The sequence below is a fragment of the Hyaena hyaena genome, unplaced genomic scaffold (genome assembly GCF_003009895.1).
Source record: "Hyaena hyaena isolate Hyena2069 unplaced genomic scaffold, ASM300989v1 scaffold_653, whole genome shotgun sequence".
Lineage (NCBI taxonomy): Eukaryota > Metazoa > Chordata > Mammalia > Carnivora > Hyaenidae > Hyaena > Hyaena hyaena.
In genome coordinates this window covers 691560-763464 of record NW_024081287.1, presented here as the reverse complement: position 1 = coordinate 763464, position 71905 = coordinate 691560, and the positions used below count along the sequence as shown (strand labels likewise).

The following is a 71905-nucleotide window of genomic DNA, read 5'->3' as shown; positions in this document are numbered from 1 at the left end:
GAGAGTATAGGAAAGCATCCCCAACCCTTGCCCAAAAGCATCTGGAGAGAAAAGAAAGAATATGCAAGGGACTGAACCAAAAAAAGGAGAAAGGAGAAAGGAGAGGGTTCAAATTCCATTAAGACTCTTTAAACAGGGGGAGCGCAGAGTCTGAAACTCCGCAGCTTGATACCTGGTGATGCTCTGATGGGAAGGGTGAATCCTCAAAAGCAGAGTGCGAGGTCCTTTGGATCCTTGGGCCACACAGGGAGAGGCAGTTCCCTTGCTGGGAGGACTTTTGGTAGAGGCTGTGTGGCCATCCCACAGGCAAAGGTCCCAGTGGGAGAACAACCACATTCGCTGGTGCTGGAACAAGGATGTTAAGTGGGAATCCTGGCACCGGATATGTGTTGTGATTTTCCATCATCTCTGAAACACTGCGGCTACACCATTGCAGGAACTTTTCCTGGGGCAGGCTGGCACCCAGCCACAGTCTTTGGGGACTGGCAGCATCATAGTCTCACGAATGATCCTGAGGGCAGGCAGGCACCCAGCCATTGCTCAGTGAGACACTCCCCCAGATAGTCAGAATGGGTCAAAGCTGTAGTCCCTCAGAAGTGAGGGGTTGGGAAACATAGCCGCATCTGAGACAAAACTCAGGAGAGAGGTGCCATCTGGCAACCTGAAGGCTTGGTCACAGATGGTGTAAGAGTGGGGAATGGACCGAAGCCGGAAACAAAGGAGGAGTGCATGATTACTGGTTGGGGAGAATAGAGTTCCAAAACTAGAGACTGGGTAGCTGGGTGACACCATTTTCACCCCTCTTGTGCATGTGTACACACACCAACAAGTGCCAAAACAATCTACCCCAGTAAGCTAAGCAGCACCATCTAGTGGAGAATGGAGCTGTTACACTAAGCCGCACCCAATGGGGCCAATGTAACTCTTTAGGAGCACCCCAAGTGTCTCTTCCTACTTAGTTTACGGACTGTAAAGTGCCTCATAGTTTGACTTCTAAGTGAAACCAATGTAATTTCAATCGTATTTCAGTCTGTTCACTGGTCTAGCTATTCAATTTATTTCTTTTTCTTTTCTTATTCCTGAACACAGAAAAAGAAAAAAATTATTTTTATTAAAAATATTTTCCTTAATTTTTTCCTGCTATATTTTTTACTTTTTCTTATAAATTCCTCAAATTCTATTTTACTTCCATCATTTCATTTTATTCTATTTGTATTCATTTTTTCAAATTTTCAAACGTTTTCCTTTTTTCCCCTTTTTTCCTTTTCTTATCTTTATCTTTTTTCTCTAATATATCAAGCTATCTTCAATAACAGGACCAAAAACACACCAAGGATCTAGCATCATTTATTTGATGTGTGTGTGTGTGTTGTTTTAAATTTTTTAATTATAATGTTTCTTACTTTCTTAATTTCTTTTCTTCCTTCAAAATGACAAAACAAAGGTATTCACCCCAAAAGAAAGAATAGAAAGAAATGACAGCCAGGGCCTTAACACAGATACAAGCAAGATGTCTGAACCAGAATTTAGAATCATGATAATAAAAATACTAGATGGGGTTGAAAATAGATTAGAATCCCTTTCTGTGGAGATAAAGAAGTAAAATCTAGTCAGGATGAAAGAAAAAAATCTATAACTGAGCTGCAGTCTTACATGGATGCTACGGCCATAAGGATGGATGAGGCAGAGCAGCGAATCAGCAATATAGAGGACAGTCTTATGGAGAATAACGAGGCAGAAAAAAAGAGGGAGACTAAGGCAAAAGAGCACGATTTAAAAATTAGATAAATCAGTGACTCATTAAAAAGGAACAACATCAGAATCATAGGGGTCCCAGAGGATGAAGAGAGAGAAAAAAGGGTGGTAGGATTATGTGAGCAAATCATAGTGGAAAACTTTCCTAACTTGGGAAAAGACACAGACATCAAAATCCAAGAAGCACAGAGAACTCCCATTAGATTAAACAAAAAAACAATCATCAAAAAGGCATATCATAGTCAAATTCACAAAATACTCTGGCAAGGAAAGAATCATGAAAGCAGCAAGGGGAAAAAATTCCTTACCCTATAAGGGAAGACAGATCAGGTTTGTAGCAGACCTATCCACAGAAACTTGGCAGGCCAGAAAGCAGTGGCAGGATATATTCAATGTGCTGAATCGGAAAAATAGGCAGCCAAGAATTCTTTATCCAGCAAGGGTGTCATTCAAAATAGAAGGAGAGATAAAAAGTTTCTCACACAAAAATTAAAGGAGTTCATGACCACTAAACCAGCCCTGCAAGAAATTTTAAGGGGGACTCTCTGAGGGGAGAAAAGATGAGGGGAAAAAAAAGATCAAAAGCAACAAAGACTAGAAATGACCAGAGAACACCACCAGAAACTCAACTCTACAGGTAATGGCAATAAATTAATATCTTTCAGTCCTCACTCTAAACATCAATGGACTAAATGTTCCAATCAAAAGACATAGGATACCAGAATGAATAAGAAAACAGGATCCATCTATATGCTGTTTACAGGAGACCTAAAGACACCTTTAGATCTAAAGACACCTTCAGATTGAAAGTAAGGGGATGGAGAACCATCTATCATGTTAATGGTCACCAAAAGAAAGCCAGAGAAGCCTTACTTACATCAGACAATCTAGACTTTAAAATAAAGTCTGTAACAAGAGATGAAGAAGGGCATTATATCATAATTAAGGGGTCTATCCACCAACAAGACAAAACAATTGTAAACATGGATGCTCCAATTGTGGTAGAACCCAAATATATAAATCAACTAATCATAAACATAAAGAAACTAATTGATAATAATGCCATAATAGTAGGGTACTTCAACACCCCACTTACAGCAATGGACAGATCATCTAAACAGAAAGTCAAGGAAACAATTACTCTGAATGACACACTAGACTGGATGAACTTAACAGATATATTCAGAACATTTCACCCTAAAGCAGCAGAATACACATTCTTCTGCAGTGCACATGGAATGTTCTCCAGAATAGATCACATACTGGGACACAAATCAGCCCTCAACAAGTACAAAAAAGATCGAGATCATGCTGTGGATATTTTCAGACCACAACACTATGAAACTTGAAATCAACCACAAGAAAAAATGTGGAAAGGAAACAAATACTTGGAGACTAAAGACCATCCTACTAAAGAATGAATAGGCTAACCAAGAAGTTAAAGAGGAAATTAAAAGTACATGCAAGCCAATGAAAATGATAACACCACAGCCCAAAACCTCTGGAACACAGCAAAGGGGTCATAAGAGGGAAGTATATAGCAATCCAGGCCTTCCTAAAAAAGGAAGAAAGGTCTCAGATACACAACCTAACCTTACACCTTAATGAGCTGGAAAAAGAACAGCAAATAAAACCCAAAACCAGCAGAAAATAGGAAATAATAAAGAGTATAGCAGAAATCAATGCTATTGAAACCAAAAAACCGTAGAACAGATCAATGAAACCAGAAGCTGTTCTTTGAAAGAATTAATAAAATTGATAAACTCCTAGCCAGTTTGATCAAAAAGAAAAAAGAAAGGACCCAAATAAATAAAATCAAGAATAAATGAGGAGAGATCACAAACAACACAGCAGAAATACAAACAATAAGAGAATATTATGAGCAATTATATGCCAATAAAATGAGCAATCTGGAAGAAATGGACAAATTCCTAGAAACATATAAACCACCAACACTGAAACAGGAAGAATAGAAAATTTGAATAGATCCATAACCAGTAAGGAAATCGAATTAGTAATAAAAAATCTCCCAAAAAACGAGTCCAGTGCCAGATGGCTTTCCGGAGGGATTCTACCAAACTTTTAAAAAAGTTAACACCTATTTTCTTGGAGCTGTTCCAAAAAATAGAATGAAAGGAAAACTTCCAAACTCTTTCTATGATGCCAGCGTTACCTTGAATTCAAAGTCAGACAAAGACCCCACTATAAAGGAGAAGTATAGACCAATTTCCCTGATGACCACAGATGCAAAAATCCTCAACAAGATACTAGCCAATCGGATCCAACGATACATTAAAAAAAATTATTCATCACGACCAAGTGGGATTTATACCTGGGATGCAGGGCTAGTTCAATATCTGCAAAACAATCAATGTGATATATTACATCAATAAAAGTAAGGACAAGAACCACGTGATCCTCTCAATAGGTGCAGAGAAAGTATTTGACAAAATACAGCATCCTTTCTTGATAAAAACCCTCAAGAAAGTAGGGATAGAAGGATCATACCTCGAGATCAAAAAAGTCACATTTGAAAGACCCAATGTTAATATCATCTTCACAGGGGAAAATCTAAGAGTCTTCCCCTTAAGGTCAGGAACAAGACAGGGATGTCCATTCTCACTACTATTATTCACCATAGTATTGGAAGTCTTAGGCTTAGCAATCAGACAACACAAATAAATAAAAGGCATCCAAATTGGCTAAGAGGAGGTCAAATTTTCACTCTTCGCAGATGACGTGATACTCTATATTGAAAACCCAAAATATTCCACCAAAACACTGCTAGAACTGATCCATGAATTCAGCAAAGTTTCAGGATACAAAATCAATGCACGGAAATCAGTTGCATTCCTATACACTAATAATGAAGCAACAGAAAGAGAAATCAATGAATCGATCCCATTTATAATTGCACCAAAAAACAAAAAAAATACATAAAATAGAAATAAATATAACCAAAGAGGTGAAAAATCTATACACTGAAAACAACAGAAAGCTTATGAAAGAAATTGAAGAAGACACATCAAAAAAATGGAAAAATATTCCATGCTCCTGGATAGGAAGAACAACTATTGTTAAAATGCCGATAATACCCAAAGCAATCTACATATTCAATGCAATACCTACCAAAATAACACCAGCGTTTTTCACAGAGCTAGAACAAACAACCCTAAAATTTGTATGGAACTTCTAGTTAGACCTCAAATAGACAAAACAATCTAGAAAAAGAAAACCAAAGTGGAGGCGTCACAATCCCAGACCTCAAACTGTACTACAAAGCTGTAATCATCAAGACAGTATGGTAATGGCACAAAAGCAGACACTCAGATCAATGGAACAGAATAGAGAACCCAGAAATGGACCCACAAATGTATGGCCAACTAATCTTTGGCAAAGCAGGAAAGGCTATCCAATGGAATAAAGAAAGTCTCTTCAGCAAGTGGTCCTGGGAAGGACGAGTTAGAGCGAGTAACATATATCTATAGATATCCACAAACATGCAGAAACTGGACAGCAACATGCAGAAAAATGAACCTGGACCATTTTCTTACACCATACACAAAAAGAAACTCGAAATGGATGAAAGACCTAAACATAAGACAGGGAGCTATCAAAATCCTTGAAGAGAAAGCAGGCAAAAACTTCTTTGTCCTTGGCAGCAACTCCTACTCAACAGTCTCCAGAGGCAAGGGAAACAAAAGCAAAAATGAACTATTGGGTCCTCATCAAAATAAAAAGCTTCTTCACAGCGAAGGAAACAATCAGCAAAACTAAAAGGCAACTGACGGAATGGGAGAAGATATTTGCAAATGACGTATCAGATAAAGGGTTAGTATCCAAAATCTATAAAGAACTTATCAAACTCAACACCGAAAAAACAAATAACCCAGTGAAGAAATGGGCAAAAGACATGAATAGATACTTCTCCAAAGAAGACATACAGACGGCCAACACATGAAAAAATGCTCAACATCATTCATCATCAGGGAAAAATACAAATCCACAACGAGATACCACCTTACACCTGTCAGAATGGCTAGTATTAACTCAGGCAACAAACAGATGTTGAAGAGGATGCGGAGAAAGAGGATCTCTTTTGCGCTGCTGGTGGAAGTGCAAACTGGTGCAGCCACTCTGGAAAGCAGTGTGGAAGTTCCTCAAGAAATTAAAGATAGAACTACCCTACCACCCAGCAATTGCACAACTAGGTATCTATCCAAAGGATACAGGTATGCTGTTTCGAAGGGGAACATACAACCCAATGTTTATAGCCATACCTCTGACAATAGCCAAAGTATGGAAAGAGCTCAAATGTCCATCTGTGGATGAATGGATAAAGAAGATGTGGTACACACACACACACACACACACACACACACAATGGATTATTACTCGGCAATCAAAATGAATGAAATCTTGCCATTTGCAACAACATGGATGGAACTAGAGGGTATTATGCTAAGCAAAATTAGTCAGAGAAAGACAAATATCATAGGACTTCACTCATATGAGGACTTTAAGATACAAAACAGATGAACATAAGGGAAGGGAAGCAAAATTAATATAAAAACAGAAGGACAAAACATAAGCAGCTCTTAAATACAGAGAACAAACTGAGGGTTGCTGGAGGGTTTGTGTGGAGAGGTGGAGGGGGGTGGGCCAGATAGGTAAGGGGCATTAAGGAATCTACTCCTGAAATCATTGTTGCACTATATGCTAACTAATTTTTAAAAATGTATGTATGTGGGGCGCCTGGGTGGCTTAGTCGGTTAAGCGTCCGGCTTTCGCTTAGGTCATGATCTCGCGGTTCGTGGGTTCGAGCCCCGCGTCGGGCTCTGTGCTGACTGCCAGCTCAGAGCCTGGAGCCTGTTTCAGTCTGTGACTCCCTCTCTCTCTGACCCTCCCCTGCTCACGCTGTCTCTCTCTCTCTCCTAAAAATAAAATAAAAAAAAAAAACATTAAAAAAAAAATAAAAATGTATGTATGTATATTTACATACACATTCACTTGAATCTATATCTTTGCTGTTATTCTCAATGCTGGGTGGAAATTAGAATCAACTGGAGAATTTTTTTTAAATGCCAATACCTGGAACTTAGAGCAAAGATTCAGATTTCATGCACGCAGGGTGAGGCTGGGGTATTAGCATCTTTTAAAAGCTTCATAGCCAATTCTAAGATGCACCCAGCCCTGAGAACCACTGGGAAATAGTAATTTACATCCGAGGTGCCCTGGCTGGCACATTACACTTGTGGTTAGGATTTATAAGAGGCCAATCAGCTGTGCATGTTCCAGAAGAGGCTACCCTCCACCCCCCACCAAGCACTTTAACTGTCTTTACTCTTTACATTTAATTAGTACTGCAGAATTCTTTGTTAATTAGCATTAGACATATTGCAGATTATTTGTCATTGAAAGGAGGATTCAAGACATGCGGTTTGGCTAGAAAAGCATGTAGTGGTCCTGCTAGGAGTCAGCTAAATATTTGGTGCTGCTCTGTGTCAGACGTTCTGTTATGGGCTTTGGAGACCTAGACCCACAGTGAGTACGAGGACTCTGTCAGATCATGTATTGGGCCATACCTGAAATGTTCTGTCATTTGATTAGACCAGAAAATCAGCCGAAATGTGGTGCTAGGATGTGGTTTCATTTGCCTCAGCTGAACCTTTTATGCTCTTTGTTGTATGAGGGCCTAAGTTGGGACTGGCTTCACTGAGTTACAGAATAGACCATGTGGCTCTGTGCACCTGTTGGCTGACACGGGTTCATATGTGTAGCAGCATTTGGGTTGAGGCATGTAATAAACTAGAACAAAGCACCTGCTCCAAGGTGTGGCAGTGAGAACTACAGCCTTCACCTACTTGTTTCACCAGGGGCCACTGATACCTGCAAAAAGGAAGCCTGTGCCCCGTGGTTTACAGCAGTGTGCGTTGCACTTTGTATCCAGAGCCCTGGGTAGAAGAGGACTTTAGTCTTGACTTTGTCCTTTGAGAGGAGATGAAGGCAGATATCACAATCCTGCTCAAAATGTCTCCAGTGTGTTCAGCTTTTCAAACACAGGTGATTCCATTCCTTGTAGGTGGAGGAGAGGAAACAACTTTGAGCCATGTTTGCTTCACTTTTGTGACCTCCCTTTGGCATTTTCAAGTGCGTAACTGAGCCATGGCTTGGCTGTAAGGATACTTGGATTCCTAGTTAGGCAAAGTCAGCCACTTCTCTGAGCCAGGGGAGGTGAGTAGCAGCTGGCCCTGGGAAGGCTATTAAGAGAGACGGCAAAATGAGCAATTGTAAGTGCGACAGAGGAACAAGGTGTCTTCTGAGCCAGAATCTGGCCACAGTCCTTGGAGTGCTTCCTTTTAGTATCAAAGCGGGGGTTCTAAGGACAAGAAGTGTTAATAACAATAAAATTTTATGTGCCATGAAATGCCTTTGATTGTAGCAAATAAAAGTGACTGTTTTGAAAAACAGCCTAAATATCTATAGATAGGAGAGGTGGCTAAATGAGCAATGGTGTGTCCACACACGGAAATACATGCGGTTGATTAAAATAATGAAATAGGTTTGTTTGCGCTGGTAGAAGACAATCCCTAAGATATGTTATCGAGTGAAAAAAAATCAAGTATCAAATCAACACTCAGTGAGATTGCAATTAAGCAACACTCTGTGTCATCTTTAATTTTTAACAATTACATGCATATATTACTTACATAATTGAGAAAATATAATAAAAAATCTTAGTAGACGTATAATGAAGTACATGGAAGTACAATGTCCAAAAATTTGGAGAGATGAAATTGTTCTTGGAGCTGAGCTCTGGCATCATAACCACGGTGGTGTCTGGGCAAGTCTTTGGAATCCTGGGTGACAGTAAGTGCTGTATAGGCTCTGCTCCTCTGCCTCACTTTCTCCACAAACAGGATTATAATTCTGGTCTCACTGAAAATGCATAAACACTGCAGAAACTGGGGGGAAGGATCATGGGGTAATTCTGGTAAAGCTCAGGAACAATTTCCCTGGGTTGTTAAATAATTGTAGAACCATCTTGGAGATTTTTTTTTTTTTGTCTTAATTCACCTTGGGCAGGAAAGGTTATGCCTAGTTTGAGAGTATGATCCAGCCAAATATACACTTTTCAGAATTTACTCCACTAGGTGAACTTTTTACAGGAAGGGGATTCTTTAAAAACAAATGACAGAGAACTTGCCTCTCATTGAGAAGTTCTGTTCTCAATTTTGATGAATAAGAATGATTTGAAACTGCAATTTTGTCTTATGTGTTGTTAGGGAGCTAAATGTATCTAGAATCACTGTTTTTAATGTTTACTTATTTATTTACAGAGAGAGAGAGAGAGAGAATTTTCTGATGCAAGCCTCAGTCTATGAACTGTGAGATCATGACTTGAGCTGAAATCAAGAGTTGGAGGCTTAAGTGACTGAGCCACGCAGACGCCCCTAGAATCGCTTTTTGAAGAGCAAATCTTATGTTGTTTTATAATGCTGCCGGGATCAACATGGGCGAAAGGGGATTGGGGAGGTGCGACAGGGATTTTGCTGACCTGACAGTAATGGAGGTCCTTCCCAGCTCACTCCTTTCTCTAGGTTCAGCCCGTTATCCGTCAGCCATCCTCAGCTGTCAGCCTCTGCGAAGTTCTTTTCAAGACTTCCTGGAGCCTTCCAGACAGAATCAGCCAGGCTTGCAGGGAAAACTCAGTGACTAGAGGAAGAGCAGGGCTTGATGAGCCATCCAACCCACCTCCACTTGCATTTTTTTGAGGTGATTTGAACACTGAACAGCCTTTTACCAGTTTGTGTTGGGCCCTGAGTGGGTCTAGGTATGAAGAGCCCTGAGTGGCTCTAGGTACAACCTGCCCTTGAAAATCTGCTCTGTGCTCAGTGATTCTCTGCTTCTATTGGATGGAATGAAAACTCTTCAACTTAGTATCCACCAAACAGCTGTATATCTGAAGCAAGTTACTCAACATTTCTATGCCTCACCACCCTCTGCAAAATGAAAGCACTGGTCTTCCTCAAACTTTGAGGGCACTAACAGCTGTGAAATTCCATATTCAAGACCCTTAAACAGAGGCACCTGGGTGGCTCAGGTCATGATCTCACGGTTCATGGGTTCAAGCCCCGCATCGGGCTCTGTGCTCACAGCTAGCTCAGAGCCTGGATCCTGTTTCAGATTCTGTACCTCCCTATCTCTGACCCTCTCCTGCCCATACTGTCTCTCTCTTTCTCTCTCTCAGAAATAAATAAAACATTAAAAAAAATTTTTTAAAGACCCTTAAACAACCCATGACACTTCCCCAAAGATATGTCCTAATACTATCCTCAGTTTGGGTCAAGCCTGTAACAAAAAGCCACAAGAAATGGTAGGAAAAGCTAAAATGGCTATTTCTTACTTAGATGAAGAAACTAATGAAGTAATAGCTATGTCCACCTCAACCAGATTTCCTTCAAGTAAAACTCCTTTTAGGAAAGAACATTAGGGGACCAGAACAGATACAGGAGTTATTAGGAGAGTTCTTCTTTACCTATGCTTTTTCTTTGGGGGTCAATATCTCATTCTGACAGTTGCAGAGAATGTCCATGGGCTGATCAGTTCAAGGGGAGAAGAGAATGGCAGCCATGTTTTGTGGAATGAGTAAGTCTGAGGGATGACAGATCCAGAAAGGTCAACATAGATCCTAATACTCCCCTCCATTAATACTCCTTTTCTCTCATTCTTCCCTTTTTTTTTTCCTCTTACTGAAAACATTAAGGTTTCAAATGGCTTTGAAGGTACAATCCTAGTTTCTTCTTGAACCGTAATAAGACCTAACTATTTTTACATGATTTAACACCTCAGATGAGAAACCAGAAACAGGGGTCTGCTTCATCCCTCCGTAGAGCAAAGCTCTCTGCTCCTCTAGCAATGTGGGTCAAACCCTGATGCATCAGAGTTATGTGGGTGCTTTGAAAAATACAGATTCCAAGAACCCACCATAAATCGATTCAGAATGCCTGGAGTGGGGCCAGGGGATCTGCATTTTTGACAAGCTTCCACAGGCGAGTGTTTTACCGATAGCATCTGAGAACTTTGGCTCTGTGACCTAATCAACACCATGCCATTGCTAATAACTGATCTCCTATAATCTTTCTTGGGACCATCTGAATCAAAAAGGCTCCGGTAAGTATGCAGTTTTAGATGACAGTGAGCATGTAATGTGCTAATTATGGCCAGTGACACCATAAAATAAAAGTGCATCACTGAATGCTTTCAATTTCTTACAATGATGGTAAGATGGCATGTCATGGGGCCTTTTTAGCCCCAGACATCAGTCCAGAGAATTCCAAACAGATATAGACAAGGGCCATTAGGACCCCATATCCTTTCCTCTCAGACTGTTTACCCACGAATAGGATGTCCTGAAGCAACACTTCCCCCAAGTGAAGTGTTGATAAGTCTGGTTATCAGCAAGATATTATTGGCAGTGTGATATGTGGGGTATTTACATTTTCTTGATAGGGTTAGTCATATGAAAGCTGACAAAGAAGGAACAGGGGCAGCGCTGTGGTGCAATAGCAACAGACAGCTGTCCCCTGGCTTCTCGATAAAAAGATGACTTGCATTGCTGAGCGGTGTGGTCACTGCCAAAGGAATGGCCCTCTCACATTTCTTCCTGATTCACATATTAAGTGGGGTTACTTGTCATCCCCTCCCTCTTCTGCTTCCCAGACACTGAGTCTGGAATGAAAATTCACCTGCCTCTGAGTTGGCCGCGGGTGGGGGTGGGGGTGTTACTTAGGCTCCCAGGTTGGAAGATTATCTCACCCAGCGCTAGCTATATAAGCTGACCAGGGTGGAGGGGCTCAGCAGGGCCGACTCAAGGGATTCATTCCACAGGAGAAAAAACACACAGACGAACAGAACTTCAGGAAGACATGATGGTGATGAAGGTAGAAGAGCTGGTACGTAAGACACATTATCATTTCACAATGAAAACCAGTTCGGTCTTGATCTGTATTTGGAAATGGAAATGTCCTTTCATTCAGGCATAATGCACAGGTACTCCGAGGTCATCTATAGAAAATGGTTGGCGTATGTGATGAAATAAGTGAAATTGGAAAAATGGAGCTGGTAGTAATGGGTTCTCTCCATATTTCCTATTTCTTATCCTCTCCTTTGGTTTTCTTACCAAAGCTTGGATTCACAGGCAGGTATGAGGATGCCCTAGGGAAGAAGTTTTATTGAGAGAATATGTCTGGAAACTTTATAATTCAAGGCCAAGTATCATCAAAAGTACCTTAAATAGAAGAATCTTAAATAATCATGGAGGGGTTACAATTTTCCTAGGAGAAATATGATTCGGTGGATTAAATGTGGATGTAAACATATCAGCCTAATCTAAGCCTTGATTTACCTAAAGAATAGGACGATCACCTGAAGGTAATCCTGGGATATGGCCGCAGTGTGTCCCAGCCTGGGATCTGAGAGCACACCTCGCAGAGGTGGCTGTCACCAGCCAGGGAGGACCAGAGCCCTCCTTCAGCATCCTCTTTGGAGAATGACCCCAGGACAGATCCTGCTTCTTCTGACCCTACAGTTTTCTTCCCTCCTAGGTCACAGGGAAGAAGAATAGCAGTGGGGAGACTGGGGAGTTCCTCCCCGAGGATTTCAGAGATGGGGAGTATGAAGCTGCTGTTACTGTAGAGAAGCAAGAGGATCTGAAAACACTTCCAGCCCACTCCCTGAGCCTGGGGGAGCAGCAGTGGAAAATTGAGAAAGAGCGAGAGGCAGAGGTAAGGAGCTTCCACGGAATCCACTAGTGGGAAGTTGGGGGTGGGGCAAGGCAAAGAGGTGCCAGGCAGGAAGGAGAAAAGAGAAAACCAAAATAAATGCAACCATTCCAAAGATGTTTCTCTGCGAAATTCAAACCCATAAGAAGCAACTTTTATAGGGCGGGTTGTAGGAACTAATTCTTTAACAAAACTATCACCTCTGGATTCCAAATCAATGATTGACTGTTCTATGATCATCTTCTGATTGGAAGACTTGGAAAGAGACACAAGTCCAGTGACTTTCTGAGGTCATACACAGTCTAGTTAATCCAAAGCAAGAGAGACCTCTTTTTCTCAGTAATGTGGCTTGTGGTCCGTGAATCATTGCTGGGCTGCATTCACTATCTGTGCTGACAACTTCTGTGTTGCCGGGTGAATTTGCATTGCTTACTAATCACAGATAAAACATGCATTAGTTAGTGGTAGTCCCAGGACAGTGTGTTTCTTAGTAAGCCACCTGAAAGAGATTGGCACTGATATTTCAGAGCTTAATACTTGCTGTTGGGTTCTTTCGAGTTAAATAATAAATTCTACAGAAATCTGGGGTTTGTTTATGGAAAGGATTACAAGATCATCACTTACAAACTAGATCCTATCTCCAATTAGTCGAAAGCTGATGCTACAAGCAAGAGAAGTGAAGAAAAAGGCCATTAGCTGAAAACTTAGACTCCTAAATACTTGAGTAAGAAGTCACTAAGTCAAAATCAAAGATTAGTTTTAAAGTTGTTTTCCTTCCTTCCTTCCTTCCTTCCTTCCTTCCTTCCTTCCTTCCTTCCTTCTTTCTTTCTTTCTTTTCCTTCCTTCCTTCCTTCTTTCTTTCTCTTCCTTCCTTCCTTCCTTTTCTTTCTTTCCCTTCCTTCCTTCCTTCCTTTTCTTTCTTTCCCTTCCTTCCTTCCTTCCTTTTCTTTCTTTCCCTTCCTTCCTTCCTTCTTTTTCTTTCTTTCCCTCCCTCCCTCCCTCCCTCCCTCCCTCCCTCCCTCCCTTCCTTTTCTTTCTTTCTCTTCCTTCCTTCCTTCCTCCTTCCTTCCTTCCTCCCTCCTTCCTTCCTTCCTTCCTTCCTTCCTTCCTTCCTTCCTTCCTTCCTCCCTCCCTCCCTCCCTTCCTCTTTCTTTCTCAAACTGTTCACATACTCCTCTCAGACCTTGCAGATTTTTGTTTAGACACAATCAGATTGCCTGTCAGTAGAACTCACCATATTTTGAAATATGGATTTCTTTTTTAGCTCAAGAAGAAAAAACTAGAACAAAGATCAAAGCTTGAAAATTTAGAAGACCTTGAAGTAATCATTCAACTGAAGAAAAGGAAAAAATACAGGAAGACTAAAGTTTCGGTTGTAAAGGAACCTGAACCTGAAATCATTGTAAGAACGCCTGCTTTTTGTGGTACTACACGTCCAGCATTAGGCTACAGGGGAAGAAAGATCTGTGGAGGGTTTCATTGAATATTGGAAAGCTCGCGGTAACTCTCCTGTGATTTTTTTTTTTTTTTTTTTTTGGCTTTAGACAGAACCTGTGGATGTACCTACATTCCTGAAGGCTGCCCTGGAGAATAAGCTGCCAGTAGTAGAAAAATTCTTGTCAGACAAGAACAATCCAGATGTCTGTGATGAGGTAAGGCTTATACAAAGCACTGCAAAATCCAGCTCATTAATTTTGTGTTTCTTATGCTTAACTTCAGCCTTGCTAACATGGTGCCAAAAACCAGTCCACCTGAAACAGTCTCCCCAGCTGTTACCACATATGCCGGTAGCGTATTAGGATAGTACAGCCATCCAGGAAAAAAGAGGCTGGATTAGTGCTGTGGATTGCATCATTTTTTGGGGACCTCTGGCTGATTTTCCAGTTTGTCTTTAACTTTTTATATTCTTGGGATAGACTTCTAATAAGGCAGAGCCAACAAATCCCTTTTGGAGAAATACATAACAGCATCATCTTTTTTTAAAAAAAAATTTGTTTGTTTATTTATTTTGATGAGAATGAGAGAGAGAACACAAGTCAGGGAAGGACAGAAAGATTCCCAAACAGACTCTGCACTGTCAGCTCAGAGTCCGATGTGGGGCTTGAACTCACAAACCATGAGATTATGACCTGAGCAGACACCAAGAGTTGGACGCTTAACTGACTGAGCCACCCAGGCACCCCAGCATCATCCTTGATCGTACCCAAACACATTAGCGATACACAGGGAATCTGTGGATTGGAATTCAAGTGGCGGCCTATCACTACTTAGCTGTTTGACTTTTAGCAGCTAATTTGCATTTTCTAGACCTCAGTTTTCTTATCTGTAAATAGAGCATACTGGAGTGAATAATGCCAACAATTGTTCTAGGCCAGATAGTCTATTGATCCATTCATACAAAGTCTTCTTCTACTCCTTTTTGTATCCTCTTCTGGCTGGAGAATCATTTTAGAAGGTGAACTAAAAATGAGTCTCCCATTCTCTTTCTCTCTCTTTTTTAATGTTTATTTTTGAGAGAGAGAGACAGCGCGCGAGAGGGGGGAGGGACAGAGAGAAGGAGACACAGAATCCCAAGCAGGCTCCAGGCTCTGAGCTGTTGGCACAGAGCATGATGCGGGGCTTGAACCCACAAACCATGAGATCATGACCTGAGCCAAAGTCAGAGGTTTAACTGACTGGACAACCCAGGTGCCCGTCCCCCATTCTCTTAAAAAAAAAAAAAGAGTTGAATACTTTTTAATATTCAACCTAGCAACAGTCCCAGATGGAAGAAAGCCGTCCGAGCTGCATGACAAATTCTACACAAACAATGAAGGCACAGAATTCAAAAAAGAGAAATGTCAGCATTTGGATAGTTTTGAACTTTAAATTCACATCCCTCCACATAGACCTCTGAGCACTTAGAAATGTACTTGCAGGAAACTCAAACCTCAGTTGTAGGATATTTGTTCTAGTTCTGCAATGTCAGTAAATTTGGCAGTTCTGATTCCAAAATAAGCAACTGAGTTTCTATCAATTAGGTCACTAGAGTCCCCAGTTCCACACCCCTTAGAAAGCATTTATGCTCACTTTCATATGCATCGCTATCTCTTTTTAAATCTCTATTCTGACAGTATAAACGAACAGCCCTTCACAGAGCCTGCTTAGAAGGACACTTGGCAATTGTAGAGAAGTTAATGGAAGCTGGAGCCCAGATCGAATTCCGTGATATGGTAAATATATTTCTTTGTTTGGCAATGAGCCAAAATAAGTAGACTATATGAAGCTTGAGAAAACCTACAATGAAAAATGGGGTTGATTGGATTGAAAATTGATCTGAGAGAACAGGGCGAAAGCTCATTTCTCCATACAAAGGGAAGTTGGGAGATGAGACTAGGTCATGTGGAAAGTATTTCCCATACATACTGAAAAGGAGAGGAGTGTTCCAGGGAAAAGAAGAAAGGGAAAGCCTCTGCATGGAATTCAATATCCTCATCAGAGAGCTGGGTCAGTATCAAGTCAGTAGCATTACTGAGAAGTAATACAGTCAGCACTTGCCTCTCAGTGTCCCTGTCCTTCCATTATCCACAACAGACTGCTCGTGGCCCCGTGGCTGCCAGCCATGTGTCAGAATTCTCTAGCTGTACACCTTATGTGATAGATGCCATCAGTGAGGTTGAGGGCTAAACTGCCTGCGGAATGAATTGCATCTATGGAAAGTAGCTGCTGTTCAGACCTCAATAATTCAACCAGTGTGATTTCTACAAAGGCAAGCATACAGCATATTTTGTGAACTGCGGACTGAGCTGGGAATATGCTTTATTTATTTAAATGCAGCTCAATTTGACTTTATGACAAAGCGGAAAAGGGATATTAAAAAAAGTCCAAAGAACTTGAAAGAAATTGAACCCAAAAGACAAACACACAGAAAAACAATAAAAAATAAATAAAGTTTGCATGAAAAGACACTCAAATACATGAGTGTGTGATTTGGAAGGCAGGAATATACCAGAGCAGGGAAGACGGCAGCTCCTAAGAGTAAGGGCAGTGTGCAGTGACGACCGGCGGTGGCAGCTGAGGTACAGAGGCTGTGCTGGTGCAGATGACAGCAGAGAGCCAGGAAGAGATGAGACAAAAACAACAGGGACACAGGAAGAGGTGGCAGCCCCAGATTAAAATCTCCTGGAAGGAACTACTTGTATTCTGCCAGAATTTTAAAATGCATTTGTCTAGAACTTCTGAGTCTATTTGGCAAAAGTGGCTGAGAGTTTCAGGCAGATGTGGGTTTGAATATCTATTCTGATACTTACTAGCTGCGTTGCCTTGGACAAGAAACTTGACTATTTTGCAGACTTGGTTTTCTCACCTGCAAAATGAGGGCAGTCACACCTGCTGGGGGGATCAACCCACTGAAAGTGTGTAGCACCTTGCTGGCAGGTGGAAATTCTCTGTAAGTTGTAGTTTTTATACTTTTACCAAAAAAAAAAAAAAAAAAAAAAAAGATTTGTTAGATTTATTGAGTTTCTTAATGATGCAAATACATGCACACAGATACACACACAGGAGCGCATATGCTCACGTCCACACATATCTAGTTTAGCTCAAGCATCTGGCCAGAGCCTTCAGCTACGATAATTAGAATTAGCAATCCAGAGGGGGACAACCCAGTGTCACAGTGGATGCCCTAGCAAATTGGGTATTCCTGGGCCTCAGAAACCAAGTGCTAACTCCTCTGACCAGTTCCTTTTTATGCCGGTTTACCTTCTGCTATAGCTTGAATCCACAGCCATCCACTGGGCAAGCCGTGGAGGAAACCTGGATGTCTTAAAACTGCTGCTGAATAAAGGAGCAAAAATCAGTGCTCGGGATAAGGTATTTCTCCTCTCCTCTCCTCCCCTCCACCACCCTTGGCCTCTTCCCCCTCCTTGGCCTCTTCCTCCCCTTCCCCTTTCTCTCGCAAAGCCACCTCACCATTTGGGTCAGCAGGAAGTTCATGCCGTGTGGGGCACCAGAGTGGCCACTTGTCCCCCTCACACATGTTTTGGGGTCCGGGACAGCCTCTGCCCCCGAACCCAGCAAATCAGTTGCAATCTTCAATTTCCCAGCTGCTCAGCACAGCCCTGCACGTGGCGGTGAGGACTGGCCACTACGAGTGTGCAGAGCATCTCATCGCCTGTGAGGCGGACCTCAACGCCAAAGACCGAGTGAGTACCTGGGCAAAGCTCTGCCTCCTGCGGCCTCACCCCTCACTTAATCTGAAATCCCTCCCCAAACCTGGTACCCTTATGGGATCCACTTCCTGTCCTCAGACCCACCTTTGGCCTGTTGACTCTGCTTCTCTAGGAAGGAGACACCCCTCTGCACGATGCTGTGAGGCTGAACCGTTACAAGATGATCAGGCTCCTAATTACATACGGGGCCGACCTCAACATCAAGAATTGTGTAAGTACCCCAACTAAGTAGTCTCTGCTTGCAGGCTTTGTTCTTCACAAAAGCATATCTTGAAAATAGTCCCACGGCAGCAGGATTTCAGGGTTGGGGACAGCCTTTTGATGCTTTAAATGCCTCTGTCCCTATAACGATGTTGCTAACCTTGGCAAGATCACCTGGTCAGAGGCAGGTGTAGCCCAACGTGACTGCTATGGCTTCAGCGCTGGTATAGTGTCTAGTGATCCTTTTAAAATTTGGTCTTGAAAATACAGGTCAAATTGCGCCTCTTCCCAAGTCCAAGGATAATCTGCCTTGGCCACCCCTGGCTGAGCAAGGCCTGGGGTAGTCAGGAATAAAGACAGGCACCATTCCTGAAGTGATAAAATCCCACAGCGGTCAATGTGGCCAAGAGCCAATGCACTGAAATTAATCAATATCTAATACGAGTAATTTTGAGTACTCCCCCCCCCCACCCCTTACAACAGCATGACATGCTACTACCCCTTTCTTCCAAGGCTACACATGCTGTTGCCTATATTTTTGAGATAATTTCTATCCATTCTCCACTTTGGTTTATCTGCATATCCCTCAAAATAATTTCCTATATTTAGGCCCTGAAAATGCTCATATAAGTCCCTTCTACAAGTACGTGTTAATTTAGCTTCATCTGCAAGCCAGGGAATAGAACCAACTTTTCCTCATGGTCCCAATTCCCAGACAAACATCATCTAATATAAGCTTTAAAAATATCACTGAGAGGAATGGATATAAATTACTAAAGAAATAATTTGAAAGATTTGGTGGAGAATCACTTTACAAAGAAGGAAACGAAAACCCCAGACATCGTATACGGTGAATAATTTCTTCCCCTTATTGTGCTACTATGAGACTGAGAGTAATATTTTATCATAACCCCCCCCCCCCCACCAAAACTGTCTCAGTGATAAGAACAAAGAAAGCAATAAATAGAGACTGCTTGGATGGGAAAGTGTTAATAGTAGGGTCCCTTGATAGTGAAATGGATCTTATCTAATAATTTAAATAAATTATCAGAGAAAGAGTAGATTTAATGAAATCTCCAAAACTGCAGAAAATATGATTTCTTTTAGGCAGTGAGACACTAGCAGCGGAAAGAAATAGCTTACATATTTGGGGAGACTGTGTAAGTAGCTATATAATTAGGAGATAAATTCTAACAGAGAAGAGATGAAGGAATTCATGGAGGAACAGCCCAAAATATACCAATGGTTCTGAACGATGAGACCATAGCATAAGGGTCCAGGAACTATTAATGTCAATGACCCAATGGCTGGATGTTCCCCACTGGACCTGTAAGCCATTGGACACCATATTGAAGGGAACCAGAAACAACACACAATACATTATTCTATCGTTGTCTAAAACTCTGTCATCATGTATCCTGATGAGTGATTCTCAAGGAAGATGCTACAGAGGTGGGAGGCTCCAAAATGAAGGTTACAGGGCCACTAGTTCAAGTAAGCGCATGGCAGGCAGAGCACCTAAATTACTTAAATGGTGGCAGCAGGGGTCTGCACACAAAACTTTTAAAGGGCCCTTCCCTAGCCCAGTCCCTTGCTGCTCTGTGGATCCACAGGGATCATGCTACCAACTCTCCCGATTTCTTCAGAGAGCCCACAAAGGCAGCTGGGAAATCTAATTTCCAACTGTTGCCAATTAATTCCAACTTTTAAAAAATCTAAACTCTGGTTGGGCCCAAACAAAACAAGTCTCTAGACTGATTTGCATTTCAAAGCTGCCAGTTTGCAGTCTCTTGAGTTAAAGAGACTTCCAAATGAATAGAGGTGAAAAAGTTTAAGACTTTTCATACTTAAAGACAAGGATTGAGAGGTGACATGGTTTTCGTTTTTATAAATGTCTTGAGACACATGCATAAGGGGCAACGAATTCTGGTCTCAAAAATGACTTACACATCATTGACACCACCTCCAAGAAAAATGAAATTTCCTGGGAGATCCCAGTGTAACTTCTGAGCAGTTGTGAAAACTCCACCCTTCTGAGCAATAGTCACTCTGAAGGGTGCCCAAGGACGTCAGCCAGGGTGTCAAAGCAGCTCGTTTACTACCAGTTTTTATCAATCAGGAATCATTTTCCAAACTGATAGGAACTAGTTCTTGACTACTACTTCCCCATACCCATTCTGTAGGATTCTGGAGGTGCAGAGAGACATTTTGTGAATTTAGAAATGACTTTGCGTGCTCTTGCCATCTACTACCTAGGGATCAGGGATTTTTACCCAAACCTGGGATAGTCCCAGGATAGGGAAACACAACAAGAACAAGAAGAACAACAACAACCATAACAACAACAACAAACAGTGCTACTCTGAAACGCCAAAGGCATTACGGTGAGAAACAGTAAAGAGCTGATTTGAATATAAACTGCAAATCACTCATAGTGGAAAGCATAAAACAGTTCAATAAAGCATACACCTACCCATTACCTCATTAAACCACACACAGAGGATGTGAATTTATAGATGCCTCCCATCTGGAAGTCAAATTTCCTCATGTATTTTCATTAGGCTGGGAAGACCCCAATGGATCTGGTGCTACACTGGCAGAATGGAACCAAAGCAATATTTGACAGCCTCAAGGAGAACTCCTACAAAACCTGTCGCCTGGCCTCATTCTGAGGGAAACCACATCTCTTCATCAGCCGTTCTTCACTGGCATTTTGAGGGCACAGCCCCCAAGAAGAGCAACTAGTCATAAAACCCAGCTTCTATCCACCTATTGTAAAGCTGCACCTAATGAGGTTTTGAGAAAGCACGGAGATAGAGGTACGGAGATGTCCCTTAGTGAAGCGCACTCTATTTTTATGTATTCCTGGTTATTTATTTATTTATTTACTTCGACACCACTGATACTCAGATCCTTCACAATCATCCATTTGGTGAGCAAAGCTTCATTTGTATAGAACACTGCAGACCCTTCCTGCAGATCTTGAACCATATTAACGAGCAATGTGGTGTTTACTTATGTGCGCCTCGCTCACGGAAGCTACTTCAAGGTGTTTTTAAAAGACAAGGGTGATTATTGCAGCCCTCTTTTCTCCTGAATTTTCAACCCTGAAGTTCAAGGCAATGGAAGGCATGCGGTGACAGGAAAGGAAACCATAGAATGAAAAGGATTCTGTGAGAAGGACAGTAAAGCCAATCGTTCTATGCCCGGGTCTGGTATTTCTTATGAAGTCACGCGTTGTACCAAGGTGAAGAGAATGTTGTGAGTGTAAGGAGGGTGTAGTGGCAGGAGTGGACTGCTGAGCCATGCAGAGCTGAATCTGCTTGAAAAAGATGAAAGGGACTGCAAAGTGTAAATGTGTAAATGTATATTATGTTGTATGTCTATTTTATATTCATAATAAAAGCAAATGCTGAACCTCTAATAAGTACTTCTATGAATGTGGTTGAGAAATAACCGGATAACAAAGGCCATTTCGATGAAGTGTTCTTTCCTCTTCCAAGTTTTTCAGATTAGAAATGTCCTGTGAAATAGCACCTCTCAGTGATTAATGTGCAAACAGACCACCTGAGGATCTTGCTAGAATGTGGATTCTGATCCGTCCCGTTTCAGGTGGGGCTTGGGACTCCGCATTTCTGATGAGCTCCCAGGTGATGTAGAGGTGGGGGTACACCACAAGCACAGGGAGCAGCAAGGCGGTGAAAACCATCAAGATACAGAGGGGTTCCAGAGTTCTTTTGGACCCAGCGATGGGGAGAAAGAGACCCCTGGTGGGCAGAGTGATTACTGCAAGTTAAACAAGGGCTCTTTAGGAAGTTCCCATTAGGGCTCATCTGGGGATTAGTGATTATTGTGGACACCGGCTGTTGGTGTCAGAGCGTGCCCATGAGAAAACACACCTGGCCAATGATATTTGGCCTCCAAGGGGAGCCGTTTTGTTGCCAGATGCTGGACCAGGTGCTAAGACCTGTGATGAGAAAACCAGATGGTCCTTGACCTGCCTTCCTGGAACAGATGATTAAAAAAAAAAAAAAAAAATTCCAGAAATAAATATGTAATAATGATCTGAGGTAAATAGAATGAAGTAAAAAACAGAGTCCTGTGAGAGTCTCAGAGGCAAAGGGTAGAGATGTCTACAGACTTCACTGAGGTGGTGACTTTTCAGGGTAGTCTTAAGGATAGACAACCATTCAAGCACAGTGTTCCAGACAGCAGAAAGACCATAGGCAAGGGCAAGGTCATGGGAAAAGTCTGGCACTTTTAGGAAATGTATGAAGGCCAATGTGAAACACTGGCACTGGTACCCCTCCCGTCAGAATTCATCCCAGATGGGATAACTAACACATGGCCTCTTAGCTTTGCCTCTAACATTTGGAGACTGCAGAGAGGCATGGTCCATAACCAGAAGGTGTCACTTAGCCGGTCATGGGCACATAAGTTGCGAGGATAGTCAGAAATATTTTTGAGCCTTTTGTATCTAGCTTCCTAACCTCCCAAGGGCATCAGGATCTTCACTCCCTCTGCTATCTCCCTCCCTCTCAATCAATCCCCTTTTGTCATCCCTCTGCCCTCCTGCTAGGGTCCTGGCTCTAGTCTTGTCCTTAAGGCTCAGGGTCTTCCCATTTCTTCCTAGTAAAGCACCTACAACACGAGTAACATTTCTCTTGCTGGTACTGGTGTCTCCCACAGCGTAACTTGGTGAGTTATCATGTGACCAAGTTCTCTATGACGCTTTCTTCAAGTCCCCCTCCCCGCCAGAGCTGGGAGGGGAGAAGAGAAGGGGTGGAGACACTTTCGTGTCCCCACATACCGAGGTTTCCAGTAGCACAGAGGTAGAGAGCATGAGAGACATCACAGGGTAAGTCCCATTAAAACAAGGCCAGTTCGGTCACCTGTTACTGGAAAAGATAAACACTTAAAGCAAAACTTTCAAGTTTCTGTCACACAGGTGGTTAACTTTTAAGCTCCTCTTCTTCCCACTTGACCTAGCTCCTTGCCCACAATCTGTCTCTCATCTTGTTTTCCTCCGTGAAGGGAACGTCCTACTGACCAACAGACTGCTGGTAGCTCTTGATTCTCTTTTCCTCACCCCACTCTTCCAACCCACCTCCAAGTCTTCTTACCAAGAATCCTCGCTAAGCAGTACGCCATCCCCCATCCCAGGGGCCACATATTCAGATGGCCACAGTGTCCCCCAGATTACTCAAACGGCCCTTGCTCGCTCCTGACCTCTGGCTCTCTTCCCTCTAGTCTGCTCTTTAAGTTGCAGCTAGAGTGATTTTGCTAAAATGCAAATCTGGTCAAGTCATTCTCCTCTTTAAAATTCTTCAGTGGCTTCCCATTTCCCTTAGGAGGAAATGAAAACTCCTTAACGTTTTCAAAAATCCTTGAAATCTGACTGCTGTTAACTCCCTATTCTCATCGATTTCTCATCATTTTCTTAGCTAAATTCTGAATTTCAACTCTGGAATTTTTCAGTTCCTTACAAACCCCAGGCACTTGTTTTTCTGTTTTCACATACTGTGCCAGCTCCCTGGAAGACTATCCGCCGCACCCCACCCTACCCCACAATTTCTCATTCTTCCACTTCGGGTTAGCTGCCTTCCTTCCACACAGTCACCCTTGACCCTTACTTACACTGTGAGTCTCCCACCTTTACATGTGTTCCTGTTGTACTTTGTTTTTAGTCCAGCGGTGTCTTACATCTATGGGGCTGCCTTTCCCTGCCAAGGGAAAAAGATCTCTCTCCCCTTGAGGAAGTAATACCTACTCACCACGTATTAAGCCAATAAGAGAAGTGAATAATGAAGAAAGCAAACATCCCCAATAATCCTTATTTCGTGCTACTATTTCTGTGCACATTACATAGACACTGTACATTTAGTAACTTTGGTTTCAACTGAACAACTTATTCTAGACATCTAGACGGTATTCTTATGTTTCAATTTACAATGGATCATTTAACTAGGCCTATTACTGGGAATTTAGGTTGTTTCCATTTTCCCATTATTTTATTTTAATGTTTATTTATTTTTGAGTGAGAGACAGTGCGAGTGGGGGAGGGGCAGAGAGAGAGTTTCCCATTATTTTAGACATTATCCAATAAATGTCCTCACATAGGCACTCTTTACACCTAAACAGCTATTTCTGAAGAAATCCATTTGTAGAAGAATCTGTACGATTGCTATCAAATTATACCCTTTCCATAATGTTACTGTCTTTCCCCCAAATCATGAAAAGTCTCATATTATACATTTTTTATCTTTCTTTTTAAAACATTTTTTTGTTTATTTTTGAGAGAGAGAGAGACAGATGCAAGCAGAGGAGGGACAGAGAGAGGGAGACGCACAATCCGAAGCAGTCTCCAGGCTCTGACAGCACAGAGCCAGGCACGGGGCTTGAACTCATCAGCTGTGAGATCATGCCCTGAGCCGAATCAGACGCTCAGGCGACTAACCCATCCAGAAACCCCTAAATTTCTTTACCTTTCAACCTGATCAGCAGATCTATTTTTGGTGGATTTTCCTTGATTACTAAAAAAGTTCAGCAGCTTCATGTTCACTGAGCGTTTTTCCAGGTCAATCTGCCCAGTTTTCTATTAAGTAAGGGTCCCTGGAAGCAGCACTTGGAGTGAGAGTTCTTGTGTAAGTGATTACTGAGTGTGCTCTGGGAGGCAACGACAGAAACAGGACAGGGCGGGAGGAGACACAGGCAAGGATGTACTTTCAGAAGTCTCTCCTCAGCCTCATCCCAGCTCAGGAGCATAAATCGTGCCATAGAGGCCAGAAAGCCGGGAAAGAATGCCCTGCATTAGGCACAGGCCAACCACAGAGGGTGGGGGCGAAACCACCCAGGCACCTCTGGGTAAGGTGACTTCCACTGGCCCAAGGGCAATGCTCTGGGGAAGAGTGAAGATAAACCGTTAGTACCCAAATCAGAATCAGCCAAAGGAGGGGTAGAGCAGCCTGGTCAAAGGGACCTGGCGGACACTAACAGCATTTACCATGTTGCATATGTTCTTTAAAATGTGCTTTCCTACTTGTTTGTACTTTTCTAACAACATTATTTTTATAGAGGTAAATTAATCAAGCTTCACATTTCTGGCTTTGATGACCACATTTAGGTTTTTTCCAACTCAAGGTTATTTTAGACAAAGAAATGTACTTACCTTTTCTCTAGTATTTTACAAGTTGTTTTTTTTTTAAATTATTTCTTTAATCCACTTGAACTTAGTATGGTTATATTGGGTAGAAGAGGGATTAGGCTTGTTTTTTTCCTAAATGATAGAGTAACGGCTGATCCTTAGAGTAGGTACACTCTGTAGGCCGAGCCTCCTGGGCCTTCTACAAACATAAATCTCCTTAACCTCTGCAGTAGTGCCACAACACGTATGGAGAACAGATGAAGAAAGTGAGGCCCAGAGTGCTTACGTGATTTATACAAGGTCCCAGGCACTAAGTACTAGCAAGTTCAGCTTTTAACACAGGTAAGGTCTTTAACGTTTGCACTTACTTGGTACGCGGTGCTGCCCTTCCCACATAGGTAACCAGTTGTACCAATGCCACTGAATTGAAAAATCCCTCATTTCTTCTTATAACTGGAGTCATTCTGAACTCCCAACTCTTTCATTGATCTATATGAATATTTGCACCAGTCACGTAGTTTTAATTAGTAGGGTCATGTTGTACTCTTTAATATTGGGTGTACAAGTCCCTCCCAGTGTTTTCCTATGAAACTGCCTAACTATTCTCATCTTTATTCTTTCAAAATGTAGTTTAAAATCCAAACATATACAGAAGCAAATATATGCAGACACTGTTTTGGATTTTATGATATTCATAATTTGGGGGAGACTCTGGTGAGCAATGTCTCCTCATGCAAAAAAACACAGTGTCTTCTTGCATGTCTTCTAGTCTTCTCTAATTTCCCTTACTAAGAGTTTTCTTCAGGGGCACCTGGGTGGCTCAGTCAGTTAAACAACCAACTCTTGATTTCAGCTCAAGTCATGATCTCACAGTTTGAGAATTTGAGCCCTGGGTTGCACTCTGTGCTGACAGTGCAGAGCCTGCTTAGGATTCTCTCTCCTCCTCCTGTGTGTGCTCTCAAAAACTTGAACAAAATTGTATTTAAAAAGTTTTCTTCACAGAGGTCCTACATATTTTTTTTAGTAGACATAATCTGCATCTTTGTGAATAGAGGCATCTTTTAAAATGACATTTTACAGTAACTTATTGTTTACTAAAACTATTACCTTTGGTGTATTTAGTTCATAACTGACTGCTGACTGAACTTTTATTTATGGTATTGTCATTTTGTTGCAATAAGTCAGCAGCGTGTCATGTTCTAACAAAGATAAACATCAGAAGGAAACTGCCTGTGGCTCTTCCCGCAGGGCTGGCCATCATGCCCCCGTTTAGCAACAGGATGAGCAGCTATGCATAAATAAAAAGTAGGCACGACTGCAAAGGCATAACAAACGTGCAGAAATGAAGAAGTACCTGTATTTCTTATCTTTTCCCAGTTGCTTCTTTTATGAAGATGACAGTCACATCTGCAATAACGTTCCTCAATATGATATCTGGTGCAACTGGGGCAAATAGACACATATAACTGGTTGATAAAGTAGACTAAAGTGGGGCATCAAAAAAAGTTGAACATACGTCCCCTTAAATATTTGGAGCTTAAAATACATAAATGGACACTCACGTGCTGATCTGTAAAGATGAACACCTGCCTGTTCTTGGGAGTATGGGCCCTCCAATGTCTCTTTAAAGAAGAAAGAGAACTTAAGACTTGAGTGAAGCCATCCAAGTGTGGAGGTTTCACTGGGTCCTCCCAAATCCTAGTTGTCCTGTTCACACCTATTTTAACAGGTTTTTTTTTTTTTTTAAATGTTATTTATTTATGAGAGGGAGAGAGAGAAAAGACCACACACAAGCAGGGGAGAGGCAGAGAGGGAGATACAGAATCCGAAGCAGGCTCCAGGCTCTGACCTGTCAGCACAGAGCCTGATGTGGGGCTTGAACTCACGAACCGTAGGATCATGACCCAAGCAGAATTTGGACACTTGACTGGGCGACCCAGGCACCCCTGACAGGTTTTTTTAGCGGCTCATCTTTTATGTTACGTATGTTATGTTATATATGTTAACTAAAAATTATGATAACTGCTGTACTATGAGAGACAAAAAAAGAATTCCTGGGAAAGCATCACCTCGGATTTCCTGGGAATTCTTTTCTTGTCCCTCACAGTGCAATAGTTTTCATAATTTTTGATTAACGTATCTAATTTTACAATGCTACCCACAGTGGCATAAACAGGCTCGTGAATAAACACACACCTAACTTTTGGAGAATCCAAGTGGGGTGGAGGCAGCAGCAAGCTGGCGCCCGAGAAGAGGGCAACTGTGGCGCGTGGGCTCCGCAGCGGCAGCCATCAGTTCTACAGCGGGAATGGAGGCGGCTCATCCATCAAATTGCTCACGTGGAAGTCAGACAAAAATGCTTTGTTTTAGAGTCTTCACACTTAACATATACAATATATAAATATACATGGACATACATATGTATGTGTGCAAAATAGTCTTCTACTTGTGTTTTGCCATGCTTTTTATTTTCAAGATCAGGAGTGGGTTTTAAGTTTTATCAAATGCCTTTCTAGCATCCATTAAGACAACTCTGATTTTTCTCATTTGACTAATAAATATGATAAAGTACATTAAAAAGCACTGAAATATCCTTACGTTCCTAGAAAAAATCTCATCTGCCATCATATACTGTTTTAATAGTCTCTCTTTACCAGTATTTTATTTAAGCATCTATATTCATAAGTGAGACTGACAGCTTTCCTCTTTTAAGTTTATTTTGAGAGAGAGAGAGAGAGAGAGAGAGAACATGAGTGGGTGAGGAGCAGAGAGGGAGACAGAGAATCCCAAGCAGGCTCCATACTATCAGTGCAGAGTCTAATGTGGGGCTCAAACTCATGAACTACGAGATCATGACTTGAGCCAAAATCAAGAGTCGGATGCTTAACTGACTGAGCCACCCAGGCAACCCGAAGCTTTTTTTAAAATTATCTTTCCTCTCTCAGAAGAGTGTCCTTTTTCTCACTTATTTTCTTCACATCAATATAACATAAATGCAGGTACTTGCAAAAAAGGCAACTTCTATTTAACATAATAGTCCTACTACTTAAAAAAAATTATTTCCAAAGTTGGCTGAATACAATGGCTAGATATTTTTACTACTGCTATTAGGAAAATCAATATTAGGTTTTCAGGAACTTTCAACTCGAAGGAGGGAATTCTATTTCAAGAACATCATGGAGGTAAGAACCAGCAAAGGAAGAGGCCAAGGGTGATTTTACATGCACGTTCTCCTTCCACAACTTTTATGGAAATTTCTTTTAAAGAACTCTGACTTGATGAATATAATGAAAGAAAGGCTTACAACAAGAATAGATGGACTAAAAGCCAACCCCTTAGCATGTCTTACTTAATAGGCCTCAAAATAATCACTTTTTTAGTACGACTGAAAAATAATAAGCCATGTATATCATCTAAAGCAGCAAAACATACACTTCTAAATGAAGAAACATTTTTAAAGAGTTTTGAAATATTCAGAACATCTTAAAAAAAATTTTTTTATGTTTGTTTTTGGCGGGGGGGTGCGGGGGGTGCGGGAGAGGACAAAAACACAGAATCCGAGGCAGGCTCCAGGCTCTGAGCATCGGCACAGGGCCTGACCTCACAAACCATAAGATCATGACCCGGGCCAAAGTCAGACGCCCAACAGACTGAACCACCTAAGTGCCCCGAAATATTGTAGCATCTTAATTATACCTGTTTTATTACTTAATACAAATAATAAATTAACCAGTCTCTGTTTTCCTCTTAAAGCATATCGAAATTCATTAAGCTGGCGGTCTTCCTTTTTACTACTTCACTAGGTTTTGTTATTTTAATAGCTTGAATATAAAACTTTTTATAGACTACTGATTCCTAGCTCCGAATGAAAATAGCAAAGCATACAAAGCTTTTATTTCTGTCGTGGCTGATGGACTACCAAAGAGAGGAGGGGGTGTCAACAAGGACTGGGGGATTCTTTTCAGCCCTCACACTTGGCTTTCTTGCAAGCTGGAAGAGAATCATCATCTGCTTCTGAGGGCCGAGCTTTCTTCACTGTGGAAATAATTCCAAAAGCAGTTTTTCTAGTTTCTGTAAAACAAACAGGGAAACCATAGTGCTTAGAGTTAAGACATGAGTGAAAAACAGGTGGTTTAACAAGTTTCACCATGTTACTTTGACTTAACAGTATTTGTAAATGATAAAACCAGAATGAACAGCTATGGATTCTGATGCCATCCACTGTTACTGCCTTCTCCCCACAATGTAGATAAACATCAGTATATTATTTACATCTAATTCATTTTGAAGGGATTACTCAAGGATAAAACTGCAGGGCAGGTTCTCTTTAATGTGTCCCTGGCATCTTATGTAGCCAGGACCCAAGTCACAGACCTTGGTGTGGCAGACACTTTATGTATGGGAGGAAAATGAATCCAGACCCGAGGTCAACGGTAAACTGTTGCCATTCCCATGGTGATTATGTGTGCTCACTTCATTTTACAGCATATACCACATCTGGGTCACTCACTAGGTCATCAGTGTACCTCTGAAGAATCAATCATATTGTACTGTCAAACACCCAGCAATGCCTGTTATCTAACAGGTGTTCAATAACTACTTGTTGAGTGAATGAAGAAAATCAAATTCATGCATTTCTCAATCTCTCATATATTGGTGACAACAGACAAAGAATGAGAATTAGGAGATGTTAGGTCAGGCTGGCAGCAGAGTTCTATGTCATCTACAAAGGGTACTGAGATGCCTACCTAGTGCCTCTTTCTACCACACACTGAGATAAGCACATTCTGGGCAAATGTAACAGGAATAGAGGTGCCCATAAGAAGATGCAGCTGCCTGGATCAATCAGGAAGGTATTGTAACAGAAACAACACTAGGAATCCAAAAAAGAAATAAGAGGAAAGGAAAGGAAAGGAAAGGAAAGGAAAGGAAAGGAAAGGAAAGGAAAGGAAAGGAAAGGAAAGGAAAGGAAAGGAAAAGAGAAAGAGGAAAGGATTTCTTTGCAAAAGCACGGAGAGAGAAGTAAGAAGAACCTAGTATGTTTAGGGAACAATAAGCTGGTGTGAAGGAGGAGTGTGAAAAAAAATAGGGGGAAGCAGGGCAGGAGAGGTAGCTTGCAAAGAACTATAGTGCCATGAAAACAAAGATCCAAATTTAACCCTGATGAAATAAGGAAGGACTAGGGAGGAGAGAGATCCATTAGCAGCAAAGAAGGTGGAATCAAAATAACTTCATGAACATAAATTTAGTTAAGAATTATTTCTTGCTTGAAGTAATAAAAGTTAATTCTCAAGAGTTAAGCAAGCATTACCTTCTCATTTATCAGGATTAATTTACCAGGTCTCCTAGATCTTTGCCAGTTATTTAAAACATTTGAATTTATAAAAGGGATAGAACTGTCAAGGTCATTAAAATGCCCACTTCCCCTGTCCCTTCTGTACAACCTCCTTAGAGTAGCTATTCACCGGTTTCTGGAACCCCACAGGACCCATCTAATTCTGATTCCCCATAACAAGCCTTCTGACATTGAATGGCAGCTACTATGTGTCCTAAGTCTTCTGTTTTCCAGGTATCCATTCCAGCACTGCTTTCATCACTTTCCCTCATGAGCAGGTTTCCAAGCCCTTTAAGAACCTATTGGCCATCTTCTGGAAGGGCTCCTGTGCACTGCTGCCCTTCTGATATGTGGCACTCAGGATGATACACATGCCAGCTGAGATCTCATCAATGCAGAGGGTAATCTTGAATCCCCTTGCTTCAGATTCTTTTATTTCTTCTCGTGTAACCTGAGGCTGAATTAGCAATCTTAGGAACCCACCACACCACAATCTAATACTAATCTCAATGTCAACTAACACCTGAGTAACCATACTACATCCTCTAGACATGTTGTTAATTCTGCAGGGACAACGGGCATACACTAGGACTGTCACTAGGGTGAAGAGTAATGCTACCTTAAAGTCCATAAGGCTTCCTTTAGTTTAGCTTCTAGAAAAGTGTAGCTTTATATATGTCCTATGTTGAACAGTTGAGTTTTTTAAAGTCAAAGGAAGAACTTCGTATTTTCCCCTTTATATGTTCTTATTAGTCTCCCGTTCTTGTTTAATCTATTTTGGAACACCAATTGTTATCCAAAATCTCAAGAATTCCTTATGTTCACTTAAAACAGACAAAAATAATGGCAGAACAACGAAAGCATGAACCAACTGTTCCCTAATTTCAAGAAAATCTTGATGAAGTCCTAATTAATTTGGCCAATCCCAGAGCTTATGTGACGGAGTCTAGGCTAATAACAATCTCAAACTAAAAATGTTGAAAACAGAAGGAAAATCATCTAGTTCATGGTAAGTCAATACAGTACCCAGCTCTCCCAAGTGGAGATCAGACCATTAAAATCTAGACACAACACAGGCCTCAATAACTCACCTATTCATATGTCACATAACCTCATCTAAGTGTAGCAACCTTTTTCTGAAGGTTAAAATTCATCTAAGTGGTATCCAGTAAACTGCCTCGTGACCACAGCAGCTGGTGCTAAGCATCATAGAATGGAGACAGGACAGCAGATCCAAAGTGTGCATTTTTTTTTCTTTTAATAAAACCTCACTTTCATTTTCCAAAGTCTTGGCATATCAAATACTCGTGGTTTAATTTTTATCATCTGATGAACAAGAAGTTCAGTGGCTTCAAGTAGTGGCATTAAGGTGAGGAGGGAGATATACGTAAACGAAACGTGAGTAAAGAGCATACGGTGTGCACACAGGTGAGCATGTAAACAAAAAATGAGAAAAAGAATCACGAGTTGTAATACACGTGAAAAATGGCTATTTGAGTTTGTTAGTTGGGTTTTTTAAATGTATCTGCTGTTTTGGGTTCTTAATAAATGGCTTAACATCAATTTTTCATGTTTCAGTTCTCAAAAATGGTGATTTTCGGCAGGGGAAGCATGCCCCTCTGGAGAGGAGGCAGGGAGAAAGCCTAGACTAGAAGCCTATCAAAATGTAGACAGGGCTTGAAAGGCACATTCAGTACTCATTTTTGTAATGCAGGCTATATTCATTCCACGGATCACACAGAGTAAAGCCCGAAGGGAAGGGCGGAAAGTGTTGCCGGGTAGTCAAAACAGGCTGAGCGGTGGCGACCCTCAAGGAAGTCTACAGAGCAGGTCAGTAAAGGAAACAGAGCTCCGCTGTCTGATAACAAAGACTGGCTCCTAAAATGCCCATCTGGTGTGTTTATCGGAAGAACCTGCTCACCTCCATGTAGAAGCGCCGCTCGGCAGTTGGTGGACACGGCTGCCCTGGCATCACTCTCGGACAGCCCGAACAGCAACCCTCTGGCGGGGCCGTTAAAGCTTTCAACCCAGCAGCAGCCAAAGACAGGAGACAACAGAAATAAAACTGCTAAGGCCAGCCCAACCTGCTCACACCGCGAGAGATCTCAGACAGCAGCTCTTGGCCTGAACGGAACAGGCGTCTGCGAGATCCGCTCTAAGCTTTAAGAGTCCCTCATTCCCCTTTTTCTACTTCACCCTCGACCCAGAAAACAAAAGGATGAAGCTCTCTACGGCCTGATGCTACTTGTTTTTGAAGCTGTTAATTGATAACCTTAGGGTAAAAGGTTAAAAAATAATTAAATGATGTGCTATTACAAGCACATCAAATTTCAAATTTCCTAAAAGAACACTTCAATTTCTAATTCAGAAAAGGATACAAGTTCGCCACATCGTATGGGCCTCTTATTTCTAATGGCTAAAATAAAATGAACAAAAAATAGGAGAGAAGTTATTCATAACGTTTCAATGATTTCATCTGCAGTAAATCAACAGGATGCCTAAGTATCCAAAAATAATCAACTGCATAAATTTCAGTTCTTACAATTTTGATGGTTTTCTTAAGTTGCTAAAAGTTTCTAAAAGATACTTGAAAGCTTTTAGAATGGCATAAAGACAAAATTTCATAAAGACGAAAACTACAGCCCAAAGGAATGGGGATACATTTTACTCTTTAGCAATTATAACAAGCAAATGCAGTTCAAAATGAAAATATTCAATAAGGATTCATTTCATGACTATTTTAAATTTCCCTTTTCAAAGTTTTTTTTTTTAACTTGAAAAGTGAAAACAAAGCACTCAACTGCAAACTTACCTTTTCTGCAGCACTGGATATAATTACATTCTACAAAACAGAAAGTGATCAATATTATTCATCTTACATAGATGTAAAAAATAAAAAATGAAGTCTTCTAATACAAATAACCAGTAATCACTTTACAACATTTTAAGGCTCTACAAATATCAACCTCTTTCAAAGATAAGGTAAAGAATCAGGGTCAAAGAATGAAAGACCTTATGATCAACAGCAGCCTATATATGACAAGAAATAGAGTAAGCCTTCCCACCAGATCTGAGAAAAGATAAATTCGTTTAAAAAACTAGTTGAAAAGGTCACATAATCTTAATTCAATTCACTGATGACAAACAATTGTTATCCAGACCGTTTTTTTCACAGTAGGTAAATTGCAAATTCCTTATTGGAAGATAAAGGGTTTTAAATCATCTCCCCACCCCACCCCATATTATTCTTCCTTTGATATTTTTCTTTCCCTTAAAAAATTTGCAGGGCTCAGTGACATGGGAGAATTTGTTTCTGGGCCTCAAGAACTTTCTGTTTTAGGGAAAAGGAATTAGTTAAACAATTCTAGTGTATTAGTAAAAATTAACTGCTAGATTTGAAAAACATCCTAAGATTGTGGAACCATACCTTTCCTTTGCAGACCTGCATCAAATTGAGGGCATTGGAAATTGTATACCTTCTCATTGTGGAATCTTTGATGGCTGGGCTATAGACAAGTTCAAAACCCACACCTCGGTCAATTGCCTGCACAAGAAATAAAGAAAATAAACCGTCCAGGATAAAAACACATGGTCCTACTTTATTTTCACTAAGATTATGGGGCGCCTGGGTGGCTCAGTCAATTAGGCATCTGACTTCAGCTCAAGTCATGATCTCACGGTTCATGGGGTCGAGCCCCGCGTCGGGCTCTGTGCTGACAGCTAGCTCAGAACCTGGAGCCTGTTTCAGGTTCTGGGTCTCCCTCTCTCTCTCTGACCCTCCCCTGCTCACGCTGCCTCTCTCTCTCTCTCTCAGAAATAAATAAAACATTAAAAAATATTTTTTCACTAAGATTCTCCCTCATCTCCTCAACCCCACCACCCACCTCCTGCATGTCAAGGTACAATCTTAAACAAAGGCGGATTTACGCCCCAATGGCACCATCCACAGGAGAAGGTAGGTGTGTGGCTCTGTTTGATCAACAGTTTATCTTGGCTGTGGAAAAGCTGACTTTATATGAATAGGAATCCCGGGGAGGCTACAGACAGCAAAGTCCTGGGGGATAGCAGATGGGCTATTCCTCCATGAATTAGTACAAGGGAAATGGAGATATGTCCCCTATACTTAGGGTAAATAAACTATTTGCAAATATAGTAAAACCAAAAAAAAAAAAAAAGTAATTTGACCCAAGAATGAAGAGACAAAGAAATGAAGAGCTGAAAAAAAGCTCAAAGAACAGGGGTGGGAAGACCTCTCAGGTAAATCAATTACTACATAAATTGAATGAAGGAAGTCGTATGTGCCAGGCACTGTGCTAAGGGTCTTATGCATATATTTAACCTTTATGACACCTTTATCAGGCCTTGTGACACAGACTGCTAACTATCCCCAATATCTCTTCTCCCTCACGTTTTGTTTTTATTCTCCCTTTTTTCTTTATTTACTAATAGAGTCCCTGAGTTTGGGCTGCGCTCATGGATGCCCCCCCAAAAAGGTGGAAGAAACCTGGGCTCTTGACCATTTTGTCCAGCTCACCAGGCAAACTTGGCCTCTCACGTGAGAAAAAGAAACCTCTTTCCTACTTAAGGCATTCTTTTTTTTTTTAATTCTTTTTTTAATGTTTTTAAAAATTTATTTCTGAGAGAGAGAGAAACAGTGTGAGCAGGGAAGGGTCAGGGAGAGGGAGACATAGAATCCGAAGCAGGCTCGAGGCTCTGAGCTAGCTGTCAGCACAGAGCCCGACGCAGGGCTCAAACCCACGAACCTGAGATCATGACCTGAGCCAAAGTCGGATGTTTAACCAACTGAGCCACCCAGGCGCCCCAAGGCATTCTTAATAGATAGGCACCCACAGCTAAGAAAATAGCCTGGAAGGGGTGGAAACAGGATTGAAATCCACCACTACACTGTTCTCTTCTCTGAAGAGCAAGTAAGTTATCTTCATCCACTCACAACAGATGTGTTATGCCAACCACGTGTGGGAATGGTGAGCAAAAGCTGATATGGCTCCTCCCTTTTCAGAGCTTATAGTTTAGTGGGGGGGCTATCAAATATTACACAAAAACACAAAACCTCAACTCTGAGAAGTGCAACCAAGGAGAAGTTTAGGAGTGGGTGAAGAAGGAATTGAGGAACTAGTAGAGAAAGGAACATTTCCTTTTTTTAAAAAATTTTTTTTAATGTTTATTTATTTTTCAGAGACAGAGCCCGAGCAGGGGAGGGACAGAAAGAGAGGGAGACACAGAATTTGAAGCTCCAGGGGCTCAGAGCCCGACATGGGGCTTGAATCCGTGAACTGTGAAATCATGACCTGAGCCAAAGTCAGATGCTCAACTGACTGAGCCACCCAGGTGCCCTGAAAGGAGCATTTGTAGAGGGAGGAGTACATGGAGAGGCTCTGGGGTTAGAGGGAATACGGGAGCACTGAGAGGGGTTGTGGGCTGAGGAAGAAAGAGTGAGGGGGCCCCTATGGTGGGAGTGGACGCTAAGGAGGATGAGAAGGGCCACGTGCACAGGTCCTTAGGACTGGAGACAGGACTCATCTGAGCAGTGGGAAGCACTGAAGGATGCTAACATGGGCAATGGCAAAGCCACTTGGTTGCAGCAGTCTTCTGAATGAACAAAGGAAGGACAGCAGGCACAAACCCCACAATACAGTCCAAGTCTGTTCCTGGCAAATGAATTTCTATCACCCAGAGGATGAGCTGGGAGCGGTCTGCTGGGGCCGCTGGAGGTCTACTCCTGTTGTTCACAGGGAACGGAAAAACCTGTCTTCTACACAACCGGCAGCTCACCTTGATTTAATTCAGGTGTACATGGAAGGCTCCTACTTTCTCTCCCTGAACAGAGACTGCCTTTCTCCCATCCCCTAATCTTCTCTTCCCTTAACTTACCTCCTGCCTGAAGACTCGGAGATTTTATTTTAGACTTCCTTACATACTTGATATTAATTAAAATTTACATGCTATTTTCCATACTGCAACCTTCCCTTCTCCCCTTTTCTGACAGCTTTTCCCCCACTTCTAATCCCTGGGCTTGTGTTATTTCCAGGAATGATGTCTGTTATAGTCTTTGTGCCATAGTTAAATGGACTCCTCGTTCTTCCTGTCCGTCTTGTACACTTCTTGAGAGCAGGTGTCATGATACTGCGTAAAACACAACTGCCTTGTATACAAAACATGTTTAATATATTTATATTCTGAGTAAACAGCAGCTTACAGAAAAGAGGTTATATGATAATGCTGTTCACTATGGATTATTCATATTAAAAGGAACCAGGGTGAGCTTGCCTAATTATTCAGCAGATAAACCAAAACACTTCCTTTAGCCAGATTCCCAACAATCCCATTGGTTACTTCTCTTACCTGAACTACCAGTTAGCCAAGGAAACCGACACTTTTTTCTTCATCCTTCTATTTGCTGAATTAAAACACAATGTAGTAGAATGGAGAAGAGGGGAAATAAAAGATGTGGATGATACACACAACTGGGTGACCAGATCATAAAGTATTCCTAACTGTATCTAAAATTTTAGTCCCCTCTGGGGATAAGATCAAAATTAAAAACTCCTCTTTTGGGGGGTAGGAGGAAGAAAAGTGACAATTATCAGCTTAATTAGTTTCTAAGAAAAAAGTTGACTTTGCTCTTAGTACATTAATCAAGTTCACTTTTAAATAGCTAAAAGTCTGAGACAGAAATCATAATGCGCTGTTGAAGGCTGTGAATATTTCTTTCATAACACTACCGCATTTTAAATTTTTAGATAGATAAAATACAGACTCATTACCTGGGCCTGCTTCTAAGACCATTCTAATGTAAATTGCCTTACACTCATCAAATAAATGATTGTTCCTAACAGCCTCTTTTATAAAGAATGACATTGCCTGCCTGATCAGCTTTTGTTCGTATCTCTGACCAAGGTTCTGGAATAAGCAGATGATCAGATTTCTTTACTAATGAAAAATAACAGTCATAATGACACTACAAACCAAAGGCAGGTGTCTGATACTTGAATCAAGAAATACTGGTGGTAAAATTTCAAGAATAAGCAAAGCTTAAGATGACAGGAAATAAATAGGTAGTTGATTACTAGGACAATATACAGATTCTCTGTTAATTTCATAAAAATGCTTTATTGAATTCAAAACCATTCAACGCCCTTTTGGTGTGTCATTATTTAAGACAGATCATTTGTTCACATAATTCACAAATGAAAATAACATTAGAAAGCAGTATAAAGGGACACCTGGGTGGCTCAGTGGATTAAGCATCCAACTTCAGCTCAGGTCATGATCTCATGGTTCATGAGTTTGAACCCCATATCGGGCTCTCTACTGTCAGAGCAGAACCCACTTCAGAAATTGTGTCTCCCTCTCTCTCAGCCCCTCCCCTGCTCACATTCTTTCAAAAACAAACATTAAAAAAAAAAAGAAAGCAATATAAAGTCTTACTTATACCTCTGCTCCCATCTGTCCCATCCCTACCTCCCATAATTTCTATTAATTTGAGTCTTCTTCCACAGTGTATTCATACAAATATAAGCAAATATGACTATGTTATCTTTCTTCTTACTCAGAAGATGGCCTAACACATTCTTGTTCTCACTCAAAGGGTTTTCCATGTTAGCTCATAACTTGAGCTCTGTTTTATAGCTGCATAGTATTTCATGGTAGAGGTATGGCATGTAATTAAACAAACCTCTACTGATAGACTCTGGGATGTTTCAATATATTTGTAGAATAAGCGCTAAAGTGGAATTGCTGGGTATTACGAGTTGAATTGTGCCGCACACACCCTCCACCCCCACAAAGGTATGTTGAAGTCCTAACCCTCCATACCTCAGAATGTGCCCTTATTTGGAAACAGCACTGTTGCAGATGTAATTGGTTAAGATGAGGTCACTGGCGTACGGTGGGCCCCTAATGCAATGACTGGTGTCCCACAAAATGATGACCATAGGGAGAACACACTGTGAGGACAAAGGCAGAGACTGCAGCAACGCAGCTGCAAGCCAAGGAATGCCAGAGGTGGCCAGCAAGCCACCAGAAGCCAGGAAGAGGGAGAGAAGGGTTTCAGGGGAGCACGATCCTAATGACACCTTAATTTCAGACCCCTAGCCTCCAGAAGTGTGAGACAATAAATTTCTGTTGTTTTAAGCCACCCAGTTTGTGGTACTTTGTTGTGGCAGCCCTGAAAACTAATACACAAGGTCATAATGCAAAGCATTTGGGATTTTGATGGTTATTGCCAAATTACCCACTTCCCAATAGTGATCGCTTCAATTTACACTTTTTGAAGCAATGCATGAGAATGCCTGCTTTCCCTCAACCTTATGACACAATGTATCATCAAATCTCTGGGAGCGTGCCAGTTAGGTGATTTTAATGTGAGTTTTTCCTATTACGATGAATTGAAGTATCTTTCATGTTTGAGGGCCATCTGTTATTTCCTTTCCTGTGAAATGTCTTTTTCATATTCTTAATCCATTTTAGAAACAGGATTGTTCATCTGGCTTTCTTAGCTCCTCATTTTTTCAAGGGGCTCTTTATATATTAGAGAGATTAACCTTTTGTCTCTGATATAAATGAAAATATTTTCACCACTCTGTCATTGGTCTTTTAACATTCTTTCTGGTTTTTATGCCACGTAAAAATTTTCGAGACCCGCAGGTTGGCTACCACTGGGGGAAGCACTGGATCAATAAAGCACTCAACACAGTTAGGTTCACAATATGTGTGACAAAAAAGAAAGTGTAGAGAGCGCTCTCACTCAAGTATATATGGCATGATTCCTGGAACAACTTCACTGCTTCAGACACTGTTTACTGGACATTTCTCAGTGGGGACTAATGGGACCGTGAAGACAGAAATGGATTACAGTTAAAGGAAGTGCTGAGAGGAAAACATCAGAGAGTAGAACACATACAAGCACTGAAATAACTCCAGAGACTTGAAGTCATTGCTGAATGGCAATAACACTGGGGGCAGGGGAAAATCAAAGCGAAGCTAAAGATATGCACTGCTTAAAAAAAATTATCCTCAAAACCCGAATTCCTTAAGATCACATTTTGAAATATGAAATTATTCCATGCTTAACAAAGAGCTCTGCTGTAAAGTAATTTTAAATAGCATTTCCCAGCGGGAAATGATAGCAGATTTAGAATCAGAGCTGAATACAATTCCCAAGTCAACTTTTGAGAGAAGAGCCACATACTACCTGAGTCTCAATTCCTTATCTGAATAGAGGTGATCAAAATCTACCCACCCTACAGCTACTGGGCTAGAGCAGGTGAGAGAGTGCCTAAAGCACAAGATATTAGAAGTCATCTGATTGTCCAAGAGAGCTGATTTCAATTGTTTTGAAAGCCAGCTATCACATGGTAAAGTTGTGATTCCCATACAAGTTACCTAGACTCCAGAAGAGGTTTGTAGATTTCAGAGGAAATTACATAATTGATATCATGGTGCCCTAAGCACATGGTGAAGACAACCGAGGGGTTGTGAGCTGTAAGTTGTACAAATGGAGGGCTCTGGTGTGCTGCTCTAGCCCCTCCTTCATAATCCCAACTGCCTTCTTCTTCTGACTTTATTGAGGAATAGCTGATAATAGAAGTGTACATATTTAAAGTATATGATGCAATAATTTGATAGACATATACATTGTGGAATGATTACCAAGATCCATGTAATTTGTACATCCATCAATTGACATAGTTAACACAGTCAATTTTTTTTTCTTGGTGAGAATGCTTAGGATCTATTCTCAACAACTTTCAAGTGCACAACACCAATATTATGAACTATAGTCACCTAAGTATATTAGATCCTCAGAACTTACTCTTCTTATAACAGAAAACTTGTACCCTCTAAACTAGCATCCCAAACTTTTGAGCTGATAACTGTCACATGGCTTAAAGCCTCTAGGTAAAGGACTAACGAATAAAATATCTTAATGCTCCTGCTTTTCACCACCACGAAAGAAAATGGTACAAATCCTACCCAAATTAAGATCTATGCCACATAAAGTGATCCTTATAAAAGCTAACCTATCAACTTCTCGTGGCCAAAGACAAGTTTACTCTCAAGTCCAAAGAAGTATGCAAGGATCAAGTCTTAAGACTTAACCGTTAACCCACATTGACCACATGTTCCATACATTCATGGTGAACATATCTCTATATTCTGATGTAAGCACATGGCTCCACATCTAGAATAGATGTGATTAGACACAAACAATACATACACATCCATACAACTTATTCCCCCTGAACAATAAGCTAGATACCACTCATCATGTGTTTCCAGCTTTCTCTTTCAAATGGAAAATGGGTGGTGAATAAATTAATAGGGACTTTTCTGCTTCCTGACCGATTCACACCACAGCCTACTTCTACACTAGATGAAGACTAAAAATAATCTTGCACAGCCTTTCCTTCCACTCCATCATCTAGTTTTTATTAAACAACATATGTAAAATGTTCACACCAGATTTTTTAAAAAAGCAGACACTATGTTAAATACTGCATATCCCTCTCCACTTGTCAAATTTTTACTTTTCAGAATTCTCAAACTTAAATATGTGGGAATTAAGCCAAAAATATCCATCAAACACTTTTCCTGAACTTACAGATGGAATTGGACGGTGGACTGTCCTAGTGCCACTGTCCCCAGCGCCATCCGCTTTGTGCTGCCCCGGTGCCCCACTTCCCTCCTGGCCTGTGCTTCCTGCCAGATACTGACAACCAGCTCAAGGCTGATGATAAGCAGGATCTGTCCATGTTCCGCAAGCTGCACCTCAGGAATATATTAGACAAATTCATCACGCTGACAAATTTTAGCAAGCATCCATTATAGGCAAGATATTAGGGTGATTAAAAAAGGCCTCACCCATAGTTGGTTCTCTCTAGAGGCTCACCACCAGGGCTTAACAGTAGAGCACATTCCAAAGAAACCAACTGAGGGGAGCCTGAGTGGCTCAGTTGGTTGAGTGTGTGATTCTTGATTTCACCTCAGGTCATGATCTCACAGCTCATGAGTTCTAGCCCTGCAATGGGGCTCTGTGCTGGAAACGTGGACTCTGCATGGGATTCTCTCTCTCCTTCTAGGTCCCTCCCCCGACTCATGCACACGTGCTCTCTCTCAAAATAAATAAACTTAAAAAACAACAGCAGCAGCAACTGAAAGCCTTTTCCAAAACAGCCACCAAGAAGCTTACCACTGTTATGGGACATGAGGAATTGTGTGCTGTGCACTGCCCTCTGTCCCATGGACCTGGCCTTAGAATCCATCACATGCCGGGGCGCCTGGGTGGCTTAGTCGGTTAAGCGTCCGACTTCCGCTTAGGTCATGATCTCGCGGTTCGTGGGTTCGGGCCCCGCGTCGGGCTCTGTGCTGACTGCCAGCTCAGAGCCTGGAGCCTGTTTCAGTCTGTGACTCCCTCTCTCTCTGACCCTCCCCTGCTCACGCTGTCTTTCTCTCTCTCTCCTAGAAATAAATAAAAAATATTAAAAAAAAAAAAAAAAAAAGAATCTATCACATGCCACTCTGTCCTCCCAACCAAGGACACAGTACCATGTGTGGGTTTACTCAGGCAAAGACCTCTGGAAAATGGCCTTCCTTGTTCATGAAGACAAAGAGAATGGTAAAAACAGTTGCAAGCTGAATAGCAACTGCTAGTGGCTGCATCGCCTAACTCTAGTGGGTGCCATTCACATAGAAACTGGACTGGTGGGTTGAAGCTGGTATAAAGCCTTGGCAAACTTCTAGAGGGACTGCTACCTCTGGAGAGGAACAATACCTCTGGTGAGGCCAACGAGACTGCCATCACCTTGGGAGCTGTTTTAGGTCGTGCCTTCTACCACAGGTAGCTGGGGCCTATCAGAGACTCCTGTGACAGGGTATCGACCAGACCAGTCCCAACCCTTGACTAAAGAGCTGCACAGCGTCTCCTTGCTGGCCTGCATTTTATCACATTCCATAAGCGAGCTGCTCAACAACATAGATCTCCAACTCTAAAATGTGACGATTTGGGGTTTTCTTTTAGTATCTACTTACTTGTTTGTAAGTACTAGTAAGAACATGGGAAACAATGATTTGAGCTTAATAAATACTGTTATATGTTCAGTAGCACTCTGTATTTATCAAAAGAAGCCCTGGTTTATAGTTTTCCCTTCACACAGATGACTTCAAAATTCTGAGTACTTTTCAAGTTTTTTAGTAGCATATTTTTAGGGGTAGAACATAAGCCAACTTAAATTTTTCCACACAGATTCAATTTTTGCACACCACATAGATCAATGTTCTCCTCTCACTGTCTCCCCCTATTTTTGGCATCGAGCCAATTCCCTGGCAGCGGCCACGGCAAAACAAAACTTAAGGAAGCTGGGATTCTACAGAGACAAAATAGGGGAGTTATCGATCTTGAAAAAGTGCATAAATTTTTAATTTTCCAATTCTGACAGGACTGGGCATGTCATCTGGACGGTCTGTTGAACCCTTTTTCTCCTTCAAGAGTAGTTCTGGAGACTGGGAGACAGGACTGGAAGCTGCTATTCTAAAATAGTGTCCTCACCTTCCCTAGGATCTTGGCTGCGCACAGAAATGGCCGGCAGCGTGCTGACCCGCCGGCTACTGACGTGAGAACTACCACCTTATGATGAGAGAAGACGGACAAGAAGGTGTGGCAGACGGAAGACAAAGGGCAGGGAAGAACAGGAGAAGCTAGGTAGAAAGGTAATGAGAAAACTTCTACTGCAGGGGAAGGACCCACACTTCCCTGCATACATGGCCGTCCTCTCAGGTGATTACAGAAGTAACCCTGGCTTCTGTGCGAACCAGCAGGCTTCCATGCAGATTTTCATTTTGCCTGGACTTTGTCTACTGGGCTTTCCACGCCCTGCTTCTTTCTGTTCCTACCCGTCCCAGCTCACTGGTGCCTCAGGAACCCTCGACGTGTTTTTTCCCCCTACCTCTTCTTTCTCAATTGCCCTTTCCCCTCATGTTCCATGTTCAGGCTCTAAGTGTCTGTCATTATGGCTATCCTCTTAAGAAATATCCTTCATTGGGGCGCCTGGGTGGCTTAGTCGGTTAAGCGTCCGACTTTCGCTTAGGTCATAATCTCGCGGTTGGTGGGTTCGAGCCCCGCGTCGGGCTCTGTGCTGACTGCCAGCTCAGAGCCTGGAGCCTGTTTCAGTCTGTGACTCCCTCTCTCTCTGACCCTCCCCTGCTCACGCTGTCTCTCTCTCTCTCCTAGATATAAATAAAAAAATATTAAAAAAAAAAAAAAAGAAATATCCTTCATAAACTTTGGTTTCTAAAGCCTTTTAAAAACATCTTAATAATTTACTAGATAGTTTTTAAGCTCCCTTTCTACCTTTGGTCAGCTTCCAAAAACAAAATCCTCTTTTCTAAACTGCCTTTGCTTTTTCCTTCTAAAGAACATCAATTCCTTTTCCCCCTTCCCCAGTTTGTTAATGCAAGTTTTTACAGATTCACGTACAGAATGGAAAGTATGACACTTACCACATTAATAGGGGGTCTTTTGAAGTAAAATGGTAGTTTCTCTGTTACAGTTATGCAGACTAAATCCACATCTAAATGTGTACAAGCAACCTGTCAAGAGGAGAAAAACAGGTAAAGCCGAAAAACTGGTTCACATTAAGAAATATGGTCACACCTGATTTAAAGGAATATAGACAGACATGGTTCACTCTGGAGGCATCATAATGGTTCTATGTTGAAATCCGTCCGTCAGAGATTAGCCATTCCCTCATGCCTAGTTTGGACGGGGTAGCTGTAGTCTAGCTGAAGCAGTGATGTGTCCGTGGGCCATTTCCACAGACAGCCTAGACGCCCTCTAACTCCAGGTCTGCTACCTAAGGATGGGTTGCTAAGAGAGGCTCAGTTTCTGGAAGGTAAGTTCAGATTGTTCCAGAAAGAGGCAATGAGTTGTTCTGAAATCCAAGAAAAAGAAAAAAAAAATAGGCCAAAGGAATACAGGCATGGCCCATTTATTCCACAGATTTATTTCTGTGCCAGGAACTGGCCCAGCCTGTGGCTCCTATCAGTCTACGGAGGAGCTGGAAGAACACTAACGTGCCCTCCCAATGCGTCCTGTTCAAAGTCTAACAGAAACAGTCTACACGAATGGTCCACGCAGAGCTGTGACAAATCAAATGATACTGAATGCATTCTTCAACTTTTAGTTTCCCTTCCCTTTGTTCTAATTTTTGCCCTTACTTACTGATCAATACGCAGCATTTATTCCCAAGGCTTTGAAATGGCTTACCAAATACCAAATAAAACTAGTAGGTAAGGAAAACAGGATAAATGGGAAGCAAAATAAAGCTGGGGAAAGGTTATGAACAGAAGAGTTTAAGGCCGAGACCACTGCTAGAAGATGCAGACCTGGCTCTGACCTTGCCACTACTCGATTTACAGTGACAGACAGAATTGCCTATTTTGTACCATAGTAAAAATAAGCCTTGCTGACAATGCTGGTGCGTGTAGGCTTGATGAACAAACTCAGACTGCCATGATGGCAATGCTGGCAAACCGACATCGGGGACTCGGACGGAGGGAAGGCCAGGGCAAGGAAGACGGTAAAGGGCCCACGATAATGTCCCCTCCTATGATCAGCTTGGCCTTCTACCCATGACAGGGATGTCACACCTTGCCTTTTTTCTTCAGAATTCCCACCGACCCCACTGCAGGGCTTTAGGAAGCAAGCAGTGATCAGCGCCTGCGTGGCCTGACACTCACAGTAACTTAGCAAGCCTGGGAGGTAATGCTGTTCGGGCAGAAACATTTGGCTCATGAGGAATCTGCCCCGTCCCAAATGCTACAGCTGTCTGACTCATAAAAGACTCATTGAAAATGTGACAAGAACGGCTGAAAAGCTCCAAACAGAAGATAAAACAAGTGTGGCTTCTGGTCACCATTTTCAAACTATCAGAATAGGAAAGATCAAAAAGTTCAGCGATCCATTGCTAACAAGGGAATGAATAAACAGGCATGCACAGGGTCTTTAAATTAGTACGGGATCTTGAAAAGCATTTCAGCAACAGGTAAAATTTTAAACACACACACCAGCAATTTCACCTGTAGGAATGCACCCTATAGAGACCCTCTAGAAATATATTCTATAGCCACATGCCCTACAGATGCTTGAGAATATGAGCACAAGGACAGTCCCTGTAAAACCAATCATAAGAGATGCAACTAAATATCCCTCTATATTGTTTAAATTATAGTCCCTGTAAACATTAGAATATGCTGAGTCCTTCAAGAGAATGACCTCATTCTAATCTCTAATTGATATTATGGAAGTATATACACTGTTAGATGGGGGGGAAGAAGTATGGTGTTAAAAAGGAAGGAAGGAGGGAGTGGAAGGAAGGAGTAGATAAATAACTATTTCTAAGATACACAAATGCTGTTAGCTGTGGTTGCCTCTGGACACAAGGGACAGAGACTATTAGGTAGGAAAGAAAGTGTACGTTTCAATGCACATCCCCCTGTATTGAGTTTATTATCATTATTTTTTATTTAGAAACATTCACTTTTTTAAAGTCTGTTAAGCATTCTTCCCCACAATAAAGCTAAATTAGGCTACTTTTTAACTTATGTATTGCTCCTTTCCCCCCTCTTATGTAACAGCAGCTAATTAAAAAATATCCCTAGTGTCAGTGTAGGTACATGTATTATAATAAATGTTCATTTGCTCCCTCTGACCCCTCAAATGTAAAATGTCTCAGGCCGAATTCTTTTGTTATTTTTCTGTTAATACAAATGTTCAATTGATACATTTTGATAACTATAAAATAAGCGCTAATTTCACATTACAATGAAATACTTTCTATATCATTAAATCGGATTCAATTATGGTCAAGGAATACTTGTAATTAAGAACCTTATTATAGTGGTTTTGGCAAGTTGCCTATGAATTCATATCAGCTGTTCTTCACCTTTTTTACGGCCAAGGACTCCCACAAGGATTCAAGGAGTTTGCAAGTACTCATAGATACATTTACCTTTGATTCTATACAACAAGGGAAACAGGAGGGTAGGGACTCAGTCTACCCCAGATCCCCTTCATGGGTGTCAGGTTAATACATGGTGGTGCTTTATGACAAATAACATGCAAGAGAGAGCCAGACTTACACAGGGAAAAGAGAGATGTCTATAAACAGTGCCTCTCAACTGAAGGTATACACACACATACACACACACACATATACATACACACATATATACATAAACAAATATATACATATATACACATATGTATATACACACTTACATGCACGTTTATATACATATATATATAAACTCCCCTGAAGAATTTATTTAAAATGGAGATTATCAGGCCTTCCTCCCAGTTATAAATTCAGTAAGTAGGGCCTAATAGCCTGCATTTTAACAACCAGCCCTGTCAATTCTGAAGCTGGTGGAGTCAGACTAAAGCTTGAGAGCACTGCTTCAAACGGTACTCCCTCTCCTCAAGGTGTTCCGAGCAGAGTCTGTGACACTGCTCTTCAAAGGGTAAGGCATGGATTTTGGAAGGAAGAAGAAAACAGAACTTCTATTTCCATTTACTTTTTACTCTCTTAAAATCTGTTTTGTGTGTATACATTATTTCATAAATCATACTGATATAATGGGACATACAAACAACTCCTACAAAAATAAACATACACGTACTGAGGATGAAGGTGCAGTATCGATAGGGAGATCACTTTGGACTACTTTGGAGACCACTGCGCTAAGTAACTTCTCCTCACTTCTCCTCCAGTTACTTTAAATCTCAAATGGGAATAATTAACTCAAAAGTTCCTGAAGCTTCTATATAACAGTCTGTCAAATTCCACTGCCATTTCCCATCCCACGAAGCCTTGGTTAATGGACTCCCCTTACAATCTTTCATCTCTGCCTTATCCCCTGGGGTAACTATGGAGAGGGAGGATTTATCCATGAGACATCTTCCAGACACTCAGAATGGAAAATCACATGTTATTTCCCATGGAAACAATGCTATTTAAGGTGGTTAGGTTTTAAACTACTAATTGTTAACATATGTGTGTGTGTTTGCTTTTATGACTCATTTCAGAGACCTTAGTTTTAGAATATTACATCTACAACGATGCTTGTTTAAATTCTAATCAACTTAAAAGCCAAACAAATAAAATCACTTATAGAATACAACCTGCTAAGCAACAAAGTGCTTGCATCTGACCCAACTCCAGACCATGATATATACTTGTTTTATGATTAAATAAAGAAAATGTCTTTTCAAAATTGATTTTCTGTGGAAAAAGGGAGAATGCTAACTTCAACCGTATCTTAATGAATGGGTAAGATCTGGACAGAGAAGAGGAAGATGTTCCAATTTCAAAACCCATCACAATGTCACTTGTTGAGTATATCTGTAGAGTCAATTCCAAATGCCCTGTATGTTATTTATAGCTTTAATCCATCTCCCAGAGTGCTTCTGACAGTTTTATTCACAATATAAAGCATGTGTTCATGCCTTTGAAGTCACCCTTTTGAATAATCTGAGAAGAACAAGGATAGCTGATCCTTAAACATGAGGGTTAGAGGTGTCAACCTCCCACTTCTGATTCTCCAAAAACTTAACTATGAATAGTCTACTACTGACCAGAAGCCTTACTGATAACATCAAGAGCCAGTTAACAGGTTCGTATGTTTTATGTATTAGATACACTATTCTCATGACAAAGTAAGCTAGACAAAAACAAAGTTAAGAAAATCATAAGGAAAATACATTTACAGTACTGTACTATATTTATTAAAAAAACTGCATAAAGTGGACCTGTGCAGTTCAAGTCCATGTTGTTCAAGGATCAACTGTAGTAGGATAAAAAGGCTACATAAAATTTTAATGTACTCTAAAACCCTAAGTCCTGGCTCTACTACATACTACCTGAGATTTACAGCAAATCACTTAGCCTAAAATCTCAACTTTCTGTTCTAAAAAATGAGGATAATAAAATATATCTGTCCAGTTTACTCCCAGGATTGTTGTGTTAAAGATAATAAATACATAGAAGGTTTTGGAAGGATATATAAATGTATGTCTTTCTTAAGTGTTTTGTCTCTCCAATCACCAGTAAATGACTATGGAAATGAAAATCGTGTGTGCTCCAGAATCAACTCAAACAAATGGACAAAAAAAATGAGGTACAAAGCCAACGTTCAGTCTACATTATAACTAAGTTGCTGTTACTTAATAACAAAACTAAGTTGCTATTTAATGAAACTCGAGGCACCCATGCTTCCTCCTTAGGGAATGAGTCTTCTGCGGAACCCGAAAAAAAGAACACTCAAAACCCCAGACCTACTAGATCAGAACCCCCAGTAGTGGGAGATCTGACCTCGCCTGATTTTTAAAAGTTCCACAGGACCTCTGGAAACAGAACCACTTGATCCAACTCATCTTTTTCTGAAACAAAATTCTTGAGAATTACTATAATTGAGCATTTTATGAAGGGAGTCACCAAATTTTTAAAAAGGCATTCATAGATAATTTGTGCTATTTCATTCATTTGTGCTAATTCATTTTGTGCGAATATGAATAATTAAGAACCGATAACTTATCTTAAAAACTGAATGCAATCACACATCAGCCTCCCTAGTCAACAGCTCCATCTACTGGATAAACTTAGGGAAAGCTTCTATAATTTTAAAACAGATTTTGTTTAAAAATTAACTATGTAAACTTAAAACGTCAAAGACCAGTACATTCTTTTTCCCTACAATATCCATTTGGTGGATATAGGTTTGGTTGATGGCTATTTTCTCGAATCCAGATGAAGACAACATTCAGAACTTTCTGAACACAGCTATACATATTACACACAGTAAAACATATTCCTGAAAAAAACATATTACAGTTGATTTTTTTTCTTTCCTGTAATCACTTAAAATGCCCAGTGTGAAAAAAATAAAACAAAATAAAATAAAATACTCAATGTATTTGGTCTCAATTTGACAAAATGACCATGCATGTTTAACAACCTTCCCTCCTGAAAAGTCACAGAAATGGCAATTTTAAAAGTACAAAAGGAATTAAATTCATAAAGGCTCTCAGAACACGAAGGGGAAGAGCAGGAGCAGATGATTGATTCTGAAGGATTTCGAAGACTAAAGGCTGACTAATCATGCTGGCATACGGACCACACCTCGGAACATGCAAAGGAGAAAGCTAACACAGAGATGAGCTCTTTTATGCCATAGTAGAACTTCACACCTACTTCCCTCACCAGCAGCAGTGAACAGTATGGAGGGCAGAAACTGAAGTGATTTCTGAGCTAGAAAGAGACGGACCAATATTTACCTAAGAGCAGTTTTAAATGGATGAATGGATAAGTGAATGAAGCAGAGAAAAAGAAACAGAAAAAAAGCCTGAGGGACCTTTTCAACCTGAGCCCATCAACTATCCAGCAAGATGAGTAAGACAAAACAAAAAACCACATGCCACCTAAGCAGCCTCTCGTGAAATTCCAGAATTCCAAGTATAAATGAAAAATCTTAAGTTTCCAGATGGAGTGAAACAGGTCACCTGCAAAAGCATAACATCGGACTTCGTACATAAAATAACAAATCCTATTTTCTTTCACTCTCCGTTACTTACATGAAAAAGTTTTTCTGTCTTTGGAAAAACTGCAACGATATCATACAGCCGGACTCTTGAAGACGTTGCTCTCTGGTGATACAAAAAGAATGTTACTGTACAATAACGAAGAGCACACACATGGAATTTTGACTCGAGGCCTAGCTGTACTTACATTTCAATCACGCGATACTTCTTATGTGCCATTTCTGTTTTGTTTTGTATGTTGACAGAAACGACTGCCTAAACACATGAGATTTCAGATCCCACCAATCCTTATCCTTCCTACCAACTGTGCTAGAGACAGAAGAATCAAACTGGATAGCTCTTGCTCCTACGAGGGAGTGGAGGAGCCTGCCAGACAGTGAGCATCTATTGTGTGCAGGGCCCTGGGGATACAAAACCATTTCAGGTGTACCTCTGCTCCCGATGAACTCACCACTTTTTTGTGACACAAGAAATACACACGCTAAGTGTGATATCATTAGGTTCACAATGAGAATGCTCTTAAACAGAAATTGAAATGCTAGATGCACAAGAAAACACCTGATGGTCCTAGGACAGAAGGAGAGGAATATATCAGTTAAAGAGTTATTGCTCAGAAACGAAAATCCCCAACTTAAGCTGTGTGTGTAGGTACATGAAAAGGCTGGAAACCTACGCAGCTGACCCCTGAACACAGGACAGGTGTGCACTGCACAAGGTCCACTTACACATGGATTTTTTTTCAATAAATAGACTACGGTCTTATCAAGGTATTTCCTCTTTCTTGTGATTTTCTTGATAACGTTTCCTTTCCTCTAGCTTACTTTTCTGTAAGACTATGGCATGTGATACATATAGCATACAAAAATGTGTGTTAATCAACTGTTTGTGTTATTAGTCAAAAGTCATACATGGATTTTTAACTGTGTGGGGTAGGGGTGGGGTCTTGGTGCCCCCAACCTCAGTGCTATTCAAGGGTCAAATGTATATTCAAACACAGTCTCTGAATGAGGGGATAATATGTGATATTTTTTCTTTGCCTGTTTGCACCTTTACAATGCTTACTTCTTAGTTTGTAAAAAGAAAAGGCATTCTAAAAATCAGAGGAGGAGAGGGGAGGGTTGAAGAGAAGCTGAAGCAGGTGGGAAGGGCTGCTGGGCACACCCATGCCAACACAGGGCAGCTCCTGGTTGTAGGAAAGTCTGGATCTAAATTCTTTGCCCTCTGCTTGGCCTCTCCCAATTGGAAAGGGGACAAAAAGGGGCCACCAGGATGTTCAGGGTAATAAGAGAAAATGAACATGTTTGTGACCCATCAAAAGTCAGCTCCTTTATGCCTACCTGGGCCTCAAAAACCAGGACCCTGCCGTGCAGCTGTATAAAATCCCCAGATTTAGCTTTCCATAATTTCATTAGCAATGCTAATTATTATAAAGGAGGCCAGCCTTTCCTTGAGGACTCCCGTTCTATGGCAAAGGAGTCCATTCCGGCTCACAATAAAACTCACTTTCTCAGAGATCTCGCTTTCTCTCCTTCATGAGATCCTTCCCATTGGCAGGCATGCTCCCCTCTCCCACCTAACCCAGACAGCAGGTTCTCTCCAGACTTCCCTGCGCCTTCCGCTCCCCCGCAGAGTCAGTTTCTCAAGCAAAGTCAGCATCACAGGCCATCTGCACTTCCTCACTCCCCTACCATTTCCATGGAGATGGTTTTTGCCAAGGCAACCAATAACTTCCCCTCCAATAAATCCAAGACATGCTTTAGCTCTTCTCCTGCTGGACTGCGGGGGCCCGCGGATGCTGCTGACCAGTCCTCACTTTCCCTTCTCACTTTTCTCACATCTTCCTATTTCTCACAGTCCCTCCTCAGTCTCCAATCCTAGCTCCTCCTCCTCTGCTCCACCACTAAATACTGAAGTTCCTCAGGACTCTGTCCTAGAATTCCTCTTTATTTATTTTTTTTAATTTTTTAAATGTTTATTTATTCTTGAGAAAGACAGAGCATGGGTGAGGGAGGGGCAGAGAAAGAGAGGGAGACACAGAATCAAGCAGGCTCCAGGCTCTGAGCTGTCAGCACAGAGCCCGATGCAGGGCTTGAACTCACGAACTATGAGATCATGACCTGAGTCAAAGTTGCACACTTAACCAACTGAGCCACCCCGGTGCCCCAGAACTTCTCTTTAGATACATTGCACTTGGACCAGGGATTCTCATCCATGGCCATCACTTCATTTGTTCTCTATAGGGCGACCACTTCCAAATAAGTATCTTTAATCAGGCCACTCTTCCGAAGGCTACACACCTTTTTCCAACCGTGCATTCGACCAGCTCTACTGGAATCCTCACAATAATGTCCCAAATATGATGCCCTCACACCTGCTCCTCCTTGTATGTCCCTTCTCAGGAAAGGGTACCACCATCTACCTAGAAGGGTGCTTAGGCCATGCCTGGGGATCATTATTCTATATCCAATCAACCATCAAATCCTGTCAATCACCCCCCACCCCATCACTCTGTGTCCAGTCAATCACCAAATCCTGTCAACCCCTGTCCCCCTCACTGCGCCTCTCAAATCCTCTCAACCCCTCTGATCCATTCCCTATAATGCAAAACATCAAAATTTCACTCCCTCACTTAAAACTTTCAAGGGCTTCCATCTGCTCCCCCACACCTACCTCCCTAACCTCATCTCAGGTTAACCAGCTCACTAGGCTCAGCCCTACCGGTGTTGTTTCATTTCCAAGAACACACCATGTTCACCTGCACATCCTGCTGTGGGGACACTCTCTCTTCTGCTCAGCACTATGTAACACTTACTGAGTCTTCTGGCCCCAGTTGGAATATCAACTTCCTCAGGTTGGCTCCCCTGTTACACGCTCCCAGAGCATCCTCTATTTATTGCCTCCACCTTTTTAAAATATCTCTCACGTTTTTAATTATTTGTTTAACGCCTGTCTTGCCAATTAAACTATACACTTCCTAAGTTCAACAACTGTGTCTATATTATTCACAGCAATATCCCTAGCACCCACCTTATGTCTGGTTTATATAAATTCAATGAACAACAGTTGTCCAAGGATCCTTTAGTTATGTGCCAAGAGTAGAAGAGACTGCTATGCTCTGTGAATTCTGAGGACAGGGAGAACAGGCATGTGTCACGCTGGAGGGCAGGCTATGTCAGAGGGGGTGAGGTGAAGACTGGGTTCCAACACTTTTCAACATCAACCAATACAACTTACAGGGCCAAAAAGAAGAAGAATTAGCTTACCAAAACATTGCAGTGAGATGGATCCGAAACGATAATTGTCAGTCTAGTTAAAACTTTAATCGGTCTTGATTTTCCCTATAATCAAAAACATTCTATCAAAAAAAAAAAAAGCTCAAAATACAAATGAATGATTTTCTTCTTTACCAGTGGAAAGTGGTCATTAAAAGGCACTACCAATAAAGGATAGGGACGATCAGTAAAACCTAGTCTTTCTTCTCAAGGAATTTATAATATAATTAGTGAAATAAAGATATATGTTAAACTACACAATGGGATTCTTTAAAGGTTATAGGACTTCAGGAAAGAAGATCATAAAGGAATACTGACTTGATAGTAAGACAATCCTTCATGGAAGGGCTGAGTCTTGATGGAAAAGAAAGACAGGTAAAGGAAGGAGCAAAGCAGGTTAGAGAACCCTACGTAAAACTGGGCATGTCTGAACAGGTATTATACTTCTTAAACAACAAAATACCCACCTGTACAACTGGCAAAGTTGTAAAGAGTTCAGACACAGCTACTGGTTTTTCAATTTCCTACAACAAACAATAAACAGTCACCCTAGATTTTACATGTGAATGGAATGAAGCACAATGGAAAACTTACAAGGGGTTTTCAGGAAAGTTAATTTCTGGCATCCAGAAACGCTAAATAAGTTTTTGTTTTCGTTTTTGGTTTTAAATGAAGAAAGCAGATGAGCAGAGAAGCAGCTGAGAACATCAATGGATAAAAGGGATGAAAAATAGTTTTTAGGCTGGGATAATCTATAAGGTACAGCTGCTGGTCTAAAGGGAAATATACAAATTTACTAGCATGTTTAAGAAGTAAATCAATTAGCAATGAGTCCAAGCCAGTAAAATAAAAAGGGCTAAATACCACAATTGCCATTTAGTCAGTAACAATATATTTCTAAAAATCATTGCAAGTTACTTAATTGACATCCACTCAACTTTCAGAAACCTTCTACCATGCCCTTGTACTTGAAAGAAAACTTTGCATCTCTCCCACTGTTAACATATAAAATAAGATAGTGCAAAAGAGCTTGCATTTAAGAAATCTGCTCATCTGTAGCTTCTATATTTCCAATATAAACAAAAACAATTGCAAAAGCTGGTTATTATTAACTTTAGAAAATATTCTTTACCTCTTTCTTTTCCTTAAATTCAACAACATGATTGATGGCAACAACTGAATAGCCCACTGAAAAAAAAAAAAAACTGAACATTCGTGTTAAAGGTAACAACCTCTTTCCTGTACACATAGGCTCAGCCTGACTCAGGTCAAGATTAGGGGTTTCAAATCTAAGCATTACCACTTACAAGTTATCCAACCTCAAGTTTCAGGGTCTTTAACTATCAAATGCTGTTAACAACAGAACTTATCTTACACGGCTGTCATGAGAATTAAGATAATAAGCAGAGATGTTTTAGAGCAGGTACAGGCACAGAGGCAGGGCTCTGTTTGACCTCTGTGATGTATAAAGTGATAGCTTTTTGTCTCGCTCATTTCTTTGCTTTTTACCCTTCTACTTCATGCAGAGGCCCTTTTTCTAAGGAGAAACAGAATAATTACTCCCTCACACCACTGCTCACTTCCCCTTTCCAGCTGCCCACCATCAATAGATTGGGAACTCTCTGAGGCCAGGGCCTTACTTTATCAGTCTCAATGTGGCACTGTTATCCACATTCAGACCACCAAAAATATGTCTAAATCATGACGCCTACCTTCAAGTTATTTAAATACCAATGGGGATGACAGGATACTAATATTAAAAGATAATGCTTACTAATGCCAAAAGAGTGGTTCTCCCTCTCATCAGTTTGTCCAATTTCCTTCCTTCCCCTCTCAAATAGTTATTAAGCATTCATTATTTGATAGGCTCTACAGAACCTCTTTATTTTTAAACCTGTCTATCCTCATACTTTACAGTGGAAGGAAGAAGGCTGCAGTGACGATTAACTCCAATAATTAAAACAGGGTCTTATCTTTCAGGGCTTCTGCTCCCTTGGATTCAAATATGACTAACATTCTAGCATCCTGGCCGTGCTGCTTCCCTCCCAGTCGCCTAGTACATCCTTCGCCCCACCCTCCTCTCCTTATTTTTAATAACAGTATTCCAACAAGGTCACCCTCACGTCCCTGCCCCCTTCTCTGAATCTCCACAGCATTCCCTGAGCACCTGTTTCCCAAATTGCTGTGCTACTGCCATGAGGCAGGAAGGGGGTGGCGGTGGTGACACTGAAAGCACTGGTGAAGCATATTTATACACTCGGAAGCCCTGGCTTTTGCCATCCATCAGCCACGGGGCTCTATACAAATCTCCCATCCTCTCAGGGCCTCAGTTTCCTCAACACGCAGGAGGAAAGGAGCTGGACTAGGTAGCAGCTCTCAAGCTTCCCGCGCCCGGGATCAGAGCAACACCGCGGGGGCACCAGCTTCCAGGGACATCGCAGAGATCCCAAGAGACCTGGACGAGGACAGGCCCCCGGGTCCCTCTCGAAAGTGGCCCGATGGCCTGGGGACAGCAAGCCCGGGCAGGCACCGCGGGCCGCGCCTGGGAGACTCACGGTGAGCGGCGTTCTCCACCAGCCCACGCAGCGCCTTCAAGTCGGAACCCGCTCTTAGGTCCAAATCCGCGAACACCGCCATGCTGAAGTCACATGAGGGCCGCGCGCCCGTTTGCGCAGCCGCGGGGCCCGCCCCCGGGCATTCTGGGAATTGTAGTTGACCTGCGCAGTCCGCCCCTCCCTCCTCCTAAGTTTTCACTTTAAGGTTATAAGGCACTCGCCTCGCCTTCTAGTACCAGCAAAAGTTAGTGTGCGCAAATCAGCAGCCTCAGTCCAAACCTTCTTTGCCTTCTTCTGAATGAGAACGCTTGGTTTCCCCCGGAGGGCTTCACAACTCCCACCATTCCTCCTAGAAAATACCGTAGAAAGTGATTCATTCGAAACGCACGCTTACAGTATTTATTGAGCGCCTGCGACGAACCAGAGACTTTTGCCAAGAGCTGGAAGCGCTTTTTTTTTTTTAATTTTTATTTATTTCTAGGAGAGAGAGAGAAAGACAGCGTGAGCAGGGGCGGGTCAGAGAGAGAGAGAGAGTCACAGACTCTGAAACAGGCTCCAGGCTCTGAGCTGGCAGTCAGCACAGAGCCCGACGCGGGGCTCGAACCCACGAACCGCGAGATCATGACCTAAGCGAAAGTCGGACGCTTAACCGACTAAGCCACCCAGGCGCCCCTGGAAGCGCTTTTGAAACAGTCATGAGAAACCCTTTTACCTCCTTCTCCTAAAGTCTGTTCCCTTGTTTAAAATGGATTTACCCAGAGGAGGGAGAACTGGCCAGAAGACCTCGGAGAAAGCGTCGTTTTGCCCATCAGACCGGGTGGTGCCCAGCGCGCGGCTTGGTCTTGCGCTCGACGTCTGCAGCCACGAGATGGCAGACGTCTCTCTAGGACGAGCGGTGAGCTCCAGCAGGGGTTCAGCCGGGCACGTTCGACAGGGGAGGTGCAAGATTAAAACCTACCGGTTTTCCATCCGAGAAGACTACAAGGTGGTGTATATCCCACACAATTGATGTTTCCACATTTTTGGACCTCGTATAAATGAACTCTTAAAGACTGATAAGCCAATGGTCAGACAACGTAAATTGTGGAACTACAGTTTATATCGGTGCTTCTCAAACTGGGCGGAAAGGCCGGTCTCTCTTCCGCCTCCCCCTACGGTACCTTACCCCACCTCCCAATTCTTTGAGGACCAGTAAGTGGTGACGGTGAGGAGCTCTGGTCTCATAAAACTAATTTGACAACAACCGAACTGCTCTATACCCGACTGAATAAGAAGAGACCACTGATTAAGGGCTTGGATATCCAGAGAGTACCAAAGTGCTGTAAACATTTCTAAACATTTTCAATTCCTGTACTTAAAACAGGGCATAGTTTTCGGACCACACCTTGATTAGGCCTCTTTTACATGATTTCTTTCCTGATTTCAGAAGGGAATTTAAAGAGGAATCTGTTCCGTGTAGTAACATGCAATTCTCTCTTTGTTTAAATTTTATAAAGATGTATTTTGCTTTTTTCAATACTTGATATTTCCCAAGAACAGAAAATTTTTTTTTACTTCTGCAAATAGAACAAGGTCATACAAACTCTGTTTTTCATCAGAAAATCTAGAATTTTGCAAGAGCATACAGGCATCTCTACCTGTGACCACAAAATCTAGATTGGTCAGAAATATGACCAATGTGCAGTGAGGGTGAATAAGATTCTTTGATGCTAGCATCAGGCCAAAGAGGGCTTCTTTCTTTGAGTCATGGTACTCTTGTTGTGAACTGTACCATTTAGACTTTTCTCATCTTCGCCCTGGGCCTAGGTGAAGAGGAACAGAAAGGGAGAGAAAGAAAATGAATAGATAAGAATCACTGAACACTTTATGGAGGGCTAGCTAATTTGGCCAGCCAATTTGGTAAGTCTTACTTATATATCTTATTCCATTTTCAAAGCAAATGTGAATTAAATACTTGTTGCTTGTTTGTTTGTGTCTTTAACAACATCTGCATTTTACATCTAAGAAATCTATAGCTCAGGTAATGGACTAACCTACGTGTAGTAGGTAATCTAAATGTAGTAGATCCAGGCAGTTTGGTTTCGTTTTCACTTTGTGTAGTCAGCTGGGCAGAGCAAGCAATGGGGAGAGTTCAATGGTGGGAAGGGGGAGGGGGGAGAGAAGAGAAGGAGAAGGAAAAAGAGAAAGGTGAGCTGGAGGGGACAGGAAAGAGGGAGTAGGGAGGGAGAGGGGAGGGGAGGAAGGGGGTGGAAGAGGAGCAGGAGTGGGAAGAGGCAAAGGTAGGGGAGAAGAATAGGGAAGAAGGGTCAGACCTGCAGGGGAAGCTGAGGCAGCAAGGATCTAGAATTTGAAGGAGACCCTGAAAATTTCTGCCTGGAAAATAATAGTACTGGGTAATTACTCTATGTACTTTGTGTCCATTATCTGACTTATCCACTTTGTATCCATTTCCACTTTGTATCCATTATCTGATTAATACTCATAATCAGCCAATGAAGGAGATATTGTTATTCCTATTATATCTTAAGATGGATGGCTCTGGAGTCATTTCCTCTTCTTTGGGGAGTTTAGAAAGAGAAGGGGCATTTTGACATCCAAAGCAACTTTTGAGCTCTTCTCAGTCTCTTCAAAGACCTGTCTTTCTCGAGCTGGTCCCTAAAAGTCAGTGTGTGTTCACTAGTCTTTGGCTTTATCCTCTTTTCATTTGTTCCTCTTTCCTGAGTGAGCCAGGAAAGACTCCACTGGGCCCCTGTCCTCTAAAGCTTAGGGCGTGACGTGAGGAGGAGGGCCAGAAAACAGTATTATAACACGATTCGTCCAGGTGTGTCAGGAGCATCTGGCAGGGCGAGGGGGAGTTTGGGAGATTTGGAGGAGATAAAGGACGTCTTCCTGCAGAAAGGAATGCTTGATTTCGATTTTGATGCATGGAATTGAGAAGTAACAAGATGCAGAGGTCCGGGATATATCCAGAACTGGCACAAAGTAGGCAGTGCCAAAATGTGCAGATTTAATCAATGAACCCAAGAGCCTCTCATTCTCCTTCATACCCACATCATCACAACTGTAGCTGTCGGATGTATTCGGTTGTCTAAATACATGGCCAGAAATTCACCGAACTGTGCATCTAGTGTGCTGGTGTGCTACACCAGCAACCCAAAAAGGAGCCCCTCTCTTGTTCCCAATGATGGAGCATTTTCAGGAGCTCCAGTGCAGATAAAAAAAAAGAAAAAAAAAAAAAAGCTGTCCTTCCTCTAGGTAGACTTGTATGTGCCCCCATTCACCACATGACTGGTAAGTCTGGGCAGTGAGCAATCTCTGCCCAATTTTCCCCAGAAATCCTGATAAAGCATACTAGAGGAGGTAATCACTAAACCTAGAACTCAAATGGAATTCCATAAGACATCACCCATCCAGGAAGCCTGTATCAATAATTCCCTCTCATCTTCTTCTCTTCCCCCAGAGACTCCCATTACTGATCTGGTATCTTCAGAATTTGTCCATCTTCTGAGCTGGGGTAGTCTCTCTCTGTTTGCAATGTTAGTTTATTTATTTATTTTTTTAACATGCAAGGAAAATAAAAGAGAAAAAATTTTTATATCTATATTTCTATCAAAAGTTTGGAAATGAAAGCCAGATGGAGAAAGCTGGTATGTTATAAATAGTAGCATTGTGAAAATAAAGAATATTCTTATGTCTTTAAGATGCAAAGTATGCCTGTGACCAAAAAAAATACAACTTAAGAAGACATTAGGAAAGAAAGTGAAAGAAGAACTGGTATTTGGAAAATATGTGTAATGATAAACTTAATGTATTAGTATTTGTATTAGTCAGGGTTCTCCAAAGAAAGAGAACTCATGAAGTGTGTGTGTGCTTGTATCACATGAGGAATTGGCTTGTGGGGTTAAGGAGGCTGACAAGTCCCCAAATCTGAGGGTGGCAAGCTGGGAACAGGAGAGTTGATGATGTCGGTCAGTCTGAAGGCTGGCAGGCTCAAGGCCAAGAAAGAGCTGATACTTTAGCTTGAGTCCAATGACAGAACACAAACAAACAAAAACCCAGAAATATTGTCCCAGCTTGAAGACAGTCAGACAGGAGGAATCCTCCCTAATTTGAAGAAGGATCAGACCTTTCATTCTATTCAGGCCTCCAGTAGAGGATGAAGCGCCTCTATATTAGGAAGGTTAATTCCGCTTCACTCAGCCAACTGATTCAAATGCTAATCTCACTCAGAAAAACAAAAACAAAAAACTTCATACACACCCAGAATAATGTCTGCCCAAATATCCTGCGGCCCAGCCAAGTTGACAGATAAAATTAACCATCACAGTGATGCTGCCTGGAAATTGTTGCATATTAAGTGAAAACAAAAATTGCTCTGGCAATAACTTTTTAACCAAAGGCAAGTTTACAAAGAATATTTATTGAAATCAAAAGAACAGGTCCTAAACAGAAATTAGCATTTGCAAACATAGTAACTACAAATATTATTGCTCAGTGTGTTGGAAATACAGCTTGGAACTTGCAGGATAAATTACATTTAAAAATCAAGTTCTTCGCAGGGAGGGAGAGGGTCCTGGTTGGCTCAGTTGGTTAAGCGTCTGACTTCAGCTCAGGTCATGATCTTATGGTTTGTGAGTTCAAGCCCTGCCTTGGGCTCAGAGCCTGGAGCCTGCTTTGGAGTCTGTGTTTCCCTCTCTCTCTGCCCCTCCCCTCTTGTTCTCTCTCTTTCTCAAAAATAAACATTAAAAATTTTTTTTTAAATCAGCTTATTTGGGGCATTTTCCGTTGCAGTTGATAATCAAGTAGACATATAAAAGCTATTTGTGTTGTTGAAAATTTCAATATGACTAAGTATCTTCTGGAAATGGTGCCCCAAAAAAGGCACATCATTAGGAAGTGGCTTATTTTTGTGTTTGGAGAAGAATTTTGAGAATTTTAAAGTAGATTTGTCAGAATTGGTAACCATGACTACAGATGGGATTCCTGCAGGGGTCATTTTTAACATCAGACTTATGAAACATAAGCACAATGTCACAGGATTTTCTCAAGACATAGAATTTTAGCCAATTTATTGTACCATTGATTAGAAACCATTTTGAGCTCTAAACTTAAATACTGTACAGAAAATAGCCATGGTAGTTAACCATGGCCCACACACAGTTCACGCTCCAAATAGCTGTAAATGGATGTAGTGGATGCTGAGAAAATCTTGAATTGCAGAAAGAGATCTACTGACTAATGTTATCAAGGAAAATATCTCTATTTTGGATCATCAGTGAAGACTGGACCAGATTTAGTTCTATCTCCTTTAAATATTCTGATTTCCTATCCCCAACCCCACTTCCCACCTCCTTTTATAAAAACCATATGGGGCACCTGCGTGACTCAGTCAGTTAAGTGTCCCACTTCGGCTCAGGTCGTGATCTCGAAGTTTGTGAGTTGGAGCTCCACATCGGCCTCTGTGCTGACAGCTCAGAGCCTGGAGCCTGCTTTGGATTCGGTGTCTCCCTCTCTCTCTGCTTCTCCCCTGCTTATACTCTGTCTGTCTCTCTCTCTCTCTCAAAAGTAAATAAATACTTTAAAAAAATTTAAATCATATAAACTGGGGCATCTGGGTGGCTCAGTCAGTTAAGCATCTGACTCTTGATTTTGGTTCAGGTCATGTTCTGATGGTTCATGAGATCAAGCCCCACATTGGGCTCCATGCTGTTAGTGTGTGGCCTGTTTGGGATTCTCTCTCTCCTTTTCTCTCTCTGCCCTCCCCCTTCTCAAAATACATAAATAATTCTTAAAAATAATAAAAAGCATGTAAACTGATTTGTTCGTATGTAGCAAAATTGTATCTTTGGAAAACTCATCTGGCTGGGAATAATCTAGGTCATTTTCTGCATAGAAACTGGTTTCCTGATATGAAAATTATGGTTTAACCTCATGCTGTAGCATCAAGACTATGATCCAAAAAAAGCACTCTGACTTAAACATTTCAACTTTATGATAATACTGCTGAACTTATTCTTTTCAATTAATATCATTAGTAGGAATAAAAATTACACAAGGAAGTTTTGCTCTTTAAGGACCTATGTAACTGCCTATATATATATATGTGATATTTTACAGAAAAGATTTGATGAGCCCTTCTTGAAATCAATGTTCCATAAGTGTTGATGTCTTCTCTTCCGTCTCCTAGCCAAACCTGGGGGGTCACTTGAAAACTTGTGTGCTTATTTTTTTAGATGTATTATTGTCACAGTAATTGAGAAATGGGATGGTTGATACCAGCTTTAGCAGGAAAGGTCCAGGGATGCTAACTACCCTGCAGTGTACGAGAAAGTCTCATACAATGAACACTTGTTCCTTGTCTGGCACGGGTAAAGCTTGTTTAGCACTTTTTTCCCATCTAGAATCTAAACAGGTTATATATAAGTGCACAGCAATTTTTTCACAATTTTTATATGCACAGAAGTTTCCAGGAATGTAACTATTGAGTAAACAGAGGGAAGACTGTACTTTACTTTGCTTGGAATTACGAGTTGTTGGAACTGCAAGAGAACTGTAAGAGCTGTTCCTCCTCTCAGAAAATCATGTCATTGCAGTAACACTGTTTTTGTTATTTGGGTTGACAGTGCAGCACAGCTGTATCACTCTGCATTTAAAAAAATTTTTTTTTAATGTTTATTTACTTTTGAGAGAGGGAGAGAGAGAGAATGAGTGGGAGAGAAGCAGAGGAAGAGGGAGACACAGAATCCAAAGCAGACTCCAGGCTCTAAGCAATCAGCATAGAGCCCAACGTGGGGCTAGAACCCACAAACCACGAGAACATGACCTGAGCTGAAGCTGGATGCTTAACCAACTGAGCCACCCAGGTGGCCCTATAACTCTGCATTCACAGCAGTCACATTTATGGTGACTCACATATATACATATTACCAAACATGCCCTTATATACATACATATATATATATATATATATAATCATTTTATATATAAAATCTAATATGTGTTGAATAAGTATATATATTTAGCCTTTACTTAAAAATATTACGTGCATATTGGAAGTACTGATATTCAGTTAGTTATCTTAAATCTAAATTTAAACATATTAGAACCTAAACATATTTATTAGAAAAATGTTCCACATATTTATGGAACCCTGTCCCCTTTCCTCCAGTCTACTGATGAAATTCGTACTTGAACTGCAATGTTGTCCCTGTGAATTCTTTGGTTTTCCCAGTCAGAACCAGTGCCTCTTTTCTCCACATCTTCAGTTCAGACCTATATTGTGAGGCTTTTCATATAGTACTACAAGTTGGATTAAACACTTAATAAATGTTGACTCAATAATGCTTTTATGGGTTTTTCTTTACATTTCTTTAGATTGAAAAACTTCATTTTTCTTCTTTTGTAAATTTTTCAGTGTTTATTTTCGGGGAGAGAGAGAGAGAGAGAGCACGAGCTGGGGAGGGGTAGAGAGAGAGGGAGAGAGAGAATGCCAAGCAGGCTCCATGCTGTCAGCACAGAGCCTGATGTGGGGCTCAGTCTTACCAACTGCAAGATTAGGACCTGAGACAAAAGCAAGAGTGGGCACTAAACTAATTGAGCCACCCAGGTGCCCCCATTTTTCTTTTAATTAGTCCTTCAGGTTCAGGCCATGAAAGCTGACACTGTTGAATTTGTTCCCTGACAGAAGCTCTCTGAGGAAGTTTCCTCTTTGTTAAATTTGTATTGAGGAATAGATTTCCCACTAGGGGGTGGGCATGTACCAGTTATATTTCAAAATGGTCCTAGTATGAAAAAATGGAGCAATTTAAAAATAAACAAGTGTTTTTGGATCTATCTGTTCTTTGATTTTCTATTTATCTTTTTTATGACAATTTTTAAAGGTTACATTTATTTTGTGAAGAAAATGAAAAATTTCTAAATGGAAGAACCCAAAGAAATAAAGTTCATTTTAGTATTCTGCCTTAAGGGATAATACAAACAAAGGTGGCATAACCAAAGGATGCATGTATCTAAAATAAAACAAAACCTACCATTCACTTTTAAGCTGAGGAATTATTTTAAATCATGAATGACTTGGTTATATAGGCATTATTCTACCCTCAGTTTATTTGACAAACGTTTAATGAACGCCTAGCATGTGGCAGAAATAAAATACCCTTGCTTGGGGGGGGGGCTCACAGTCTAATGAGAAGATAGTCCTGTAAATATAAAGCATATTGCAATGGTAGGTGCCATAATAAAGATATGAAAAAAAATGCTTCAAGAATCTGGAAAGGATGAAACTAGCTATGGTAAAGGGGGTTGTCACAGAGAAAGGGGAAGTTCTGGTCCTAAACTAGCTGCTCTTATCTCAACAGAGCCTCCCCAACCTCTGTCGACAGATTTCGGTCCTTGCGTGAGGATGTATCTTCTGTCTCTGTGCTCCTGCTTGACAGCCCAGCTGGTAGCCACAGGCTGTTATTGAGATATTGATATGCACTAATCTTAGCACTGCGTTTGCCCAAGCCTTCTGATTTCCCTAGTCTTTCTCATCCAATTCTGGGATGAGGGGACACCCAGGCAAATCGTTCAGTTGAGCAAGGCCATAGGGTGTAAGAGTGAGTAGCTGAAAAACTTTGGAGAAGTAAAAGAGTAGCTCTAGAGGAAGTCAGGCGTGTTGGGCACTGGAAATTACAGCAACTCTAGTCGGCATAACATTAGTACGCTTAATCGACTAGTGAGTTGCCAATGGATCCTATGGCATAGAAAGCTTTATTTTACTTGTGTTTCTCAAAGTAACTCCAGATCGCCAGAGTGTGCTGGTTTTAAGGCAAAAGACTCCTAAGCTTATGTCCTATGGATGTGTATGGGTGAGTCTGCGTAGATATGATTAAGCATCTGCACGTAGATGAGCTGGATGGGTACCTAGAGGGAAGAAGAGCTTATAAAAAGATGGTAATGGCTGTTGTAGGACTCGGCTGCTCTTCTCTGCTACCCCTGAGCAGTTCTGAAAGAGGGAGATTACCAGTTGGAAGCATCAGAAAGCTATAGTCTCAAATGCCCTCATTGACAATTTTATGAGACTGCTGTTATAGGAGATGAGAGCCTAGACAAGGTTTGATACTTTTTAAAGCGGCAGAGTTATTTTCTAAATGAGAGAAATAAAACGGATGAAGACTAAAGACATGATTTGATTTAAATGCCAACGCTTCTCGTTCTCCAGTATAACTGCCAAAGAGTGGGTGGGCAGGGCGAGGGGGAGGGAAGCCACACCTTGAGATGGATTTTAAAACCCGAGGAAACAAAGGGCAAAACCAATAACAAATTTAGGCGAATGCTTAGGTATTTTATGAATATTTTGTGAAGCTGCATCTTTGGCTTTTCTTTATGAGAGATTAAGGGAACGTATAAGTGAGATTTTCAGCATATTTATAAAGAGAGGATGATTTGTTGGTCAAGGTTAGAGGGAGACAAAGAATTCCAGGTAGTTCTGTCAGGATTTCAGAATAGTGATAGATGAAATTTAAACTCAACATAAGCAAGGTAATGCTGCAGAAGCTGAGATTTTCAATAAGTATGTTTATGCACTGTGACAGGTTATAAATTAAAAACCTAGCCACTCTAAGGAAATACACTCAACCATCACCAAGGATAATGCAATAGACGTGACTGCTCTATAAAATGGGGAGTTTGGACCTGATGCTATTTGGAAAATGGAAGAGGAAGTAAATTTGAAAGTAGCACTTTACTGAGTATTTGGTGCATTTATATGTCCTACACTTAAAAAACAAACGTGAAAAACATCAGACACTGCTACAGATTATAAGTGGGTCGGGTAAGAGCTGGTAGGAGTGTGGGTGGCAAATTTATTGACTGTAGATTCAAATAATAAAAGTATATAAATTCTTTGTATAATTACATAACATGGAATATCGCTTAAAAGAGCCAAGATAGGGGCAACTGGGTGGCTCAGTCAGTTAAGTGACTTCTGCTCAGGTCATGATCTCAGGGTTGGTGGGTTCGAGCCCCACTTCGGGCTCTGTGCTGATGGCTCAGAGCCTGAGGCCTGTTTCAGATTCTGTGTCTCCTTCTCTCTCTGCCCCTCCCACACTCATGCTCTGTCTCTGTCTCAAAAATAAATAAACATTAAAAAAAAAGAAAAGAGCCAAGACAGAATGTAAGTTTCTCTCATTACTCAGGGGGAAAAAATATGAGGAAAGTCATATAAAGTTCAAGTGAGTTAAAAAATTAAAATGAGAGAAGTCAAAAGTAGCTTGTGAAATTACCACCTTAAAGAAATTTTTAAGAGGCCTTGAGACCATCCTAAACTTAAAACCAAAAAACTAAACCATTTCATGTAGTTATGTATGATCTTGGACAAGTCATTAAACTTCTCCCAGCCTCTCTTTCCCTCTCTGTCTCGAAGGATAAACAAATGGTCTGTCTCTTCGATGCCTTCCAGCTGCAAACTAGTTTTCTGTTGTCTGAAATTATGTTTAGTACTAACATAAGATTGAGGAAATTTCTTCATCCATTTCCTTAACTATTAAATAGTATTGCATTGTGGCCGACATATTTTCTTCCACTCTTTCTCTGACTCAAGGTATTGACCTGCTTATTTCAGGCAGAGGAGAGCCCCTGACTGTTTCGTAGTGAACACTGGCCCACCATTTGGGGATTTTGTTTCTGTTTTTGTTTTTTTACTTAAAAAACCTGTTTTTGAATGTGTAGAGAGAAACTTAACTATTACTTACCCGCTGAAGGCAGTAACAACTGTATTTTCTTATCTGGAAAAATAGGGCTAATACCCGCCTTGAAGAAGGGGAGTATTAGCTCTCAGATCAATACATTTTGAGGTTTTTGTTCCTTTTCTTCCTGCTTATAATCTGCTTGGGCCTAACTAGAAAAGAAAACAGATTTGATTATTTTCAGTCTTAAAGAAGTCACTGCTTACTTTCAATAAAATCTTTAAACAAAATGGAGTGAAGTAAGTCTCATAAATGATAAAAATCAGCTACTCTTACAGGGTTTGAATACCAAGGGGATTTTAGGCAATAGGCATTAAGCCAACATACACCTCCAGGATTCTTCTGCAGAGCATTGTAACCGGTCATTTCTCTGCTTATGTGCAACATTTCCAGAATACCATGGGAAAATTCAACCCCGATTTCAATATATTAGGCTTTGAAGTCTGAATATAAAAGCAGCCAGGGATCATTTTCAGAGCCCGAGAGGCCTGCTTCTAGACGCTGGAGGGCTGGTCAGAATGGGTCGGAGCCCCATGGAGGTCCCTTCCCCAGGGCCCAGCCCCCCAGCTCCTCCTGGGTGCCAAGACCCAAAGGCATCCCACCCTCTCCCTGTTTTATTTCTTCTGCGCTCCCGCCCCCCGACTCTTTTGGCTGCTACTCTTTACCATCTTCGTTTTTTCCCATAAGTGGTCAAAATAGGAAACGGAAGTATCTATTTGTTGCTTGGGGTAGTGCTCGGAAAGGTTTTTTAATTAAGAAAACAAAATCATCTGCAGGTTCTTCATTTCGCAATGAGTCCGAGCGTCCTCTGGCTCCCGAGACCTCCCCCATCCGACTGTCGTTCATACTGTGAGGGGGCTCGGGTAAGTCGAAGGGGGTCTGCGCCTCCAGCCGCACGGAAGGATCTGCGAGCGAGCGAACCGGCTCCGGATCCCGGGAGGCGCGTGGAGCACCGCCCCCCGCCCAGCGGGGAGGCGCGGGAGAGGCTGCAGCCCGGCCCAGCCGGGGAAACCCGTCCCGGGAGCCCGAGGGGCGCGGGCGGCGGCGGCGGCGGCGGCGGCGGCGGCGGGGACGCGGCTCGGCTGCCGCAGGGGAGCGGCGGCGGCGGCGGCGGCGGCGGCGGGCGCGAGGGGCGGGGCGCACTCCGCAACTTCTGCCGCTGCCTCCCGGGCGCGCTCGGCCGAGGCGCGCGGCTGCTGCGGGCTGCCGGCTGCCGGCTGCCGGGCGGCCAGCCCAGCCGTGCCCACCGGCCCTCGAGCCGCGCGTCCCGGGCGTCCGTCGGTGCCTGAGGCGCCTCCCGCAGGGAGGCTCGGCGCGGCCGCGCTCCGGCGTGGTCCGCAGCGGCTGGGGGCCCGGGACGTGCGGGGCCGCGAGGCCGAGCCGAGGCGCCCCCCAGCGGCCGGCGCGGGCCCCATGGCTGGGCCGGGCGGAGCGGAACCCGCGAGGTGAAGCCCCCGGGCCGGCGGCCGGAGCGCGTGGCGGGGGCGCCGGCTCCATGGGCAGCGGCGCACAGCGGCACGATGATGGACGTTAACAGCAGCGGCCGCCCGGACCTCTACGGGCACCTCCGCTCTTTGCTCCTGCCTGAGGTGGGGCGCGGGCTGCCGGACCTGAGCCCCGACGGCGCCGGCCCGGTCGTGGGCTCCTGGGCGCCTCACCTGCTGCGCGGGGTCCCAGAGGTGACCGCCAGCCCGGTGCCCACCTGGGACGCGCCGCCGGACAATGCCTCCGGCTGCTGGGAGCAGATCAACTACGGCAGAGCCGAGAAAGTTGTGATCGGCTCCATCCTGACGCTCATCACGCTGCTGACGATCGCCGGCAACTGCCTGGTGGTGATCTCGGTGTGCTTCGTCAAGAAGCTCCGCCAGCCCTCCAACTACCTGATCGTGTCCCTGGCGCTGGCCGACCTCTCGGTGGCCGTGGCGGTCATGCCCTTCGTCAGCGTCACCGACCTCATCGGGGGCAAGTGGATCTTTGGACACTTCTTCTGCAACGTCTTCATCGCCATGGACGTCATGTGCTGCACGGCCTCGATCATGACCCTGTGCGTGATCAGCATCGACAGGTAAGGGCCGGGCCGCCCCATCCCGGGGTCTGGCTGGGGGTGTGCTGGCTGCTCCACCCACCCCGGAGCACTCGCCTTTCCTAGGAGGATAAACCAGACACCTAGGCGGGATGAAGGGCTGCGCCTAAAACATCAACCCCCACACACATCAACCCTACACCAACCGAGCAACTTCAGTTACAGCATAGCCTATATACACCTTTAAAAGAAGAGTCCAAAATGTTCTAGTTTACTGTAGTGAGGATTTTAAGACCAAAGTTAAAGTATTTTAAGCATTAGCAGTTCCACCAAGGCATCCTTTGGTTTGGTTTTCAGAAGGAAGGGATTTGATTCTCTCTGAACTTGACAAACCCTTGCTGTGAGCCTGAAAGTGTCATTTCTTACTTTAAGAAATCAGTAGTTGAAATGCCTCCTTGTTTCCCCATCGATCGTGGGAGCAGCTCCCCAGGCCAATGAAGGGACTGAGGATGGTTCCAGAATTGGGGGGGGGGGGTCTACATCTCTAAACGTTGCACTCCTATGATTGCTCATTCTAAATCTCATGCTTTTGGAAGTCCGATTTCAGTGTTTGGCAACGCCGTCTGTATCCTGCAGGCGTGCTGACTGGAGCCTCACTCCCCGTCTGAATGGTTGGCTCTAGCCCTTCATCATATCCCTTGGGAATCTTCTCTTGAGAACTCCCCAGTGGAGTAATTGAAACAGAGGTTGACCATCTGTCAGAGATGCTGGGGAAAAAATTCCTGTCTTGGGTGTCAGATTGGGCTGGGAGACCCCAGGGTTTCTTCAGACTGTAGGATTACAGATTCTGCAGTGGAGCGCCTTTGGCCCTAGGAATACAGTGCAACTGTCAACTTGAAGTACGGTCCCAGGGTTCTTTGGCCACCTAATAGCACTGTTTCTCTTAAAACTGATTTATTAAACCTTAATATTTACCCATGTTCTGATGTTTTAAAAGCAGCACAGGACTCGTATCCTGTTGTTTAATGATACAGAGAAATGATTGCTTATTTTCTTTGTGGACCTATAGAACCTTTAAATGTGTAAACCTTTCAGCACAGAAAAATAATTGATGCTTCCACACTTAAAATGACAGTGCCTCAAAGGGTGGTCTAGCACAAAACTGAGCTTTTCTTCCTTTGCCTCCCTGCTATTTATGGGTTGTTGATATTTAACATGTTCTCCTATTTTACTGCTTGACCAGGGTTTAGAATTACTGAATAAAGGGAATGATAGGAAAGGGGATATTTTCAAGAAAAAAAACAAAACTGTAGCTGCATTTAAGGATCTAGATTTATTTTGAAAAAATTGATCTTGCCATTTTATATATCATGCTAGGTAGGAGCCTCCGACAAGAAACAAGGAATTAGTTTTAAGAGTAGTGCATGAACAGCATATATAAGAATATTAGCTCTAAGCTTGACAGCTGAAGTTCTGAATTACTGTAGTTAAGAATGACAAAAACATATGCACTCACAGTCTGGCTGTGGCAACAGGAACCAGGAGAGTGCACTCACTATACACTGTAAGTTTATACAGGAATTGTAGGTCTAAAAATTGCACCGCTAAGCCTGTCTGAGCGTCTCGCATAAATGGAGTCCTTTTAAATGGAATTTAGTGTAATAGAACAAATATTAATTTATGGTGCAAGAAGTATGTTTATAATATTTTCATTTCGTAATTGATACTAACTCGTCTCCTAACATAGCCAGTGCTTCTGTTCTGCTGGGCACATTCAGGCTTGGCTTGGGATGACCCTGAGATTCCTGTATATGAGCTAAAGGCTTTCTTCACTCAGTGTGCACATGTGACTTACCAGCAAGCAGCAGGCCTGTCTCAACTACAATGAAGAGGTTAATCCTGCTTGGCCAGAGCTTCTAATTTCTTCGTCTAGTATTAGTATATCCTTATAATTGTCACAAATTGTGATATTACGTAGGGATGTAGATCCTGTCTCCTTATTTCCTCCTATGAGAATTGTCCCATTGGTGAATTCTGTTTAAAAATTATTTGGGAGGAGGAACATATCATTTTTTTTTTTTAGATATACTGAAGAACTGTTAACACTGAAAGAAGACATAGATTGCTTTTCTTCAGAGAACACACAGAAATAAAAGTGAGAAAAAGGAAAATGCATTTGATATCTAAGGTGAATTATTTTGGGGGGTAACTTTTATTTATTTATTTTGAGAGAGAGAGCCTGAGAGAGAGAGAGAGAGAGAGAGAGCGCTAGCACAGGAGAGAGGTAGGGACAGAGAGAGAAGGAGAGGGAGAGAATCATAAGCAGGCTCCACACTGTCATCACAGAGCTTGGCTCAAGGGCTCGATCCCACCACAGTGAGATCATGACCTGAGCCCAAGTCAAGAGTTGGATGCTTAACCAATTGAGCCACACAGGTGCCCCCAAGGTGAATTATTTCTGAAGAGGTTGTTTTCTTCAGTTCCATTGTAGAATATGACCAAAGATACAAAAATGTGTTAAGAAAATATAAAAAAATTTCATCTTCATTTATTCATTCTATCTTGAGTACAAGGTTAGGTTACAGTCTGCTTTGTGCAGCATAATTAACGATGAATAATAATATTCCTGCTTTTGAGCTCTTACTGTATTGCAAGAGTTTGGATATCTATTGAGTGTTTCACTAGTCCAAAATGGAACCTTTGATGTTTCTCAGACACACCCCACCTTACCTGGATGCTTTTCTCGCCTTTTCCAATGCAATTTCATGCTGTTCTTCTTCACAGGCAGGCAACGCTCCCTTCCCCATCCTCTTCAGATAATGATTCATGATCATCGAAAAAGTAACAGTCATTAGGTGGGAACTTCATAATCTTTCCACTACTAAACAGTCTTTCATGTTACACCTGTACCCATTTTTATTTCTATCCAGTTAAAAAATGTGATGACATTGTATCCTGGCAAAGAGCAAACCACCTACACCTCACATTACCCCATCCCCTTTCACCCCAAAGGTTTTGTTCCTTCCTTGATCCCTCTTCTTTTCAGTGTTTCCTCTCAACTGGATCAAGCTTGATCTTCTATCTTCCTTTGGCCTCACTTCTCCCTCCAGTTATTGGAATTAATCTGCTCAAAGAACTGTGCCCACAACCTGTCTTTGTTTCCTTCCTCCTCAAGTAGATGAGTTTGACACTATCAGATCTACTAAAATATTTTAACTCACCTTCCTGGTTTCACTTCTGTTCACCCCGCATCCATTGCCCATAAAGAAACTAGAATGATCTCT

At 41.9% G+C, this 71905-nt stretch overlaps 3 protein-coding genes across 3 annotated transcripts in view; 2 read left to right on the top strand and 1 right to left on the bottom strand.

The window, feature by feature from the left end:
- Positions 1-11644: 11644 nt before the first annotated feature.
- Positions 11645-21311, top strand: ANKRD1 (ankyrin repeat domain 1). The gene is made up of 9 exons (XM_039216742.1): positions 11645-11711; positions 12363-12542; positions 13804-13941; positions 14084-14191; positions 15653-15751; positions 17292-17390; positions 17624-17722; positions 17862-17960; positions 20512-21311. Exons 1-9 carry the CDS (start codon positions 11685-11687, stop codon positions 20620-20622), a joined length of 960 nt encoding a protein of 319 aa, XP_039072673.1. The 5' UTR covers positions 11645-11684; the 3' UTR covers positions 20623-21311.
- A 7643-nt stretch (positions 21312-28954) lies between these two features.
- Positions 28955-55961, bottom strand: RPP30 (ribonuclease P/MRP subunit p30). Its single transcript, XM_039216735.1, has 11 exons — positions 55872-55961; positions 54449-54504; positions 53784-53840; positions 53308-53382; positions 50078-50149; positions 43948-44037; positions 33857-33973; positions 33242-33271; positions 32808-32845; positions 32351-32430; positions 28955-29165 (listed from the first exon to the last, which is right to left on the bottom strand). Exons 1-11 carry the CDS (start codon positions 55951-55953, stop codon positions 29056-29058), a joined length of 807 nt encoding a protein of 268 aa, XP_039072666.1. The 5' UTR covers positions 55954-55961; the 3' UTR covers positions 28955-29055.
- A 12136-nt stretch (positions 55962-68097) lies between these two features.
- Positions 68098-71905, top strand: part of HTR7 (5-hydroxytryptamine receptor 7) — a 92338-nt gene continuing 88530 nt past the window's right edge. Inside the window, exon 1 of the mRNA XM_039216736.1 lies at positions 68098-68663. Coding sequence (XP_039072667.1) covers positions 68119-68663 — 545 coding nt within the window. The 5' untranslated portion in view covers positions 68098-68118. The remainder of the gene's footprint in view (positions 68664-71905) is intronic.

What these genes read in the sequence shown, in the direction of transcription:
- ANKRD1 (XM_039216742.1), top strand. Translation starts at nt 11,685, where the DNA reads ATGATGGTGATGAAGGTAGAAGAGCTG. An exon ending in AGATCGAATTCCGTGATATG is followed by an intron (nt 15,752 to 17,291) that starts GTAAATATATTT and finishes CTTCTGCTATAG; the next exon opens with CTTGAATCCACAGCCATCCA. An exon ending in AAATCAGTGCTCGGGATAAG is followed by an intron (nt 17,391 to 17,623) that starts GTATTTCTCCTC and finishes TCAATTTCCCAG; the next exon opens with CTGCTCAGCACAGCCCTGCA.
- RPP30 (XM_039216735.1), bottom strand. Translation starts at nt 55,953, where the DNA reads ATGGCGGTGTTCGCGGATTTGGACCTAAGAGCGGGTTCCGACTTGAAG. An exon ending in CAACTTTGCCAGTTGTACAG is followed by an intron (nt 53,383 to 53,783) that starts GTGGGTATTTTG and finishes TTTTGATTATAG; the next exon opens with GGAAAATCAAGACCGATTAA. An exon ending in AGCGGCGCTTCTACATGGAG is followed by an intron (nt 29,166 to 32,350) that starts GTGAGCAGGTTC and finishes TTTGTTTTACAG; the next exon opens with AAACTAGAAAAACTGCTTTT.